Raw genomic sequence first — 59409 nt, 5'->3', positions numbered from 1 at the left:
TGAGTAGATGCATATCAGGTGTGCTGGAAGACTCCAGCCCTAGGAGACCCACGGCGCACTCTGCTGGAGACAGAAGGTAATCTCCAGATCCCAACAGTAACTCCAGTCCTAAAAGACAACAACAAAGAGCAGAAGAGGATCCTCGGCGCCCTCTGGTGGGCAAGCCTGAGGATCCCAACAAGCACAGCTCTTCCACCCATCTTCATTGATCAATAGAAGGTATTAAGCAGTACTGGAACCAACATCACTTGCATCCAAGACATGATGTAATACTGCTTTGGCTGTGGGACAAAAGCTCTGAAACCCACTGCATCCATTTTAGCAAATCCCTTTCTCCAATGTCCTCATGCCATCTCAATTTCTTCTGACACATATCTACCAGATTTAACTTGGCTGGGAGAATACATGGGGAAACCAAGCCCAGAGGATCATAAACTGAGTTAACAACTAAAAGGATTCATCTCCTTGTGGCAGGTTTCTTTTGCAGGTTCACTTTGAACTTGAAAGTATTTGACTCTTTACAACAGTATACTCCTAGTGATCTTCCTGTAGGCAAAGTGTCTTTGTTCAATTCTAAGTCCTTCACCTCTTCAGCTCTCTCACATTCAGGAATACATGACAGAATGTTTCAGTTGTTGCTGAGCCACTTGGTCAGATTGAATCCACCTTTCAAGCAAAGAGCCTTCAGAGATTGTGAAAGCACCACAGCCTGCTCCTCTGAAGCCACAACTGTCAAAAAAGTCATCCATGTAAAACTTCCTTTTGATTGTTCTAGCTGCTTCAGTCATCTCATCTTTTTTATCCTCCACCGTCTTTTACAAGGCAAAGCAACCACAGCTTGGAGATGAAGTGCCTCCAAAAATGTGTACAGTCATTCTGTACTCTTCCAGTTTTCATCCAAATTTCCGTCTAGCCACCAAAGGAAACGTAGGAAATCAGAGTCTTTTGAGGGTACCCTGACCTGGTAAAACATTGCCCCTATATCAGCCATCAAAGCACCCTTCTCCTCTCTAAACCTGGTCAATAATCCAAACAATGTATTTGTGAGATCAGTGCATTGTAATAACTGGTTATTTAATGAAATGCCCTGATATGTCGCAGTACAATTGAAAAAAACTCAGATGTTCTTTTTTGGATGATACATCCCATGATGTGGGAAGTACTACACTTCTCCTTTGTTGCACTGACTTTCTGAAGGTACCTTTTCAGCGTAGCCCTTTGCTATAATGTCACATGAAAGCCTTATAGACACTATGAAACATAGGGTTCTTTGCAAGTTATTTCTTTAGATTAATGGCTCTCTGCTCTGCTAGACTGCGATTATTGGGCATCCTCAGTGTAGGAGCCATAATAATAGGTGTGCATGTGTATGTATCAAGTGGGTGTAGTTGCTGTAGTGACACATTTGGTGACAGCTGATTGCTTAAATGGGTTTGTTTACCTGCACTTCGGAGGAGAGAGGGGAGCGGGGTAGCCATATTTCTTGTTGAATGCTTGCTTTATCATCCAAATCAGTATGTCACATCAAGTAAGTGAGTACATAAGCCACTGGGCAGTATTAAAACACCAAAAGTGTATTCCTGGATTGCTTTGCATTTCTGATCAAGACGGCAGCACGTCATACACATACAGGACCCTATTTCTACCTCTCAAGCGACAAGGATTACTTTGGAGTCGCTACAATTTATGACCAAGAATGGCCTATAATGAAAGCCATCGCTCTCAATTCAAGTCACAGATGCATTAGGTGAACGCCAAGTAAGTGCCTGCTGCGCCAAACGTTAATGTGGAAACGTGCCACACCCAAACGTCATTCACTGAAGAACAGGTAAGCCACCTGTCTCTCATCTGTTTGTGAAAAGGAATCCGTGTGCATTAATGCTGGAGCATTCCCTCCGCTTCTCAATGAAAATGCTGATCAGATAAGGATGACATGCAATGATGGTTCTGTACACACTTTATTTGCTTATTTTGGATTAAATAATGCTGTGCTTTGCAATTTCAAAGGATTATGATGCTTTGTTGAAACTAACTACTCTGTTCATCACAAACTAAGAATGTATGACTATTTTATATGTTTTATCAAGGAACAAAAACGGAATAAAAAATCAAACTGAGTCAAACAATCAATGATATTTTGTGCTCTGAAACAGTGTGTGAAGAGAAAGCAAACCTACTGAGAAGAGTTTGATGTATAAGGTTGAAAGATTGCAAAATGAACGCAAACGGTTTGTGAATAAAATGAAAGGACTGATACCAGGAATAAAAGAGTTAAGAGTTAATGGCTCAAATAAAAGAATTTCGGGAAAGATGGGAAAAGCTGTGTAAATGTGCTTATACTGCTCATGATCAATTGTTGCTTCTACTGCCACAGGAAGAAGTTGATACACAAGTGAAATAGTTGTCAAGCATAATGAAATACACAGAAACTTTTAAAAAGGAAATAAAACAATCGATAAAGGAAACTGAACAATACAATAGTTCACATGAACAACAGGATATAACTGAAACAAATAAATGCAGGCATATTGTGGAGCAAAGAGAAACTAATGGAGTTTTATTAAACACCTGTGATATAAATGGAGAATCTCATAAATCTTGATGCAACACCTCTACAACTTCTTCTTCATGTTTAAGAGCTGAAGCTGAGCTTGCTGCTTTAACTGCAAGACAAAGGCTATTGGAAGAAAAGCATGCAATTGAAGAGGAAGAGCTCCGTAAAAGGAACACAAGATTGCAGCTGGAGGAAGAGGAGGAGAAAGTGCGCAAAAGGAAAGAGAAACTACAACTGGATACTGAAATTGCTGAAAGAATTCAAAGTACTTAATAATCAAAACACAACAAGTGGAAAAGGATTGAAAGCATCAGATGGAATGAACTCATATTAGAAAAAAGGAAAATCTCAACAGCAATTTAATCTGAGTGCAGATTAATTCTATCCATCAGTATGTGTGCAACTGGGTTCTGCTTCACTTCACTGTACCAGGCTGGCCCAGGTAACCCCTCGACTCTGCGTTGTGTATTTTTATTATTATTTTTTTTTTTTATGAAGACAAGGAGTTGCTGGGTGATCAGGCAGTTTATTTCCTGAATGAGAACATGTTGGGGTACGAATCAGTACAACGCCTCAGCTTCACTCAGCACATCCTCTTGCAGCTTTCACAGACTGGCATTGAGTACCGGTACATTAAAACATTCTTATTTTCAATATACAATGAAGAATACAATAATAAATGATTTAGCTAAATGAGAACATATCGGGGTTTGAATCAATGCAACGGCTCAGCTTCACTTAGCACAATATAACAGAGCTTTATGTTAGCTTTTAACTTAGCACATTAAGTGTTTTCCAATATTAACAAAAAGTACAAAAATTGGTGCCAAGTACTCATCTACTTAAAAGTCATTACGCACTATTTGTCTAAGTTAGTAAAAAAACATATGTTTCACTACGTTTCCAACTCTTTTCTGCTGTGTGCTGAAGAATGCTACTCACCTGTCATGCAGCTTTCACAGACTGGCACCGAGTACATTGATCCAGCACCACATAACAAGCCACACAGAGGGAGGGCGCTATTTCCTCTTTGCACTGACACACTCAAAGTGGGATTCTACAACTTAAACACTGTTACACTTGAAAAACAAAGAACCAGATTGGAGGATGAAAATCAATCTGTGAAACAAACTGTGAAGCAGAGCATGACATATTCATGTGACAAAGGTCCTCGATTTTCTGTGTTTCATAAGAAACAAGTCAATAACCAATATATTATTCAAGTACTTGGTGCAAACATGAATTCAAATAGATCAGCTGTGGAAAACAATGATAATGTTCTTGCAAAACAAAATAACTACGTTGTTAATACAACAGCAATGCTTCAATTTTATTACAAAGATTCCAAAATTTTATTACGATCCATTAAAATATTACACATTCATAAAGGCCTTTGAGAATGGCGTTGAAAGGAACACATAATACTGTTCTGACCGTTTATACTTCCTTGAACATCATACTAAAGGTAATGCTAAAGAACTTGTAAGATGTTGCCAACATTTAAATCCAGACCATGGATATTCAAGAGCCGAACTTTTACTAAAGGAACAAGTTGGGAATGAGCAAAAGGTTGCACATTGCTACATGGACAAAGCTCTTTCATGGCCGGCAATAAAGTCAGAGGATGGGAAGGCTCAACAGCCTATTCCTCAGAAGCTGCTGTAATGTATTGGAAAATAGGCAGTGTTGTGCCATATGCCATGGTCATACTTTTTGTACATTGGGAACGAGTGTCCATATTTCATCTTGCAATGATGATGTGGAATCAGCTGTGGAATCTCTGCAACAACTCCCATTTCAGCCAAGGCCTCCACAGGCAGGTCACATGGCAAGTCACAGAGGTGTTACTTCCAGTGAAAAGACCTTGGTTGGAGTGATTAGCTCTTTCCCTAAGAGCAGCTAGTGGATTCCAGAGTGAGGACTTCAGGTTTGGCTCTCTAGGGCAGGCAGGCAGGTTCAGGTTAAGCTCATCCAGAGCTTCTCTCGAGAGATTGGTTTCCTAGGAGCGAGAAGACAGAGGCAATTAGAATTAGGTTTCTGTAAGAAGATAACGATTAGCAAATTCAGAGGCTCAGGTTCGCTAACCAAACTTGGCTAACACTGCGGCGTCGAAGGAAGGTCTGGCAGCTGCTTATAAAGGCAGGTCTCCTGATGAGTTGATGAACGTCAGCTGTGCTTGAGGGCTCCAGCCCAGGAGGATCCACAGCGCACTCTGCTGGAGAAGGTGGAGAATCTCCAGATCCCAACAGTAAAGAATCATGTTCGACTTGGAGCTGAATGTGTTGGGATCTGGAGATCTGCCACCTTTCTCCAGCAGAGAGCGCCCTGGGTCTCCTGAGCTGAAGCCATCTGCACACCTGAGGCTGATTCATCTCATCAGGATACCAGCTATATAAGCAGCAGCTTGACTTCTCTTCAGTGCCAGAGTGTTGAATAAGTCACGGTAGCCAACCTGAGCCAACCAGTCTGTCTGACTCTCTGACTCTCCTGAAACCTTGAACCTGATCCTGATCAGTTTTGTCCTCTCCGTTCTTCTAGGAAGATCCTCACTGAAACCTGGAGCTCTGGTGGGGCTCATGTTTGGAAACCTGCCTGCCTACTCTGAGAAGCCAAACCTGAATAACCTCAGCCTGCATCTCCCTGCCAGTTCTCAGGAGAGAACTTGGAGAACAATTCAAGGTCTGAACCTCACTAGCCTGAAGCCAAGCTCTGCCGCTGCTAAGCTCTCTGCTGAACCCTCTGTCTCTGGACCCAACTGGTTCCCACCTCCTGACGCTCAGCCTGAACCACTGAACTGTAAACCCCGTGTGACCAGCCCCAGATCTGTTTCCTGCATCTGTTCCCTGCCTGTGGTTTCTCCAATAAATTGTGAACTGTTGTGGGAAAATTTATATCTTTCTCTCATTATATATTAATATTCATATTTACTCACTATAAAAGTTTTCANTAAAATCCAAGTTTGTGACAGTCGATTTAAAATATGATGTCAGGGCTCCTAGATCTATAATAATGCATTCACAAGGGCGACTAGATCCAAACACTATGACCTCAGTTTTCTTCTTGTTAAAATGAAAAAAAGTTCAAGGCCAGCTAGGCTTTAATCTCATCTAAAAAGTTCAATAAAGACTTCACAGAAAAACCTTCTCCCTGCTTTGGGGCAAATAGATTTGGCAGTGTTCTATTTGCATCAATGAGGACTACTTTACACAGAGGCAACTATGACAAAGAGGGGGGAGCTGAAGCCAAAGCTCCCCAAAGCTAGGTGAGCCTGACGAGGCAAAGACATTGCTTTAACGCGATGACAAACAGTTCATCCAAGAAGCAGAACCCCAAAACAACAAGATCATAAACAGGACACTGAGTGAATGGAAAGGTATTTGGTAAATATATTACTGGTTTAACACTTTCACGTTTTCTTTTCCAAAAAGAGGTCTAAAAGTAGCACGTGTCAATACATGTAGTATCAGGAAAAAGTTGACAGAAATAAATCAGGTTTGGTCACCAGCAGGTCTAAATATTTGGGCATTGTCTTAATCACACCTTAATTAACTATTTCCCACCTGGGAAGGATGTGAATAATACAGGAAGGATATATTTGTATATGCTATAAAGGATCAGATCCAAGTGAAAATTAGATATGTTTTTAATGAAATCTAATATTGAAGTCATTAAGTTACTGTAGTAATACTCCATATAAATCCTGTTTTGATTCTTGTTCCAGGCTGCTGTATTTAAATCAGAGAATCTAGACTCTATTTGTTAGATCATATGTTTGATACAAATATAAAGTGTATTTTGTGGTCTAAACATTGACTGGAGCAACATTTATTGTTCACAAAAAGCTAAACTTAATGCAATTACAGTAGTATATGGACTAAGATTATATATTAACTAATGTGACAGAAGACCTGTTAGTGCTAGTGGGTTTTTCTTACCATAACCTTATTTTAATAGTTAGGAAAACATAACAGCCAATTAAACTGCAACGATTGCTTTTAGATGATAATACAAGTCATTTTAAACAGAATATTTTGATTGAAAAATAAATAAAATATTCAAATATTTTATCAGTGAAGGATCCAGGATTATTACAATGAAGTCTGAAACATTTACTCTGCCTGTTGTAAAAAGGCACGAGCCTCTCAAGAAATACAATTAGAAAAAAACAAGGTGTCCATGGACAGATGCTTAGCATAAAGGAGGCATGGAAAAGAGAAATAATATAACAGTACAAGTTATACAAGAAAAATTATACAAGAATTAAACAAGAAACTATACAAGACTCAGAAATTGAATGGCAAAAATTAACAGAAAGAAAAAAGAATCTGAAACAGGGTTTATACAGGAATGAATAACTCAAATTTAATGCTCTTAGAAATAATTTTCATGCCACCAACAGGTACCCGTCAACAGGCTGCAGCCATGTCCCGAATTCTTCGTTTTCCAACCCCCCTCGTCTCTCTCCGACTCAAGCTTCTTTTCTGAACATACAACTTTGCAATCAACTGGAAGCAGTTCAACACAAATATATCGTGATATAGTATGTCTGATGAAATTGTTTTATTATTTTGTTATATTATTTTTATTAATTGTGGCATTTTAAATGCCACAATTAACACATTTAACGAATTCTAATGCCAATTAAAGCCTTAATTTAAAAAAATAATAATTTAATGACTTTTAATGATTTTTAATGACCTGCGGAAGCCCTCTGAAAAAATATGGAGAAGACTGAATGAAATGATAGCGAAAAACAATAATCCAATGAAAGTTTTTTTGGGAAAAAAAAATTGCTTCTAACTATACCTATTAAGGTTGCTCATCATCTAAACAGAAATGCTGACTCAGCTAAATTGGCTACCATTACTGGATAGATTATTTTATGTGTTGTTGTCTTTTCTTAAAAAAAAAAACTATAGTACCAATGAAGCCGCCAAAAAACTTTTAATAAGATCTTATATTTAGCAATTATTAGCATAATTATCACACTACACTAGACATGCCACTGTAGGAAAATCTGTTCTACCAAAAGTAAAATCAAAAGTGTTATGAGGATGTTAACATACAAAGCAAAAAATGGATGGAACATTTAAAAACATAGAGTAGTGAAATTTTTAAATGCTGTTTCATTTCAAAGCCATGAACTATATTTTTTATTCCCTGGTCATGCATTTCGTATTTTAAAATATTGTCTTTGTGACAGCTTAGCTGCGCTAATAGAGATCACAACAACAAAAAAAATAAATGATAAAAAAATCAAAATTCCAGATGAATAACTTCATGCTAACGATGAAGGCATTTAAACTTCTGACTGGCACTGGATGTCCTATTTAATGACACCCTTACTCTAACTGTGTCAGAAGAAGCCAGCCTTGCTAAGCATGCATGTCAGTGCTCAGTTGAACCTCTCTTCCTCCCCTCTGTTCAGCACACAGAGATCCACTCTGTCTTGTCTTTTGTTGAGTTTTGATCCGACAATGTATGGTATTGAACTGAATAATAAAATCCATCAGTCTGGATGTTATTAGACTGCAATGCTTAGCGCTCTGAGGAACAGTCATTATGCAAATCTGATTGTACTTGATAGGGAGAAGATAGGCTGTCAGTTTTAGTTATTAAATATCTGAAAAGCTGAGGTGACACACATTCATCTCTTTTAGGGTATTTCTTGTCTTCCTGTGGAGTCTTTGTATTTTGAAGTTATTCAAAGCCTTTACCATATCCACAGAAGTATTTCTGATATAAATGTAAGTATTTCCTTTATTTCTGTCTCATTGTTAGACACGAGAGTTTTGGATAATTGATCATTTAAAATTACACCAAAAGGACAACTTTTTTTTGTTGAAATATAAACCATACATGTTTTTATTGAGTGAAACATAAAGTACCTCCTCAATTGACTATAAAAAATAAAAAACCCTTAAGTACCTTACCGTGTTTGTACCGGTAATATTTTCTCCCACGCATTAAAGGATATTAGCTCTTTCTTAGTTTAGATTTTTTTCTTGTAGTTTGCAGCAGTTATATGTGAAAAGCATTTCTTTATTTTTTTCACAGTAGAGCAGAGAGAACTTGGTTTTATAAAATATTATTTTTGTTTGAACCTCTAATTCCTGGTTTTCTTATCGGACCTGAGCAGCTCAAGAGGCTCAGATCCATTCCATTCTGTTGCTGAACAAATATAATCTCATACAGCTGCTTGTCTATGTTCTGAAAGAGCAAACAATCGGATTTAATTTTGATTCCATCAGCCAAATGAAGATAAGAAATTATTTAATTTGATTTATTCAGTGTTTACCCTCAGTCTAAAGCACTGAAACCAAATATCATAATTCAGAATTTTAATGTGGAGAATCGGAGCTCACAACCAGGCTTTGAAAAGAAAATGCATCGTTATTTCTGAAACCATAGAAACATATTAGTTTGCATATATAAATACATGCATATGTCAGTTCTTTGGAAGAATCACAAAAACAATCCTTTTGTCTTATGTAATAATGCATCACTGATAAGCAAAGCAGAACAAGATTCTTCAAGGCAAACATAAATAAGACAGGTCGCCATTCTTTCCCAGGGCAACACAGAGACAAACAACCATTCACGCACACACTCACACCTACGGAGAATTTAGATTAACCAATGGCACGCATGCACAGGGAGAACATGCAAACTCCATGCAGAAAGGGTCGGGGATCAAACACAGTTCTTGCTGCAAGGCAACTGTGCAACCCATCATCGACTCTGGAGGGAGAAAAACAGGTAAGTGACCATGATCATCTGACAGGAGATAATATGAGTGAGTCACTTACCTGGTTTCCTTATTCAGTCCATCCTCACTCAAGAGGTGCGATCCAGCCAATGGGCTGCCAACCAGATGCGGCATGCATCTTACAGAATGTCCCTGATGCTGTAGCCCTGCGGGACTTGCAGGAAGCCGATCCAGGTCAGGGGAAGACAGAGCAGGCAGGAACAGTTCAGGATTCCAGGAAACCTTTCACTCTATCAGAGGTTCAGACCCAAACAGGAACAGGGGGATCCAGGCCTCCAGGAATCCTTTGAGCGTGAAGGTTCGGATTCAGACAGGTCCAGAAGCGTGCCCAGACAGACACACACAGATGCAGACAGCCAGAATCTAGGATGGTTCGCGCGAACAGTTCAGACTGTCAGGGTTTGGTTGAGGTTTAAGGACTCAAATGCAGAGGCAGGGAGGCAGAGGTTAGTTTTTCTGGAGATTTAATGAGAGGTTCACAAACAACTGAGGCAGGAATCCAAAAATCCAACATGAAAAAGTAAAACAAACCAGAACCATGGAGACATCAGTGGAAAACAACCACGAAATAAGGCCAGGTATGACGAAGTAAGACGAGGAACCAGCACTGAAGAACTCCACAAGGAGAGTATTAATGGGAGACTGAACAAAGAAAGGACTAACGAGCTGATTGGGAGCAGGTGTGAAGAGAGCAGTCTAGAAAGGAGCTAGTGAAAAAGGAGACCAACACAAGAGGGCAACAGAGGGCAACAAATAAAAACCTAAGAACTGAAATATAACCAGAAAACATAACAAAATAAGAATTAAACCAATAAAACTCGAACACATGGAGCAAAGTAAAACTGAATACTCAACAGAACCATGACTGTGACACAGACAGGGACAGACAGGGCCAGTGGGTGAGAGGGAACGGAATCAGGAAATCAGAATCACTCGGGAAACGAAACACTCTCACCACTGGTTAGGGAATAAACTAGCCAGGAGACATGAGCTCAGAAATAATCTCCTACTGGAAAAGGGGAGATGAACCTTGGAAATAACTAAAACTAACAAAACGGACAGGACACTAAGAGAGGGCTAAAAGGGAACAAACAATAATCTGGCCCTGAAAGCTGGAACTGAGCCCAATATAAAGGAGAAACAGCAGGTGGATGATATCAGTGATAAGTAGAAAACTGGGCAGAGTTAGGCAGGTGAGTGAAATGAACAATTAAAGGAATAGTACACCCAAAACATGATTAGCCTTCATTTTCTCCTCACCCCCATGCTGAACAACACTCTGGAGTACTTTTTTGATATCTCAAATGCATCTGGAGATCTGGGAGGCTTCTTGCTGTCTGCTGACATTCAAATAATGGAGGTCTATGGTGCCCGAGACAGAAAGGTCCATAAAAGTCCACAAAAAACGTGTCAATATTCCTCCATACTGCTCGTCCAATGTATTCCAAGTGTCCTGAGTGGGTAGCATCCAGAATTTACTCGAAACGAAGTCATTTAGAATGTTTTTAGAGCATAAACAGTAGTGTATAGGATTTCCTAAAAGCGCGTTCACGAGTCTACGGAAACCGCGGCAGACCAAACCAGATGAAAGTGCGCATTCAGCGTCTGCTCTGCCGATAATGCAAGCGTAGAAGAAGAAATGTGCTGTTTACCTGTGCAAAGAAAGAAACAACGAAAGAAAAATGTCTGAGGACTTCAGTGTTGAGGAAGAGCATGAGTTCTTTGCCGAGCTGAATGCGCACTTTCATCTGGTTTGGTCTGCCGGCTTCCGTAGCGTCCTGAACGCGCTGGCGCGCGCTTTCAGGAAATCCTATACACTACTGTTTATGCTCTAAAAACATTCTAAATGACTCCGTTTCGAGTAAATTCTGGATGCTACCCACTCAGGACACTTGGAATACATTGGACGAGCAGTATGGAGGAATATTGACACGTTTTTTGTGGACTTTTATGGACCTTTCTGTCTCGGGCACCGTAGACCTCCATTATTTGAATGTCAGCAGACAGCAAGAAGCCTCCCAGATCTCCAGATGCATTTGAAATATCAAAAAAGTACTCCAGAGTGTTGTTCAGCATGGGGGTGAGGAGAAAATGAAGGCTAATCATGTTTTGGGTGTACTATTCCTTTAAGGTGAACTATCAGGGCAGATCATGAATGATCTGAATAATTTGTTTACAACACACAAAGGGTGGTTAATTATTGCCAGTATAGAGGCCATTTAGTGGAATTGTAAAATTTCAGATGAGCCCACACATTTAATTAATTAAATTAATCCAATCAAAGTTTCTATCAAGAGCAACATTATAGTGAGATGGCTAAAGCACTGAAAATCAACAAGAGCAAAAGGAAATTATCAAATTAGCAAGATGGGGGAACATTATAACTCATGCTTGTGAAATTATCTGGCCCTCAAAAGTCCAAAAAGGCATATCATGAATAAAGTGGCTAAACTGCTAAATAAATGAGAGTAAGTTTATATTAAGGTTATATTATGAAATGATGAAAAGTCTCATTTATACAACTGCAACTGCATCCATTAATTTCCTTTCGCATTTTTTTAAATTAATTCCTTACAAAGAAAATTCTGAGCTGACTTGATATGAAAATTAGTTTGACAACCCTGCTGTAAATAGATGAAAGCTAACATACAGCTTCAGGCTTGTTATTTAGACTTAAGGAAGGAAATAAATGCATTGTTTATCATCCATCATCCAGCTATAACACAAAAACTAACACAGATCTTGTACTAGAGACTGGTTAACAAAGTGATTCTATGTGTTATAATGCCGTAATGAAAAAGACAGATGGAAATTAGACTTCAGACTTCGTAGCTTCTATTAACAGAAACTCTCTGTCCAGTATAACTGAACATTTACTTCAAGTAAAGCATGAACAAAAATCAGATGTGCCAAGTTGATTTTCCACATAAGTGTTTTTTTTTTTTTTTTTTTGCTTTGACTGCAGTGTAAGGAATCTCTGTAACATACAGGGGGTGAAGACCAATGCAAACCATACTGTTCCTTGGTTAAAAATCTATTAAAAACATTTTTCTATTTTTTCCTTTCACTTGATATCATGCATTACCTTGTTTAACTGTATTATATAAATGTTGAAAAAAATACATTGAAAAAATGTGAAATATTATGGCCAATGAATACTTTCACAAGGTTTATGAATGCAAAAAGGTGAAGTTTTAATGTAAAGAAGGGTTCTTTGCATTAAAGATTAATTCTTTAACTGAAACTGTACCCTTAACAGGGTCTTTATTCTACTTCTATGAAGGGGACCAGTGCTCACAGCTCCAACTCTTGACACAGTCGTGACTGCAAGGTTATGAAGAGTACTTACCAATATACTTCTTTTTTTCTTACATGCAAAGCTCAATAGCCACAATACATCCATATAATGAGTTTGTTTCTGCTGACTGTCTATACAATTATAAAAGGATAATTTCCTCTTATAGAATGACATTAGCTTCACTGTTTTTTATTGGTTTCTGATTTGCAATAGAACCTGTTTACTTTTTCATTAAAGTACATTGTGAAAAAGTACCAGAATAAAACCACTTAAGATGCAGCTCATGTTAGGCCATTTAAAGTCAAAGCAGGTATTTTTTTATTCTCATTTCTTTAATCTTAATGCTATTTTTGTAATGTATCTCTAATAAAAATGATTTTTTTAAATTACTATAAGTCTCAACTTAACCTAGTGAACATGTAATGATACAAACCAACCACAGGGGGAAGACAGAGTCCCTAAAACAGTTGGTGACTCTGTTCCTGTATATACCAAGTTTGAGTTGATTGTCTTTTACATTTGCATTGAAACTTAGACAGGTATGTTAGTAAAGTAAAAAAACAAAGACAAAAAACAAAAACAAAACAAAACACACACAAAAAAAGAACAAAAAATGTATATATATTTATTTATTATATATATATATATTTTAGTGGGAACTTGAGAAAGAGGTGAAGATTTAGATCTAAAAGCTTTGGAAAATGTGTCTAACATCTCAGAGGGAGGCATAGTCAGTATGAGAACACTGACATAAAAAGTAAAGCTGTGTTTTATTGTTTTAAAACAAGGTTTCAGAAAAAGTTTAACTCGAAGACATCTGTGAAACTTAATTCCAGACTGATGAACATCAGAGTCAAGAAAGCATTTGAGTTAAACTTATGAAAACAAACACAACAGAGAGGAAGAGGAATAAAGCTCACTATCAATCTTCTCCCCTACTTTCTGTTCTGTGCCTCTTAGGACGAGGAAACAAATCAACATGAGAGGGATTTGGAGAAGTCACAAAGATCAGCTGCTTGTGTATGCTGAGTGCTTTAAAGTGTTTTTTTTTTAAGAGTGAATGCATTGTGACCTCTTTGACCTCTGCAGCACATCAGCCAAGCGGCACGAGTGACCTCCCCACCCCCACAGAAAAGCTGCAGACCACTTTATCTTCTCTCCCTTAATTCTAAACTTTTTGATTAACAGCTCTTCTCAGATAACAAGGTTATTTTACAAATAAAGATATGTAAGAGGTGGTAGTATAAAAATTGGCGCCCTGCAAAATAAAAAAAATAAATAGACAAATAAGCATTTAAATGGATAAGTAAGAAATTGTGCGACCGTAGTGAATGATATCCCTTTTATTTCCTGACATTATAAGGATTTATTACAATTCGTGATTCACAGAAGAAATCATGAATAGAAAAAAGATTCATAAAAGTGCTGCATACTCTATTTGGTGTATTGTGTAAATGGAATTAGATTGAATTAATAGTTTTCATACCTTTGGTTTGATAAAACCTAGATTTAAGTACCAACTTTTTAATTGCATAATATTTATTTGTGAACAAAGGTACTTTAAGTGTCATATAGTATGTATGTTTTTGCAGTTGTAATTGCAGGTAAGTAAAGAAAAGTGGGAACTTTGCTGTAAAGTGAAGACTTTTTTAGGGGCCTACAGGTTAGGTAGACTAGGGTGTAAATTAGGTTTTGGTTTAGGGTCATAGAAAAATAATGCCATAGAAAATGATGCAAATGAATAGAATTCAATGCAAAGCCATGTGAAAAAAATTTAAACACACATGTGCCTTTGTGTTTGTGCTCCTGTTTTGGCATAAGACTGGGGACCTTTTTTCAGATTTCACCATCAAAGTGAGAACAATTGGTACCACAGTAAAGACATTTAGTTGATCCTCACTTCTTCTTTTGCTAATGGTTAGTTTTAGGACCAAGGTGTGAATTGATTTTAGGTCAAGGTTAAAGCTAGGTTTAGGTTTATTGTCAGGTTTAGGGAATAGAAAGGGCTGCAAATGACTGAAAGTCAATAGGTCATCACTACCTGTAGCAAGACAAGAAAGGATGTGTGTGTGCGTGTTCAGTCATCGAACAGCAGTATGGGCTGTGCTGAGCTGTACCAGGAACAGAAATATCCCAGCATCTCCTTCGTTTTCGAACATTACAAAACAGCTTTACCTCACAGCATATTCTTTTTATAGCTCCACTAATATTTGGCTAAATGTCTCTCAGCAAACGAAAGGTTAGATCACACATTTCTGGCATCACTCTGGCTCAATATCTGACAACTAATTTCTGCTCTAAGTATTATCTGCTCTAGGACTGTCTTTGTTAGGAGTCATATCCAACATCCAACTGGCATCTTATCTGACGTTTAATACTATTTAATGTGGTTAAACTGCGCAGTGTGTCATTGTGCATCAGAACATGATAAGGAACAAATATGTGCACAATATTCTAGTTTTTTTTAATAATTATAGCATTTGTTTTATTCTACTCCCATGTTATGATCTTTAGAAAAATAAATAAATAAAAATGACGGTAGTAAGATATTTTCAGCAAGCTATATCAGGCTTGCTAGTAACTTTCATCATTTTAATAAGCATATAAAATATACCTTAGGGACCAGGGTGAAAAATCATAACCTTTTAGCTCATATTATTGCACATTAAAATTGATTTTCATCAGTTGTTTTATTTAATGACCTATTTATTCTGAACATATTTTACATAGCATATTTGTGAGCAACAATTTTGTTATTAGGTTGGATGGAATGGGGCAAAAAATTATTTCAGTAGGTTGTGGGGTCTCCAAAAAGAGTATGTTTCGTAAACTTTTTAAAATGTTAAACACTAATAAGTTCTTATATTTTGTGCATCAAAGACCAGCATTGTTTAGTGCCAAAGATTTACACAGCTGAGACCCGAAAGCCTGATAAGATATGTTAGATCAGGATAAGAGGGAACACCAACAGAATGGAGAAGTCAAACATTTGACAGTGAGATTAAAGGTTTAAATCTTTAGTTTTTAAAGGGAAATGGAAACATGGCTGTTTTAAATCACCACCTTCTGAGAACAAAAGCACAAGGTCAAGAATTTCTAAATAAAATGTTCCAATTTGTCTCATGTATTAGGCTTATGAAAGAGACATTTCTTTCCATTGCTACAATAAGGGACCGGGCCTATATGTTCCCAGTGTCTGCTCCAAGCAGAACATTAAGATCCAGTGTGTAATGGGACTACTGAAAGTGGACAAATCCACAGTTACACTGACCAGATATCAGGCTTCAAAGGGCCTCGTCGGCACGAGGATGAAGTAGAGATTAAATGCTAAACACACACACAAAGAGCAGAAAGAGGGATGAGAGATGTAGGTCTCGTCCGACAGCTGAGATATAGCACAAGAGCCCTGGGGAGTTTCAGGGGATTTCCACGGAGGGAATTGGACACATCTCCTGATTTACTCTAACACTTTGGCTAAACTTACGATTAACGTCCTCACAAAGAAAAAAAAAACAACAAAAAAAACAGCACCAATTTATCTTTGTTTTTTATTTAAAATATATATATATATTTTTTTTTTACAAAAGAACAATAATGCTAAAAGAAAATTCGAAAATGTATTTAATTAATTTAAAAGTGTTGTGAACAGTTTAGAGAGGAAACAAAAAACATTAAGTTTTAAGTGAGAATTGACCTGAAAAATGAAACTTGCTGATCAAGGACGGATGAGGAGCTAAAAAAAAAGGGCGGCTAGAGAGAGGCTGAGAAAAAAAACATTAATTTTTATCTTTTTTTTTTTTTTTTCACTGAGAACAGAGCCAAGGAATGCAATGAGGAATCTGGAGAGAGATAAGGACGCGAGGAAAGTGGATGGTACTGTACTGTACTGTGTGGGTTTGTGATTGTGCAACTGTTAGTGTGTGCAGGGGTCTGGTTTGTTTAATCTGGCTTTTTTGTAGAAAGAAACAAAAAACATTTTTGTTACAAATAAAAACGATTAATGTAAAATTAATATATCTTTTGTGAGATACAGTGGTGTGAAAAATAATTTCCCCTTGTCCTTGCCGCATTGCAATATTGTATATCATGAAAAACATAAATGAATACAAAAAGCAGCTTTCAATGTTGATAATATTTATTAAAAATGAAATTAAACTAGACTTTCTTTGTGAAAAACTCATTGCTCCCCTTGTTAAATGATAAGTTAACCCAATTTGCTGGAAAAAGTAGAGTTCAGTTTTACCCATAATGTGTTTACTACCACACATGTAAGAAATCCAGAAATAACTAAGAGGTAACATGTTGGACAACATGAAGAAGGCTAAAAGTTATTCTAACAGCAACATGTCCTGATCTAAACAGGCCAAACAAACTGGTGAGATTTTTTATTTTGATATCTATCACTTTGGAAAGAGTTAGAAATCAATTTCCAGGCATTCGGGAAACATGAGTGGGGGTTAAGTAGTGGCTAACTGATCCAGAACAACATCTAAAGAATTGAATGCCTAGCTTATCTTTGTTAGGATCAGTATTTAAAACAGTAGTGTTCTATATATATATATATATATATATATATATATATATATATATATATAAAAGACTCTGGGCCACAAAGTCACATATGGGGGAATTTCAAGTTCAAAAATATTGCTGAAAAGAGACAGAATAAACTGATCTATATCAGATTTTCCAACAAAACCGAGAAGAAAACAACATAATTATCCACAACTAAAGTAAAGGTTATTGTTGTTAAATCAGGTTAACCAAGAAAAAAAAAAATACTTTTTTTTTTTTTTTAACAGTGTCCTGTCTGGCAATGTCGCAATAAGAATAATTGTCTTGATGCCAAAAAGAGCCCAACAGATTTCACTTTCAAAAGTGAAGCAGTACGGCTATCACCATACTGTTCCGCTTGATTTATGCATAGAAAAAGCTTTATTATAATTATGCAGGGAGTTTTACAGATTATATGGACACTGCAATGTAAGTAGAACAGGAAAGGAAAAACAGAAAAAAAAAGAAAAGATGAAAGAAAGAGGAGATAAAAGAAAAAAAAATAATATTAACATTCAAGCAATGTGGAGGTAGGCTAATGATGTGGAGCTTCAGGACCTTTGAGCAATTCCTGTAATCATTGCTCTCTTACACTAAAACCACCAGTTTGTGACCTTAAACTAAAGTGCATTAAGATTACCTTCTGAGTCTATCAGCAAGATCACCCCTGAATGGCTAAATGTACTTTGAAACAGCCTAGTTAAAGTCTGGGCTTAAATTGGCAGTTTATATTCATAAAAAATGTTTAAATTTTGCAGAAATAAATAAAAATATTGCAATGAGGATTGGGCCAGATGAGCTCCTTTACAATTAGGTAAAATTATAATTTCCTTTTCTGGCACATTTCTGATGGCACTTGCTGCCACTTATTATGGCAGACCTGGTAATTAGGCTCTGGATCAATTACTCTATATGCAAGATTAGTTTTGTTTGGATAAAGTTTCCCTATATAATGTGAAATCCTTTCAAACTGTGTTTTTTTTTTTAGGTATATTGTAGATGAGTACAAATCTGTCACACTGCAGCGTTGGGGGAGACCTGGGGCAAGATTAGCTTAGATTTTAAAAATGATTGTTTGATATTGCTTCAAATTGTCCAAAAAAGAAAAAAAGAAAAATAAAATATAAAACGGGGTCATTTATTTCCCATCCATTAAGGACTAAAAGCAACAAATAAAATAATAAAAGAAGCATAAAATCAGTCTTCAAAACATAATGATGTCATTGTTTTATTACCTCACACTCCTGGATACAAAACATTTTACTACTATTTGCTTTTTTTTGTGTAACTCAAAAACATCATTACACATCAGAGAAAGAACATATGAACATTTCCTGGATCCAGCTAAAGAAAAAAAAAAAATATGTCACTTAAGTTACATGATTTCCTCCATGGAAAGAGCTCAGTTACCATGGTGAAGAATAATTATTTACATCTCAACCATAACGACCTGGCCACAAAGCCAGTGTGACCCAGCAGACATATTTTAAAGCCTGAACACCCAGCCAGAGTTCTGCAATATTTACACACCACAGAGACAAGTCAGAAAAAATAATCACATTACTTCAAATCAAAAAGGTCGCGTTATAAATACCTTAGAGGAATCTTTTTTTGTATGTTTTATCTGCAAACTCCAGATAAGATTTAATCAGTCATAATTAAAGCTAGTTTCAGCTGAGCATTCTAAAAGTAAAGTTATTTTTTTTACACCTCTTTTTCTTCAGTAATTCCAGTGAAAGTGGTTGTTGTCCACAATGAGACAATAAATAAGCCGTCCCAGGCAGTGGAGGTTTTTGTATGAGTGTTGCCATGGCTGATACCCATAACAAGAACCCCCACTGTCCCCAAAGTAGTTTCACATCAGAAATATGTACAACGCCCAAAAAGGTGCTAAGTTGATGAGTAATTAACCTTTGACCTCATCTCCATTATGAAAGTTCCACTGAGTCAAACTTTATGAAGGTCTTATTCAGCAAATTCGCAAATAATTTTCAAATGCATGATCTAATGAATTCTGCAAAGAACTTGGAAAGACACCCTCGTTTTACGGCTATGATGAAAATGCTGATTCTATCAATTCACAGACGTTTCTGCTCACTGTTTATGACGTCACAGTCAAACTAAGAGGACATGCCTGCTAAGTTTGGATTCGTATTAAAATCTAGAGTTAAATCTTAGTTAAATTTAGCTATTTAAACAGTTTAGGGTTAAAAATAGAAGATAAAAATTTTTATAAGGTGATTTTGAAATGGCCTCACCTTCGTCCTTTACCTTTATATTGCCTTTTTGTCCCAACCTGCATCCATTTTGTTCTTGTCAACAAACCATCAGGAACTTTGTATTTAACTTTCTATTACAGTTTGTTTCATTTTATTTTTTAGTAAACATAAAATGCTCAAAACTGATCATTTATATCTTTTATTGTATTTTGTCTTCTTACACACTATTTCTGTTTAATGTTTTTTTTATCCCAGTTCAGGCTGGTCTTCAGATGCTTGATCAACCTCAGGTTGAAACAGTGAACCATCTCCTTTATCTGAGTATATTATCATATTACAGCAGATTATAAGCAGATTTTAGGTAATTACTTAAAATCAACAATTGATGAAGATGGTTTTCCATGAAGTGGGTATGATTTGATGCCTAAAGTTGATTGCATTGGACAAACAGGTTTTTATTTATTCTTATTATTAGTGTTTTAAGCTGACATATTAAGTCCTCACAGCTATTACCTGTGTACCTACAAAGATCTGCAGAAAAAGGAACCAGTTCGATAGAATCTATGTTATTGGTGCGGGAAACAGAGCTGGAGCCAAGCCAGCACCAGTTAAGCCCTTTAATTGGTTTAGAGGAAAGTTTCATAGTGTTATTGATCTTTTTACATGTTTTGTTACATTCTTTCAAATATTTCTTTCAAAACCTATAGGAATGTGAACCTCTAGGTTCCCTTAATAAAGGCCACAAATGGCTACAGAATAAGACTTAAAAAAGACCTTCAGAAAGCCTTGAGAATTATAAATCTGTACAATCGGAAATAAATCCAAGTCATTTGGTGCATTGGAAGCAAAGACATTGTAGATGAATTAAGAATTGTTGCACAGTGCTGTAAGACCAATTTGAGAGACAGGGCCTTGAGAACCTTTTAAACCAAAGCATCAAACGACAAAATGACAACAATAAAGAAGAGTCAGGACTGTAACCAAGCTAAACTTTAACTCAGATTCTAAGGCTTTAAAATGTTTTTTTTTTTTCTTTCTAAAACCTAAAATTATAGGTCTGCAGTCTGACTGTAAGTACACCTCAGAAAATTGGACTTCCACATCAGGCTTAAGCTGCCCGTTCTACAACACAAACTCAGATGGAAATCTGGAGCTTGGTGAGGTTTCTCTGGTGCATGTTGTGGTGCCGCACCAGCTCGTCGCTCCGGGCGAACTTCTTCTGACAGTTCGGCCACCGACAGTTAAACGGCTTCTCACCTGAGACAGGAGGACGGGGAAGGTGACAAAGCAAAGGTTGGCGTTATTGCATCAAGTTCCCTCAGAAATGTCTGTAACATTTATTTAGACATCAAATGGATGAAGGAGAAATGGAAAAATAAAAGTTTTACGCACTTGTTTTACCTGTATGAGTCCGTGTGTGTGTCTTAAGGTGGTCAGACCGAGAGAACTTTCTCTGACACGTCTCGCATTCGAATGGTCTAACTCCTAAACACATGTACAATAAGCATGCGCACACATTCAAACACACCAACAGGTCAAAAAAGGTTCACAACAGTTCAACAACACAAAAACACCCACACACCCACACACACACACAAACACACAGAGAGGGAGACAGAAAAATAAAAAGTAGAGCAAAGGCTTGCAGGGAAGCCATTCCAATGTTTGGCCAGCATTTAGCAACTTCATCTGATGTAATTTAAAACTGAACATCACTGCTTAAAAAAATGCTATCTGTTTAAAAGATGGGTGTCATGCAAAGAGCAAAAGTGAGCAACAGGAGAAGGAGCAAAGAACACAGCGGTGAACAGAGCAAGATAGAAAGCCTGAGTGAAGGTAAATGGTTCAAACCTGTGTGCCTCCTCTGGTGTCTTTTAAGCTGGTCAGACCGTGAAAAACTGCGGCCGCAGTCTGTGAAGTCACAGCGATAGGGTTTCTCCCCTGAAAAAGTGGTATTATAATTCAGCTCCAGATCCATTAAGTATCTATGATCGATAACAAACACGTTACACTAATGTCCAACTTGTTTCTCCACAAATACCATATGATCTCACAGTCGTTAAACTGTCTTAGTCAGAGTTTGCATCCTGGGAGTTGGGTTGGAATAAATACCAACAGGAACACATCATCCTCTAGATTTATTTACACCAATGGTATGAACAAAAAAAAAAATTGCATACCTATTTTCAGTGAGGGGGAAACTGAATAAATGTGGCACACAGAAGGATATTTAATGAAATCAGTTTGTTCAAATATCATGGTATTATTTTAATAAGATAGACAAGTACAGCTATTTTCAATTGAAGGGTTTGACAGAAGTTTAGACTTCGATTCCACCCGCCTCATGTCGATGTGTCACTGAGAAATACATTTAACCTAAATAAACATGTGACTATGAGTCGTTAAGGTTGGTATGATAAATTTGGACTTTTTAAAATAGGAAATGGAAGAACTATTTAGTGTTTACTTTTAGTGCTTACACCTGTTCACCAAGTTGAACACATGAAATAATTCAATAAAACAGAACTTAGAAGAATTTTCGGTAACGCTTTCTTTTACAGTACATCAATAACCATGTAATAACAGAGTAGTCACACTATATCACTAGTTAACAAGAAAAACTTTATTTGGTAATTACCCCAAATTAAGGTATATAATCTAAAAGTAATTGGATGTTTCTTTACTATCAATGGGGACTTTGCTGGGTAATTACCATCAGGTTACCACATAACAGTTTATATTATTGGCCACCACCTACCAATGGCTTACAAAGTAAATTGTAACTTATGATCAGGTAAATAAAGCATTATAAAACTGAACTTAAGTTACATATAGATAATAGTTTAGTTAAGAAGATTGGCTTGTCGTCTTCTAGGTTTGGTTTTCTGTTATATGTCAAGTAAAAAAAGGCACATTACTGGATTATAACACATTCATTTATTTCTGTCAGTGAAATGACTGCGTTACCTGGTAATAACGGTTTGACATTAAGACGTCTGACTTTACCTTGTCTGCCTAAAATTTAAAGGATAGCACTTACCAAAATTCTCCATAAAGTTTTTAATTTTATCTACTAATATAGTGTACCTTGCTATGTTATTACCATGGTATTAAATGGTTATAGATGTACTGTAAAAGAAAGCGTTACCGAATTTTCGTAGGTTTGTCGTTTGAAAGAATAGCATTGTTTGCTGTTTTTTTAAATTTGTTTTCGAATAAGTTGCTTTATTTTGATAACTTTTATGAATGATAATAAAATGCTCCCATCATTATTTTACTAAATGTAGCTTGTCTTTTCTGGTTTACTTTGAAATAGTTATGAGATAAACAAAATAAAATAATCCTCTATATTAGTATTTGTAAAGTACAGCTAAATTTATTGTCAGTATTTAAACCATAGCTCAGTCAGCAGTGAGGAGCTTTCAGTTCCCAGAGAGCATTATGGGTAAAGGTTCTGGCTCAGGGAACAAGTGAGGAAGTCTGTTTGAAACAGGCACTTCTTCTCCTGCTCTCTAACCAGTAGACCACAACTCCCCCCAAAACATTGTCCCCATTACGGGAGCTGAATGCAGGCCACCTTTTCACATAATTTCAAGACCATATGCTTAAATAGGACAGGTTAAAAAAATATTTTAAAAGTGCAAACTATGAGTTCACCATTTTAAGAAGATTTAAAATTCACTTTAAGGGCAATATTTTGTCTAACCACAGAGTTGTCAGTTTAAAAACCAGCTCTGTCCATCTCAGTTATGTGTCCTTTACCAGCATTTCCTAATGTAGGAGGTCAGAGGCTGTTCATGTTCAGCAGCCTAGCCTTTGCCAGTGAGCCCCAGGGCAGCTATGGCTACAATATAGCTTGCTGATTGTAGTTTAAAGGTGCTATATAAGTGCAGGCCTTTTACCAAAATTTCTTAAACAGTAATTACTAATTAAATATGTGCTGGGAATCGGGGGGACTACAGAAAGTCATTCCCCACAGTTTGGACACTGCTGTTTTAGAGGGAAAGGTAAAGAGAAAGCAGTGAATGCTGCACAATATGACATATATTCACCACAACATTTCAGCTAATTTTGCAAAAAAAACATTTCACAGGTATTTTTTGTTTTGTTTTATGAAATCACACAGCAAACCCAACTGCGGTATTGCGATTGCTGTCACCTGTGTGTTTGCGGCCATGCATCTGCAGGTGCGACAATTTGAAATAGCGCTTGTTGCATCCTGGGTAGGCACACATGAACGGACGCTTTTCGTTGGTCTCTGATCGGACTATGGCTGGAGCGATGCTGGGAACCCGCCGCACATCCTGCAACCACAAAAACACGGCATAGTTTTGAAACAAACACAAAAGAAGCTCTGAAGCCATCAATAACCAAAGGAGTGAAAGTTAATTAAAAGAAGAGTCTATTAAATACAGCCTCCGTGTAAATTAAGAGCATATGATCTGTTTGGGGAAGCATTACAATGAAATAGTCATATATTCATGAGATGGGAATTAGCAGTAAAATGACCCCAGAATGACTGCATCCCAAAGGGAGCAGTTAGTCACGCCTTTTAGGCAGACCCCCTCTCAGAGTGCCCCGCTTCTCATTTCAGGCGTCGCTGGAAGAGAATAACACAATTTAACATCCTCTATTCTAACTAGTGCACACACAACATGACCCTCCTTTATCTCTCTATTCTCAAAGTGTCTTCTGTCTTTCAACACTTTCCGTTTCTCCACCTCTCCCTCCGAACCGCCTCTTTCTGCTTAAAGGCCATCTGCTTTTAATTTCCTCAGCAGTTAGCATAATGATCACCCAGAGAGAACCCTTGTCGCAGCTAGCACTGTTAGCACCTAAAACACTATGGGTCTGGATCTGATTATTTGAAATTGTTGTTAGTTATAAGTGTAGTGGTGTACATCTCATGTTTAACTAACTCAGCATCTGTTAGAGGTTAATCTGTGCTTTAGTTTTCTACATATGAAAATCTCCTGTGCCAGGACATCGGCTGTTCATGCATTCCCTTATGCACAAAACGGGCTAAAGCTGTACATGCTTTAGACCACTAAATAAACAGCTATTAATATGTACTGGTTTAAATTCATTATAAGTCTATGATACGTGATTATTTTATTCATAATTATGGTGCTATGAAAAAAAAAAACCCACAGCATTTGTTCTACTTTATTTTTTCTCAGATGACAGATAAAATATTCTGAGATGGTTTTGAGAGATGAACTATTTGTTTAAACTCATGCCCCAGCAATTAAAATATAATTAAATACGGACTCTGACCCCACCACAAGAAAATGTTTAGATAGGATACAAGAGATATCGAAAAACACTTCTATTTTCCTGCAGTAGGAAATTCAGGTGTCCCAGTGGCAAAGTGAAACACAAGTGGAGGCACATGAAATAAATAAAAATGAAATAAAAAGTTTGAAAACTAGAATAGGAAACTGTGCAGTAAATGCAAAGTTACAACATAAAAGATGATACTGTACAATCATCTTTGAAGGCAATCTTAAAATATTGTGCAGGTAAGTAATGTGATACTCAAAATTATATAAAAAAATCTATCTGTTTATATTTATTTTCATGAAATACACCATCAGACTATTAACATGAATGAAGAACATTTCTCCCAACTGTGCAAGAGCTGATGAACTTCAGGGTTTTCTAATACAGAGCAGCTTCCAGACCAGGAATCTGCAGCTCCAGTCTTTAAGCAGCACACTCTGCAACTTTTGGATACACTCCTGCATGAGTCAAGGGGTTGATTTATCTCCTTGCTTTGTCCTCAAACATTGTTAAGCATTCTGAAGTAACCATTTATAGCAGCCAATTGTGTCAGATCAGGGAGGCATTCAGGTTTCAGAACAGTACCACTCAAGGACTGGAGTTGCAAAACCTGGCCCCAGACCATCACAGTCCTACCACCATGATGGATTGGATTCAGCAGGATTGGAATAAAATAGTAATTTGACTAAGACAGGTGACTGATGTAGACTGACCATCCGTTTAGCATGCATGTAAATGTTTGGCAGGTAAACAAACCTGAGAGTCCATCAGCACCCTGCATCAACATGAAACACTTCTGCCTTGAGTGGCTAATCACTCTGGCTGACTGTTATTAGAACGTTCCAATCAGAATGTTAAGGTGACACGTATTTAGTTTCCGACACGTCATTTCACTCCAAGTGCTCAGGTCCGTATGAAGGGTACAACATTTTTTTTTTTTTTTTTTAATGAATACTTTTGAATCTGATAGTGAAATATGTTGCATGTAAATTTTGTGATGTTTTTCTCTCATCTGTTTTTTAATTTCTCATTAATTTTGCATTTTTTATTATTATTATTTTTTTTTATCTTACTTCTGATAATACTTCTGATAAGTTTTATAAGTAATTTTGTCTTCCCACAGGTCTGGCTGGGGTGCAGCTAAAGACTTTTAAGCAAGAATTTCCGGTTTATAATTTTTAATCTTTGTTTTTTTTTTTTTAAAAAGCCGAACATTTTCACATTGGTTTAGACTTAAACAATCACTCTGTTTTTTGGAAATTAAAAAGCAAAAAACATGAGAAATTATGTAATTTAGCAAAACAATCAGCTTTTACTTTGTGATTCTTTCTCAAAAGATTCACCAAGGAAAATAAACAAAGAAAATAACTCTGAGGCTTGAAGTATGTTTTCATTGGCAGTGACTGTGAATTTGGTTAATCTCTGTCATAAAACTTAATCCCTAACGTTACTTTGCTTTAACTCAATCTTAAACCTCACCTTTTAGTAGCTTCTAAATTATCCCTTAAGGGGTGTAAGAGTGAGCTTTTGTTTATGCATTTTGTCCTGAGGAAGACCTTCAAGAGCGAAGATGGAACAGGATGACAGATGAAACAGGCGATTTCTGTTGCAGAGTAAAAGCAGGCCTGGAGAATCTCCTGCTCCCTGTCCTTTGGAGCTGCTGACAGATGGTAATTAAAATCTAATGATTTATTAACATGTGAATCCTCATATGGAATCTGTATCATTACACAGTTTTAACTCTATGCATGTGTTTCTCTGCTGCTAATGGATTTATGTTAGAAAAGAATCCTCTTGGTCTTAAAAGCTCTGTGCATTGATGTACATGTTTGTGAGCATGCCCTGCTCTGTATCAATGTTTCCTCCTTACACAACCTGCTCATTGCATTAGCCTCCTCATCTCCACAAATTAGAAAGCGATATATTCTTACTGTCCCAGTGGTGTTTTTTTTATTTTTCCGTCTGCCCGTTTCTAAGTTCTTGGAGAACATGTGTGACACTAAACATGAACAGAGAACAAGATGCAGGGTAACTGCACGCAGCCAGAGCTCACCACATGATGACCTGTTGACGATAAATAAAGTTGTGCAGCAGCAGTGTGAGTCCCACCTGAATGCCTCTGAAGACTCCATGTGTGTGTATGCGGTACTGTGTGCTGCAGCTGTACACCATGGGGGTGTTGGGGTCGCTGTCGTAGCCTGGTGCATGGCTGAAACAGACAAAGACAAACTACCATCAGTTCATATGAAAGACAATTAAATACTTTTGAACATCCTTATGCAGCATTAACCGAATGTCAGCAAGTAAACAATGCAACTAAGGTTTTGGTTTCTGCTCCGATAACACCTTTGCAATAAGAAAGGCTCCTTTTAAAGGCATGCCTGTGGACAACTGTAAAATTTATTGGATGTAAAGCAGATCTCAAGATCAAGAAGGTAATTTAGTGCAAATTTAACCCACGCTGGCGGACTGGTAGAGCATGAAGCTCTGTCTCACTGAGTGCATTCATTGTGTGTAGGTACGATAAGGTCAGGGAGGGAACATTATTCAAAAACATGTCACTTACAGCCTTTAATGCAAATAGCAGACCAGAGTTCAATCTTGATGTAACTTGTTTTTAATGCATTGGGGTAATATTTCACTGTTATTTTGTTAGGACTCCAGTAACTGACCCAAGTCGTGTAGTTGTTTCTGGGGTTTCTCTCTTTGTAATGTTGTTTTAAGAAAATATTTAAGCTTTTTACTGCATCAAAATCCAAAAATCATGATTTTTTTTATTATACAAACCAGAAGAACTTGGACACTTTAGCAGCCAGTCTATTGGATCCAACTCGCAGGAATCGGATCAAACCTGCTGTTGCCTTTAGAACTGCTTTAGTTCCTCATTGCAATAAATGAATGAGTTGTCAGAAACACTCCTCAGAGATTTTTTTCCATATTGCCACAATAGTTTCATGTAGTTGCTGCAGATTTCTCTGCTGCACAACGACGATGTGAATCACTCACCAAACCCCAAAGATTCTAAACTGGATTAAGATCAGATGACTCTGTGGAACCAAGAAACCATTCATGAGCCTCATAACATTGTGCTATTATACTTGAAGTAATCATTGGACAGTAGATGGTGATTAAGAGTTGAGATGATCAGCATCAATTCTCAGGAAGGCTGCGTAAACTAAAGCCTGCAAGGATTGGTGCTTTGCAGGTTCTAGATATCCCTTGGTCTAACACAGCTGATTCAAGACCCAAATAACCTCCACAGCACCAAGGAGGCCTGGTAATCAACAATACATTTTATTCAGGAGTTCTAAAGTTAACATGGGCCTGGCCATGGCTCCATTGGGCCCTAAGCCAAATTTTTATTTTGAGGCCCTCGATTTCTGCCAATATTATTGATTGCTGCAAAAATCAGTGTGAAAGCCAAAGTAACTTTATTAGTCTCCCTAAGATGAAAGTCTCATTGGACACAAAACACACACACCTAGTTCAACCTAAACCAGGGTTGTTTTTCAGTCACCTACTTGTATGCATCATTTATTGTTCCTAAAACTAATAAAATAAACTATAATGTAGATTATTTATTGTAGACATATCCATACATTCATATATATTCTTCCGCTTATTCCATCAGGGTCACGGTGGGGCCAGAGCCTCACAAAGAGACAAAAAAACCATGCCCAATAACATTCACACCTGAGGACAATTTCGAGCGGGCAAATAACCTAGCAGTCATGTTTTTTGGACTGTGGGAGGAGGCCAGAGTACCTGAAGAGAACCCACACATGCATGGAGAAAACATGCAAACTCCAGGCAGAAAGACCCTGGGTCGGGAAATGAACCCGAAATCACCTTGCTGCAAGAAAACATTATGGTTTGAAATATTTGATTCCATCAGGAGCAGGATTGTACAAAAAAAGCCTATAATGCAAGAACAACAACAAAAAACAAGTAACATTGCTTCATAAATATATATATATATATATATATATACAAACATTTTTTATTTTTATTTTATGTATAAGTGAAGCCTCCTACATGGTGAAAGATATTTTGATGTTAAAAAATGCATAATTTTATTATGTTATTGTGTGTTTTGGTACGTCATTCTTATACTTGCAAAATAAAAAAATAAAAAAAATAGCTAAAAATTGTTCTTGGAGGCCCCCTAGTTTTCCTGGAGCCCTAAGCAGTAACAGTTTGCTTAGGTGTTGTTGGCCCTGATGTAAAGCTGGGGTCCAACTCCAGGCCTTAAGAACTAAAATACAGCAATTCTTAGATTTATCCCTTCTCAAATACAAAATATTTTAATCTATTGCTTTCAACCAGTCATTTGTAGTGCAAATAAATACACTGAGAAGGGGATTTAATCAGTAAATGAAAATACAACCGCTCGCCTTTACTTGACTAACCTTTACTTGAAATATAATAATTTAATATCTGTGCTTTTATGCACCTACAGTAAGGCTGGAAAAAAAGATACAGGAAATGGAACTTGCAACCTGTAGTAGTTAGGTCATCCACCAGAGGGCATAAGACAAGAATTTAGAAGCAAATTATTAACAAAAACACAAATAGGTTTTTCCCCATTAATATTGGTAATATAATCTAAAATCATACTTTAAATGAAATGGAATATATTAGGAAATAAAAAGCAATACTCCTTACAAGGGTAAAAAGCAAAAACAAACAAAAGGGAAATAAGTTTTAGTTATTGCCTTTAGTTAAAGCTTTCCTCATGTAGTGTATCTCATGTTTTTCTGTAGATTCTTTAATGAATCAACCATCTTTTAATCAGTCATACAAAAAATAACAGTTTTCACTGAGAGAGCGCTGAACAAAGAGCGCTGTGTTTGACACAGCTGCCTGAGTCGCCTCCTGTATCTTCTTATGATAACACAGACAAACAGAAAGCTCCTGTCTATGAAATGTGTTATATTTCAGTGTGTCCAACTGAAGATGGAGGATGGGAGGGTTGTGCTGATGCAGTGGGAATGGACGCCATACAACTGGACTCTCATAAGGTATTCTTTGTCTACCTCCATTTTTCTCAGAGAGGAGGATGGACAAAGTTTAGATTAAATTGCATGATCCTTGACTCATGTATGACTAAATATGGCAGTATCTCATTTTAGCCATGATCAGGTCATTCAGTAATTTTAGGATCATTCAAATAAATTAAATAGAATTTAAAGCATTCAAATAGCAGATTCTAAGAAACGTCTCATGTATACAACTCACAGAAATAAGAAGTATCCTACATTCAGAAGAAAATAAAGTTATGTAAAAATAAAAATAATTTAAATTAATGTGAACCTTGATTTTCTGCCCACCAGCTTATAATCAGAGTGTTAATTTCTGATTAAACTGCCCAATGCTATAAGAAATATAGATGGATGTGGACCCATTTCTACTTTGCTACCTTGTAGAGTATGACATTAAGAAAGAAAACGGTGCTCTGTACTAAACAGATGTAATTAAATGAGATTTACAAAACTCTTGATCTAAATAAACTGTTAACTGTATGGACCTGTTTGTTTTCCACGCTTTCTTTTTTGCAAAATTCTACCTTACATGCATCTTATGGTATTTACTGAGTAGATGGTTCAGTATTTGCCTTACAATCCTTTCTGTTTGAATTAAAAGAAAGAATCATGTTCAACACAGTTCTGTGCCCACCAAGCAAATATTTGGCTGAAAAGACATTAAAATAGGACATGATTTACATCCAAATGACATCTAGATTTGGTTGAAAAGTGAAAGGTGAAAGGCTGTAATTTTCAGATTGCTGAAAACTGGGTTTGCAACATATTTCCAACGTCTATTATTGGACTAAAGTGGGTCAAAATCAGACGGACCAAACAAAGCCCAATTTTCAACAATGACCTGATTTAGCCTAAAAACCGATGTCTAAATGATGTTGGGTGTTTGGGAGTGGAGTCCAGTTCCAATCTTCTTGACAAACATTTAAATCAGCTTTAAAATTAGCAATCTACACATCATAAAAAAAGGAATACCTGAAGTACATTGGCGTTGATGCACCTTGCCTTATTCTCCTAAAAGCTCATAAATGCTCCTAGTGCATCCATCATTGTTTGTGCTGGACTGGGTGTAGTGGAGTCTAGTTATCCAAATCTGACTTGACTGATTGAATTAATCCAGGCAATACTGAGATATATAGAAAGAATTGCACTTTCAAAAAAAAAAAAAAAAAAATGAAAAAATTAGCTCACTACTGAATAACTACTGAAACACTGCTGCCCTATATAAGGAAACCAAAAGTGGATCATCATTGATTTTTTTGGCAGGACATAGAGAAATCAACTCATAAATACTTTCAAAAAATTTGCTTCTTTCCAGAGTAATGCAATCTTTAAACCAAAACCCTGTGGAAAATTAGAGGGGTGAGCTGAAGAGAAGAAAGAACGGAAGAGGAGCCAGGACTCTGGAGCGTCTGGGGAGATGTGCAAAGATTTGTCAAATATCCCTCTCTGCATGGACCAAACTTGTAAGATTCATAAATTCTGTCTTAAAGAAAAAGCACAAACGATTTGTACTGTAGGTGAGCAACAATTTCAAAAACACGATTTAAAATATTCAGTATCAAGCTTGACATTGGGCATGTGAACAAAAGTTGGGTGTGGTTCACCAATTATGAGGTATTTAAATCCTGGAATGCTCCTCCTCTGCTACCCAAACTCCCCTATGCTTCCTCTTCCTCATGTCTTTCCCTTCGTCCTGCCTCTCCTTATCTTTGGAGACCGTCTCCTCCTCTTGTTGCCCTCCATCCTCTTCCTCCTCATCCTCCCTCAAGCCTCCCTTCCTTCTCCCGTCGGCTGCTGCCCGTCACTGCCTACAGATACGGCTGGATCTGCAGTAGAAATCTGTGGCATCACCAATAAAAATCTCTGAAGACTGCTTTTTTTTATGGAATTTCTTTTTCAGTTAAAATGCAGCCCACAAACAAACAGTTTAATTGGTGAGAGCATGCCTGTTGGCTCGGATTAGAAAAGCATTTGTGAGGCAGTGGTGACTTTGACCAGCTCTGCAGGTCACGCTGACATACAGCTCAAAGTGAAAACTATAAGGTTTGTCTAAACATTGGATGCTGATACTTGAGGGATTTCAAATGCGTTTCCTGAGCTGATTTTCCTCAGGCAAAAAAAAGAGAACATAACTTTGATCTAAGTTAAAAATATCAAAAAATATTTCCAGTGAGAGAATGACAGTCAGACATCGTCTATTCTTGAACGTCTCTGATAAACTTAAAGGAAATAAATCAGAGCAAGGGATTGCATTTCAAAAAACAACTAGTAACTAAAAATACAGGCTATTGTTTGATTGTTAGAAATAAAAGCCTTGGTAGAAAGTTTTATCTAAAGACATAAACAGGCATTAAAATAATGAAATATAAGGAAGAATAAAATTAATCTTTACAACAATCTAAAAATGTTAGCAATCATGCTAAACAAATTCTGCAATCGACAAACACTGAAGAACAGGTAATACAGCTGCACAACAGATAAGCGTAACTGCCAGCAAATAATCAACTGACACATCTGCGTGACTGCATATTGATTGCAACCTCCAAACCACCGCAAAAAAAGAAAAGTAAAATGTATGGAACTTGTTGCCCACATCACTATTTAGCGGTACGTTTTTTGAAACCTGTCAGTAGGGCTTCATGCCCAGAAAACGGGGGAGAGAAGAAGGACATTGTTGAAAAACAAGGCTAATGTGGTCTTTATGCTAAACTTTTGGAAGTTGGTAAGGTGTGAAAAGCAATGATGCAAAAAAAGGGAAACAATTGAATCACCAAATAAAGCACCGAAATAATGTGTTGTTTGATAGGAGTAGAGTTCTTAGTGCATCATGGCCGCTCCATTCCTCAGCACAGGGCTGATTAACCTTGTCTTAAAAAAAAAAGCCACAGGTCAATTTCCTACCTCTTAAGGGTGGATGCCAGTGTATTGACAGGGTTCCATGCCACACACTCCAACTGAGAGGTCATTTGATATAAATTGTCTCCGCTGTGGAGGAAAGACAAAACGTAGAAGAGAAGCTCATGAGCTGCTATTTATCACGCTGATTGCCATTGATCTCGCTTTTGGAAAACCCATAAAAAAGACCTGAAATTCTAAATTTTTGCTTATTTATATTTGGACATAACCCACTGCATAATCATCACTCATGCTGGCCACATACATGTGTAAACACACTTTCTATCTCTGGATTTATTGCCTTTAGTCCCTCTTTATAAAGTACCAGCAGGTTCAGAGTGGGCTGAGCACAGGCAAAGTGGTGCCTGGTACCTAGCTCATTACAAAGCTATTATTTTACAGTGAAGAAGGCAGGCAGGCAGCCAGGAGAGGCTGAAGGTGCTTCTGCTAAAATATTGCAGGGAACCGACTCAGAGCAGTAATGATTAATGTAATGATTCAGATAATAATGGGTCAAATTATTTTCTCAGTTATTTACTGATATAAGCTCATCTTTTAAACAGCCGACAAGCATTTTTTTTTTTTACAGCTCTTTGTTCAATTTTCTGTGCTGTGCGTAGAGTTTGTCTCTGATTTTTACTCCGTGAGAAAAGAGAAAAGAAAACAAAGGAACTTTCCTAAATGTAAATAAATATAAATGTAAATCCCTTTATTCCCCTTTGCATTTAACTCATCCCCTTGGGAGCAGTGGGCTGCCATTGTGTGGCGCCTGGCTAGCAGTCTGGGAGAAAAATGTGAAAGAAAGTTCAAAAAATTTAACAAAGTTATAAAAAGTAAAATGTAAAATTATGTCAACAAAAGTTAAAGAGTGAAAACTGAATCAAAATGTCCATCATTTGGTATCAAGATCTGTCAGTACTTAAGCCATACAGTGTGAGTATTTAAACAACAATGTTGCAGCGACTGTTAGGAAATAAGTAGATCATATCTAAAGCAACATTCTTTATCATAGGTTCATTAATTATCACAGCGGTGCCAATATATAGTGAACTACAAACCATGTAACACGATAAACAGACCATTTGAATGTCTGACCTTTTCCAGCCACTATTGTAAAGTTTAAGCAATGAAACAAATCAAATAGCAAGTAAAAGCAATCAGAACTTTTAAAAGGCTTAATTAGAAAATACAGTCAATAATTCCAAAGCAATAATCTAATGCTCAATAACGGATATTTTCCCATTTTTCATCAATATGACTTGTAAGAACTGAACGTAGGCTCTAACTCAGGTTTGAATCTAGGGAGTTTCTTAAGCAAAGCTCCAAAAATGTCAATGTTCTTATCAATGAGCACCTTTATTTGCACATTTGTCCTGTGATGCCATGGTCAATCATGCCGGAAATCCAGGTTGTGCCTGTATTCATGGAAGAAGTTGCTTTTTGAGTAGGTTTGAACTCCACTCTGTAATTACAGTTGTGTCTTGTGCTGGTTTCAGAGGCTCTAGATGCTTCCTTGTTTTTACCAAAAAGGATTCATGTTTGACCTAATCTTCCTTCTCTAGAAAAATTTTATTGCAGATTTCACAAACAATCTGAAGGAGGGCTCATCTAAGCAACATTTCCCACCAAATGACTTTATGAAGCACTGCTTTCTTTTATTTTGAAACAGTGGCTTCTATCTGCACATCTTTTCTGCAGCTTTACCTTCAGCCACATGCTGCCATTTGAAGAAGCCATAGTTAATACAAGAAGATAAAAGGTTCTCCTTTTTTGTATCTTATTTATGCATATTGTTTAGCTAATCAAAGTAATAAAATATCAGTTTTTTATCTGACTATAATGAGGAGAATCTTTTAACAAAGAAAAATCTTCCCTTAGTGAAGAGGAGGCTTCTGCTCATTTGGCTCAATAACTTGAAAAGACTGCAAGTTGTAAACACAGAAACCACAAAACTGACAAAACACCACATGATGTCTCTGCAAAACGTGAGTTTTTGGGCAACACACTTCTTTTTTATGAATTGATAGAACATCCTGCTCAGTTTAAAGCTTCTCATTCTGTTCTTTACTTTGATAAAAGCCAGAAAGCCTCTCTTTTTCTCTCTCTCTGCTCGGATTAATAAGCCCTCTGCATGTTTTCACTTCATGTTGTTCCAAGCTGATGGCCCGGAGAGTAAATACAGGCCTGATGGTACCAGGCTGCAAGATTAGACGACTGACTTCACTCACATGAGACTTTCCAGCCATGTGTGTATATGTGCCTGTTGTGTAGATATCAGTTATGTTTATGAAAAAAGACAAACTTCAGACTAAGAGTCAGGATGGTCTTTCTCCCTTAAAACACACTCTGAAGCCTTAGAATCCATCCCAAAAGCAGATTCTTTATTTTTCCATTTACAGAAAACACAGAATCGGTGGCATGTAAAGAATTTCTCATCTTGAGACAAAGCAACAAACAGTTTGCGGAGCAAATGATAAGGAGGTGTGCCTCCTAAAAATGTACTGCACTATTAACTTCTTAGGTTTATTACTGAGATCCAATTTTTATGACATTTTTGGCTTGGAGAGGGTAGAAGTTTCCTGAAATACATTTTTGTATTTGTCTTAGATCTAAATCTGAGGTTGTTGACCCAAAGTTATGACAGTGAAAGAATGAGCACAGACAGACAGTAGAGATGCACATTTTACAGAAAGTTTTGTGTCTGTAACTGAAAGAATGTCAAGTTTTAATCAACCTTATGCACGGGAAAAACTGTCAAGGAAAAGAAAATTATCCTGAAGGAAAAAACATCTCTAATAAGGAATTTTTGTTTTTTTTACTGTAATTTTTAATGTTTTTTTTAGCTTTTTTCCCCACCTAATTTTTTTTATTGTTTTTCTAATACAAAACAATATGTATTGTCACTTTGTCACTTTTTGGCTGTTTTTTACTTCTGTGTAGCTTAGATTAAAATGAACAAACTAAACAATCTAACACCACATCTTTTGTATCATACATTAATTTGTACCCATATTTTAAACTACCTTTAAGAATTTGTGATTGAAAGATATGTTCCGTGACCATATTGAGTGATTGTCTATAATCCCTAAAGATGGTTTTGTGACTAAAAAATAAGATCTACCTGAATGAGGTCATTCAGAGTTGTTCTGGTTTGATCATCTGTTAAATTCCCAACTGGTTTAGACAAAGATTAGAACCATTGTCAACAAGAATTAAGGGAAATATTCAGTCTTTAGATACAGATAGTTCAAGTCAATATGCAATTTTAGTTAACAGAAAAACTATTTGTCTTTATAAAATAAAAAAAAAATAAAAATACAACACTACCAGGAGGGATAGGAATAATACATTATGGCTTACTTCATGGGTTTCTGATGGTTTGTCTATGGGGGAGAAATAGAGGACATGGATGAAATGGAAACACGCAGGTAAGATGAGGCGGTATGAATTACTGAAGGGATTTCAGGTGCTGCACAGTATGTTTCATTATATTTCTTTGAATATTGTTTTTTTTAAAGAAATTACAAATTTTCTTTATAAAAATATGAAATAAAAGAAGGTCAGACTTAGAAGAGTCCTAAATTTCTATGCTAGAAATTGGTTTAAAGTGTTGAAGTAAAATCCTGTTAAAACTATCGAATTTGAGCATCAGAACTTCTGTTTTTGTAAAAAATTAAGTTACTCACATTTTTTAAAGAAAAGACCAAATATTTAAAAAGCAAAACAACAATCAGGGCATAAGTCAAAGTTGATGCATAGCTTAACAGTAGAAAACTGTTTAAATAGGTGCAGTTACTCTCAGCAATCTTAAATGAGATTAACATTTTTTTAAACATAGATTTAAGCCTTTTGTAAAATGTTTTTTTTTTTTTTTTTTTAATCACCTGATGTCAGTCTAGACATTTCTTGGCAATTATGGTATTGCAGTTTTTGTATCAACTTAAATGTATACGTTTTATAACCCCAAAAGGTATTCCAATAAGTTATTAAACAACTTAAGGACATTTAGGTCATAGAGAATGTTCAAAGTTGTTAAGATACAAATGGACAATAATCCCAGACACCAACAATTAAAATGAAATCAATTAAATCCCAATTTTGAAGTATTTCTGTACTGTAGATGGCAGTTTGTTTTCTACTTTTCATGTATAGTAGACACTTAAGAGTTTTAACCCTGTAAATGCTTAGCTTAGAAAGAAATATATATTTTTTATTCTGAAGATTAAGCACTAAATGAACAGAAAAAAGGAACCATGCACAAAAATAAAAAAAGGAAGCCGCAGTGGCAGACAAACCTATCCAGAAGGTGAACATCCTGTTTTAAACTTCATCCTGCTAACTGCCACTGAATCACTGATGTTGCAGAAACACAATCAACAATGGATTCAGAACATTTCCGGCTTTAGTTGAAGCTGTAGCTTACTCTAAAAATATGATTTAGAGGGTGTTTGCAGTGTAGTAGGGATGCAGAGGGCAAATGTTTGGGTGTTACCTGTTGTAGGGGTTCCTCAACAGCAGAGCCTGGCTGCTTGTGCAGCTGTCAGAAGGTGTGTGACATCCATAAACGGGAGGAGGTACGGGATACTGCTGGTCACCTGGGATATTTAGAAAGTTGGAATGTATATCACATGCATATATCTCAACTTAAACTATTAAAATGTACAATCATTTCCTGGAATTCCCTGATTTTTTAAACATAATGAAGCAGTTGTTCTCACAGTCGGTGCTAGCACTGTGGTACCCGAAGCAATACTGTATGTGCATATTTTCACTTGCCAATGTCTCCAAATGTCCGCCCTTTTCACTATATAGGGCACTATATGGTGATTATGCCATTTGAAATGAGTTTCAGAACACTTAGTGGATGAAAAAGTAGTGGACTCAAAATTTCCCACAATGCCCCTTGAAAAGAAGTGATCATCCATGGTCACTAGATGAGCAGACAGATCCTGGAATGCTTTGCTCTCCCCACAAAGCATTAAGGGATTTGGTGTCACAGCGGCCCACTGTCAGGTAGCGACAGTAGCAACTAATAACAAAGATGGCGCAGGCACCACACGGTGGAGGCGGAGTTACGTGATCAACAGGGAGCGAAAAGTAGTTATCATTTGTCCGAATGGTTAGTTAACTGAGTTCACTATAAAGTCCACTATATAGTCCGTGCTCTACATTTTTGTTCCAATAATCCACCGTTCAGCCCAGAGTCAAATTATAGGAGAAAAAAGCAAATAAGTGCACTCATTACTTGTCTGATAGTTTTCTGTGCATCCCAAAGGCAGCAGCAGTGTGCACTTGCCAGATATGATCCCTATACAGAGAAGACACATGCAAAGAAGAAATGTTTCATGCATCTTCTCTGTATAGGTGAAATTTATTTTCACCTACAGCAGCACATAAGGCTAATGCATAGGTCCACAACAGAAATGGTTATGTCTTGCCACCACGCATGATCCAGATACTGATTTTAATACATATGTTTCTACTCTCCTTTAGGTTGTAAGTAGGGCTCAAACAATTAAGTGGATTGATCATTAATCAATTGTTGAAATGATTATCGATAAATCATTAACTGGAGTCTAAAATATGCCTTTAGCTGACAGAGCACTTAGAGCAGTAATTATATCAAAATTGTGAAAAAAAAATATGTAAACATTTTACATTTAGGATAAAACTACTTTTTCATCTGTCAACAGGCTCTATAAAGGATCTCCTAAAGAGGAAAAATTCTTGATTTGCCTGGTTTAATTCATAAAAAATGTTCTTTATGGGTCCTTTTGCTATGTGTTAAAGTTTCAAGAGATTAATCAATTTGCTCAATAATTGTTATTTGCAGCACTTATTGTAAGCGTTTTTGTCATTATTTTCAACAATAGGTTTGCAATCTAAGCCTCGCCTCTAAACAGAGATTATTTCTCCTCTGTATTATTTGGTTTGATAGGGCACATATTATCAGACTGGTAACCCAGAGAAAATGTGAATCCCTTATAGCTCTGGTCCTCACCGCTTTTCCTTTGTGTTTTCATTATTTTGTTTTAAACAGAGGCAGACTATCTGTATAAGTAGCCATTTGGTCACTTCAGCCATGTAGCTTATATGGTGACGACATATCAAAACAAAGTGTAGCCATACAAAGACCATCTACACGTCAATTTGGGCTGCTGTATTTTTCACACAAAACAGACTGAATTAAAACACAAAATTAAAAAAAAAACTCCAAGACTGTCATTTAGAGTGACTACTTCATATTTTCTACATATTTTACAATAAAACAAAAATCTAATCTTCTTAGTTTAATGTTTTACCACTTTTGATTTGTTTGTCAATGACAACTTGTCCCTATGTTACTCATCGAGTGCCAAAAATTAAAATATCCGCATTCCTATAAGACACACTCTTATTAGAGGTATCTTTTGAAAGTAACCTTTAAGAAAGTGTTGAATCAGAATCAACTTTATTGGCAAAGAATGTGTGAAAGCATCAGTCTAAATTGTACTAAACTATATAATGTATTTTATTTATTGAACTGATTCATTGAAATAAGTTAACTTTTCAATATTATTTATTAGTATGTCTCTTTTTATTGGTGTGGACTGCGATGGTGTTTTAAACACTGTAAAACAACATCCTTCTTTGTCTATAAAACAAACTTTAAATACAGGGACAATAATTTAATTCAGTTTAGAAAGTCAAGGTAACTGTAATCTTTAGCATACTTGAGGTAACTATCTTTACTGTAGGTACTAAGTTATTTCCACAGGTGAAAGTTCTGTTAACTTTTGTGCTTTTGTTGCAAAATGTTGGAAACTTTTAGAGTTGACTTTTGAGTTAAAGGTGCAGGGCTCTTTTCATTTTTTACCATATAAATTGCTGATAAAGAGATGCTGCCATAAGAAATAATATTGTATGTCTTGTACAACGACAATAAAGCTTCTTATTAATTTCTTATTCAGGTATAAATTTGCTTATAACTAAGTTAAACTAACTTGTTAGAGAGCTGTGCATTTGCTGTTGGTGGTTTGATTCTCAGACTTTTACTGTTTCTGAAAATAAAAAAAATGAGGAAGACAAATGAGGATGAATTGCTGGATTCTTTGGTCCAGCCTAAATATGTCAACCTTTTTAAAATAAAAAGTAGAATTCTGAGTAAAAAGTTTAAAATTTGTAGTTTATTCATTATGTTTCCAACTCATCACTACTTTCATATAAAGTGGAATAAAAAAGAATTTGTAATTTGGTTACTTAATAGCCAAACTTAAAGTCCTGAAGGTTGTCGCCATAACAGAAGCAATAAACCAACATTTTCCATCAGGTAGGCTGTTGAGCACTGCCTGTAGACCAAAACAAGATGTGTGACAAGTGATGCCTCTCTCTACCCTACTTAAGCTTCTACTCCACCCATCTTATCCCCTCCAGCTTAAAAGTATGGCTTGGGAAATTCTGATTTAAGTTAGAAATGTTGAACTTGCTAAGTCACATTACAGTGAAAGATTGGGACTGAATATTCTGTATATCTGTGGATAACAAAAATTGTAGTTTCTGCATCTAACAATAAACTTGCTGTAAGTGGCTAGCAAGTTAGCATGTACGCAAAGGTGTTCTGATGCAGATTTGAACAAATCTTTTGAAAACTTTGTCACAGTTAATCCTGAGAGCAGAATTAATGATTTAGAAGTTTTAAATAATAAAGAAACATTATTAAGAACACAATAATGTGAAGACCTGAATAGTTTTTTTCTATTGCAGAGTAATAATAAATGCTACCACTATGCCAAATCTAAAACCTCAAATATGAATTTTTATTGTCTTGTGTTAATAATGGAGGGTGGATAAAAGCTGTGAACCCAAATAAAAAAATCACACTGTTTTATTGATCTTTCAGGAGCTGATTGCTCTATAAATAATAACTAAATATGGCATGATTTGATCTTTAAGTTTGTTTTGCTGAAGTTTAATAAAAGATAAATATTTTATTTGAAGCCCAAAGATAACCTACAGTAGTTTCCTTCATAGGTCTCAGAAACTGTCGCAAGTAACCAAAATCCTAGTTTTAAAACTTCCAATACGGCTTGTCTTTCAATAACCGTTAGTTCAATTTTCATTATAGGTGTCAGGTTTGGTCCCACTGACTCATATAAAATGATTTCAGAGATATAAGGGCTGTCTAAAATCCAGTTTTACAGTTTTTTGCCTGCAGTTCCCCAGAGGGCTTAAAAGAAAATACCTCTTTTCACGGAAATTGGTGCTACTACTGTAATTACCCTGCTTGTTCACAAGAACTTATTTACAAATATCGAGATAAAAAATAGCAAATTGTTCTTATCAAACCTAAAAAGAAATAGAATGAATAAAATAGACTACAGCTTTTCATTGTGAGTGGCAAATGAGGGCATAGTTAGAATTTAGTGGTACCTTCTGAATCAGCCCTTAAAAGCCATTTAAGTGATTCTAATTGAAAATAGGCTCTTATTTTACCATCTGTAGCTTCATATAACATGATTAAAACGTAATGTTGATCTTCTACTCTAAGAGATGATGATTTAAGTTGAGATTCACAAACTTTTCATTCTATTCTTAAAAAGCACAAAAAAGTGCCTCTTTCATAACATTTTGGTAGAGGCGCTACTACTAGAGTAAAAAATATAAATATAAGGTAAACCAAGGTTAAAATAAATAAGAGCTCAGATGTTATTCATTAAGGAAATTTCTTTATCTTTTAAACAGGTCATGATTTTCTCACAGATGTTTGTTTTCATTTTACTTTTTTTTATCAGGTTGTGCATTTTTCTTTCTTTTTTTCCTTTTTTTTTTTAAAAGAAAATACTTTGAGATAAAACTAAATCTGAAAAAACAAAACAAAACCCCTAAAAAAGGATGTAGCCAAGATGGTTCTACAGATATTCATTTTTTCCTTTTTGAAAGTGTTGATTAGAGTTTTTGAAAAATAGACAAACAGTGGCTTCAGGAAAAAGATCTTTCTGGTCGCTTTTTCTGAAGCAATATAGTGAAAACTTCAAAGCTTTTCTTAATTTTTCATAGCCTTGTTTCCTGTAAAATATAAATAAAAGGATGGAATTTGCAATAATTATAGCTACAACTCCACCAAAACTCACATTTAAATGTTTACTAACAACATGCATAGGCCGGGGTCTATACAGATTGTGGGTGGATAAAAGAAGAGATGAGAGATGGAGACAAGGGAGTTTGTGAGTCAGGATGTGGCTGATTTATACCTCCGACAGGCAAGGTCACAGCAGAGACGTCAGAAAAAGGGACAAGACACTCCCCTGGCGAGGGCCGAGGGACTACCAAATACAGGGTCCTGCTCTCACACTGGGGCTCAAAGTACACAAATAAAATTTGGATCTTATTAAAACAAGCTTTAAAGCTTTGTTCTCTTGATAAACAGGATAAAATTGATGTCAACTCTGTGTCAAGCTTCATATTTAGATCTGTATTTATTTATGATAATATTGTACATTCACAGCAAAATCGGCTTAACTACAGGAAATAAAGTTTCTAATCTTTTTTTTTTACATAAAAAAGATTAATACCATGTTTGAATTGTCGTGGGTCACTATTCGCATTGTGATGAGTGGGGAAAAAAGCAAAATGCAGTTAAAGCTGTTAAATATAAACCTGTATTGTGCTAATGAGTAAAGTCTGCGTATGAAAAAATAATTTTCTTCATACCACAATTTATTTTTTTTTCATTAAAAACGTATCTACAGTGGTGGAATAATATTAAAAATAAATTAATATTTGGCGATTCTTTTAATGTTCATAAATATTTAATAAGTTATTGTGGTGTGATCTATTGTAAAAGAATAACTTTTTTGTGTACTATAAATATGTTAAATTATAAAATATTTAATTTCCTAAAATATGCAATATAAGACGCAATTTAAACAAACTGTAAAGTTTCATGTTAAGATTTCTACTGCTTTAATTGTCAGCTCAAAGGGTAATTATTGTATTGCTTTAAACTTTTTCATGTGACTAGATGACTGAATTTTATATACTGATGTGTTTGAAAGATTTAAATTTTTCCTAAAAGCCTAAAATAAAAGCAAAATAAATCCAAACAATTCTATTTCCACCTCTGGATGTTTTCTGGTTTGTTTCCGAGAGATTAAATGAGAGGAAAATCTAACTGCAGAGGAAGGCCTTGGTGTTTTCCACAGACTGAAACAGTGTAACCCTGAAGTACTCAGACATGCACGTACCCATTGTGTTAGGCTGGGTTAGAGCGTCTTCGTGCTTGAAGGAGTGGCCGGAGAACTGCGAGCTGTGGTGCGTAGGAGTGTGCCCGTAATTACCGGCTCCATCGAACGCCACCGTGCTGTAACCTACAGCAGAGAAAAGGCAGAGAGCACACACATCAGCACACCATTTTCTAAATACTGTAACCAGTGGAAAAGCTCAACAAAATGACGATGCTTTTGGACTTGAGCATATTTGTGAGCCTACAGAGTTTTACATGTGAAAATTTATTTATTGACATCATTTGATGCATTTTTATGCCTTTAAGTTTCCCAAGTCACCCAATTTCTGCAAGAAGTCTGCAACTTTTCTCACTTTAAATTATTTAATTATAATGTGTTTAGCTTCTATGCATCTTTGTGCATTTATAAAGTTGAGTTTTACCTAAAATAAAAGTAAACAGTTCAATGCACCTACATAATCTGGTTCCTGGCATTAAGAAGATCCACGCTTGACACCCTGGACCAGCCTCTGACTCATGACTCCAGCTGACCCCTAAAGGGCACCACTAGCTCCCATAAATCACTCCTGTGCACCGAGACACAGATACAAACACACTATCTCTCCCATGCTTCATTAATTAAAAATGCAGCACTTTCACCAACTTTCACTCTCTGAGTCAGTGGGTGAGCGCAGCAAGAAAAGGAAGAATCCTCATTAAACGCTTCCATTTATCATCCACTCACCCCTGACTTTTCTGTCTGTGTGTATCATCTGTCTGCGCATGTAGTATGATACTTTTTGTTGCCTCCTTGAAGTGCAGCACTGAGGTGAGAAGCTATGAGTTCAGTTTGTATTCAACTGGAAAACCTAAAGACTGGAAAACCCCGGTGGAATGCCCCAGTAGGATATTAGGCCTTAAATTAAGATTTCAAACCTTTTGTGCAGCTTTTGTCGTCACTTTTCTCTCTTTACTGCAGATAGAGACAGTTTTATGTTTAATATGCATTTCTTCTTTGCATATGTACCAAATTTCTGCCCCAAAGAAACTTTTTTATAGAACATTTACATTTGGGAAGTACATGTGAATGTGAAGGATTCCCGATGTGACCTCTCAATGATATGAGCTCCGCTGTGTGACCCGGGTCCTGCTGTTGGTTGGTTTGTTTGCATGCGCTCAACCAGCCACAGCAGGGTGCAGATAAAACAGGTTAGGGGGTCGGCCCGGCTCTTTGATAATAATGTTATTCCTGAATTATCTGCTCGAAAGCATGTTATTACTAATTAATTTGACGACTATCACTAATAGATTAATTATCAAGCAGCTTAGAACAGCTGGAGAAATACGTTTCTGGATGCATTAAGATAAAGTCTCTTCAAATGTTTGAGATCTAAATGTTTTTATTAAAACTGAAGGCAGGGTTGATCTATAACTAACTGAATATGTGTGCCATCTATCTAGAAGAATCAGATTTTATAAAATCCTTAAAACAGATATTTTTCCTAAATTTTGTGCCTTTTTTGTGGTACTGCTTGCTGTTGGAGACACATATGGATAAAGTGTAATTTGTGAGAAATGCCAGTCTCTAATAATGGAAATGATAAATTAGGAATCCTTCAGCAGATCATTAGCGCACAAAGGAGTCTGAAAAATAAGAGAAATTAATCCTGGCTTTTTTTTTTATTAAAAAACTCTTCATTTGAAAATCCATTCTTTGATTTTAGATTTGTAATTTGGGTACAGAAATGTTGTTAACGCCTTGAGTCTTTAACATTTTACATGTATGCATAAGTCAAGAAAAGGCAAAAGCAGTATGGCAAACTTAATATTTATAATTTTTTTCCCTGCTTTATTTCTTCTTTTCAATTACGAAGACAAACAGAAATACTGATATAAATCAATTTCAGCTTTTATTGACCAAAAGTCAAACTATCTTCGGCATAAGATCAATTAAAGTACATTTTGAACAGCTAACAACAGGTTGGCTCTACCACACGCCATCAAGCCTACAGTACGTGATGTACCATTACTTTTGATATAAACTTTTTTTAATGTTCAAAGATTTACGCTTCAATATTTCAAAATAAAACACAAGCGGCAGGACTCTGTATATCTCTATATATTGTCACTAATATGTTTTTTATTTTTTATTTTAATGTATCTCACTGCCATCAAAATAATATGATCAACCAATATGTGAAAAATACACGAATAAATAAATGAAAATAAATCTTCGGTTCTATTCTAAAAGTTTACGGTTATAGTATTAAAATGAAAAATCATGCGTCTGGGGGATGGAGTATGAGTGTTTTTTTTAAAGTTTTTTTTAAAAATAGAAAGCCATCCATAAAGTAGAAAAAAAAATCCCAACCCTAAATTTAGAAGGATATTGCTCACGGCTTCTCAAATGTGATTTAATCAAATTATAAACCAAAAAATAATAATAGTGGGAAATTTAAGGAACCATTAACCCCATAACATTTGTTACATGATCCTTAATATATTTGCCTCTGGTAAAAATCAAATTTAAAACCGAGATAAATTGTTTTAAAATAAGGAAAATCCTTTGTGGTGTGGAGAGAAAATCCTGATTCAAGTTTTTAAAACAAATGCTACTCAGTCTTGCATTAAAACTTTGTAAGCAGAGCTAAGAGGACCTAACAGAGGCTCTCTAAATAATTTATTTTTTGTGTCTACAAGCAGATGTAACACAACATAACCACATTCATGTAAAATGTTCACTTGTGGCTAAAAACTCACAGGGAAAAAGCTTTCTGCAATCTGCAAACAGACTCTTTAGGGTCAAACATTAACACCAAGTGGTTCCTCAGTTAATCATGCTTTGATCAACCGTGCTTCCCTGGAAATGAAACATTTTCACTGATTTTCTCCATAATTAACTGATTTTTTTTCTTTCGGACTGGATTTCTAGATAATTATTATGTATTAGGAAGTAGTGAACTTCGACATCCAGGATCTAAAGGCAACATCCACCATTAGCCAATCAAAATAACTTTATATCATGTAGGAGGCATCTTTAATAAGGAAAAACAAATCTACATGATTCATTAGAGCTTTTTTAACGTTTATGTAAATACATCAGAGTAAAGTCCCACTTGTAAATACTGAAACTTCATCAGATGATACTGTATATGAAATAAAAAGTGAATCTAAAATGGGGCAGATGTTTGCACTGCAGCCCTACTGTACCTGTCTGGTTTCGGGCTGCCGGCTGGGTGTCCATACAGCTACTCAGGTACGACGGGTTGCTGAACATCCTGCTGGGGGGCTGGTGGTGGTGAGGCGCTGCCACAGGCGCAGGCTGGTTGGGTGCCGTTGGAGCAGGAGGAGGGGGGGCCCCGAACGCTGCCCCGTACCTGCAGGCCCCCGTGCCCGTGAACTGACCCGAGAAATGCACTGTGAAAGCGCTGAGGCCGCAATGGGGGTCTGTGTCGTGGTGGTGTGGGTCCCCTGTGGCTCCCCAGCTGGGCTCCTGTTTGATGAAGGAGTGGGGCCCCAGAGAGGAATGGGGAGCAGCCAGTGAGGGGTAAGGGGAGGCAGCGGTGTGGAAGTCCAGGACAGGAGCCCACTGAGGGGCCGTGCTGACGGGCAGCGCTGTGCAGCTGGGACTGGGGCCTGGAGGGACCGAGGGCAGGAGGGAGTTCAGGTCACGAACCTCGGAACCCATTGTGGTCCAGGGACGAAAGCTTGGAAAACTGGAGGCAATTTTTAAATCAGTCCTGTCTCCTTTCACAAGGCACCTCTCGAATCCCCCAGAGACTAAAAACGCTCTTTCTAAGCTCTGAGTCCTCCAGACAGCGACTCTGGAAGCTCCTCAAGTCCAACTAAAGTTCATGTCAAACTCACTGCGGTTCAGCTTCCCCAATTAGGAGATACAGCAATCAGGTCAGACTTTCAGTTTCCATCCAGATCTATGAGCAAAAACAGAGTTTCACGACTCTGAGGGTCCATCCAAGGAGGAGAGGGGTCTCGGCTCACAGGCTTCCCTATGAATGAAGAAAGAAGAGTGGAGGAGTGAGGAGGAGTAGACCTCTTTTTCCTCCACTGTTTGCCTGAGGATCTGTGTGTGAGGAGGGTGGAGGAGGTGGAGTCAGGAGGTGATGTGGGACAGAAACCTCTGACTTCATTCATCTACTCTCCACTCACACCTTCAAACACACAGAGGCGAACAATTGCATTTATAAAAACAGATATTTCAACCAATTTCAAATTTGAATCTTATTATTAGTAAAAGCTGTGGGTCTTGATCAAATCATCAAAACTACATATTTTCCTGTACATTTCCTTGGACATGAATACTGTTAGTAATCATACTATTAATAAAAATAAAACTCACAAAGATGTTGCAATAAATGATTCCTAAAAAAAAATATCAGTGTTTGAAACATATCCAGGTGGATACCATCTGCAGAGACACTGAGGCCCCAAACCGCCCCTAATAAATCAACAAATAAAATTCACAATTAAAACGAATGCTGAAACATAGAACTGAAATTTTAAATTAGTATTCAAAAATTTCACGGTAATAAAAGAAGGGTGTAACGGTTTAATGAACCCGCTGGGAGATGAATCTTTGGGTTCCGCATGAGGGGCCCCGCATCATAATAAATATCCCGCTTTTACCTTCAGGCCTCTAGATTATTACCTATTCTGGACTCTTATTTTAATTTATTTGTAATAGATACAAATCTGAGTTAATAGGCTATATCTTTTAAGAACCCTGTTATAAAATGCTTAACTGAATGAAATTAGATTATTAAAAGCAGTTAGAAAGGTTAAAATACAAGCAGAGAACATACTTTAATTAGTAATATTTATAAAATAAAGAATAATCGAAATATTATAACATTTCAACAATCTGTTTAAAATTTCTTTCAGCTTAAAGGTGGAGAAAATTACTTAATCGCATTTCAAAGCGTTTAACCTCATGATCACGAAAATATCTTCCTGTAGATAATTTATACTTTTTTTTTTAGTTCACTGGAAAAAAAAAAATCTAAATAAATCTTTTTTTTTTTCTTAAAATAAACGCATTTGTCCTGGGATTGAGGAGATAAAATAGACACCTTACCAATGAAAAAAAAAAAAAGACAATTTACATTTAAAATAAAAAAACACAATTACATCACCTTATTTCAAGTGCATTTCATCTAGCCTAAATATCTTATTTTAAGAAAAAAAAATACTTATTCCACTGACAACTATCTCATTTACCTGCTCGAAATAAGGGTAAATACACTTAATTAAAGCGATTTGTACTTATTTCTAGATAGTTTTTCCAGCGTTGATATTTGTGTGGCGGCAGACGCAGAAATGGGCCGTTAAGCAGTGAGACTGATGGCTGTGAGGGAGGATAACGGTCCGCTTCATGCAAATATCCACAAGTTTTCTCCGCCTGCAGCGCGCAGGAGAAACAGCCGGCCGCTAAATCTACTCTTTCTTTATTAGTTTTATCTAAAAACACGAACCACGTGTCGCGATAAAATTATAACGGACCCTTTAACGAGAAAAACTCGCCAAACAGACCAAGTAAAAAAAAAAAAATCCGTTTTTCTCCCCCTTTGAATCTTCTTCACATAAACAGTATGGAGATGCAGCTTTTGCTGCAGCGCAACGTTTTGTGACCTGCAGGATAATTTAGGATGACCTGAGGGAGGAGGAGGAGGAGGAGGGAAATATGATGAAGAGAAGCAGCGTCCTCACTCTGCAAAGGAAACATCGCCTGTGAACTCTCTATTTTTACATCTTTTCAAAGAGGACTGTTTTTTTTATATTTTTATTTAAACGCCTTAGTCGCTGGTTCATGCAACAGATTTTATTACTGGGTGAATTTCTGCAGAATCAAGTTAGCCTAAATGAAATCCATCAGACCTATATTTTTTTGGTGTGTACTCACACCTATTATTTTTGGCCTGTATATCTACCCGTTGAATTTTCAAATTCTCAATGCTAGTTTGAGAAAATATTTTTTTTTCATGTTTGTGACAGCCGAACACAAAGCTGCACATAAAAGAAGGTTTGCTGAAAATCAAAATCTGAGTGTTTTGGTTTTGCATTCAGCTTTCTTCACTCAAAAAAAATATGCAACCGCTTTTGGCATTTGCTTAATCACATTTATTTAGTTTATCACAATTTTTTATGTCCTACCCTGCTAACATGCCAACTAAATATGATGAAGTAAATGCCAAGAATGGCCACATTATTTTTTTCAGTGTTGAGTAAGAACCACATTTCTCTGCACCTGCTGTAGTGTCTCCACCAGCTTTTCACAAATAGAGGTTAAAACATTTGTCCCTGAAGAACCAGAGAGGTTCTGAGAAGACCAAAGGCGGTTCTAGACAGGGGCCAACAGGGGCCAGTGCCCCTGTAGATCATGACCTGGCCCCTTTTATGGCCCCTGTACTGAAGACATAATACTCAAAGAAATTCGAATGATGATCTGCACTGGAACAGACATGGTTACTGATAGGTCCTTTGGATCCATTTCAGTTTTTTTCTTTACAAATTCTGTTTTACTAATTATTTAAAAACAATAAGGGGATAGCTTCAGTGGTATTGAGATAGGATCCCAGTTTTAATCTGCTAAAGTTATTTTTCAGTGCAAAAAAAAAAAAAAATACTCAGCTGAATTTATCCGTTTTTCTTGACTTCTAATTCAGATTTTATAGAAAACGGTATTTTTAACTTAAATTATGTCAAAATATGTAAAATTCCTAAATTATGAATGTATATTGACCTAATAAGACATAGAATTTTAATTAAACCTAACTGAATAGAATTTTCACTTCATACAGTTACTAATATATTTGAATCCCTTGCCCTGTTTTTTTTATTACATATATTTCTGTGCCCCCATGAAAACACGCCGGCCCCCTCCTGGCCCCCTGGTACATTTGGTCTAGAACCGCCACTGGAGAAGACAATCATTGTTTATGTCTTACCAGAGATTTCATTCACTGAGCATTTCTAACACATGATCATATCGTGATCATGTGATTATATTGAATTATCTGCGCTCTCTAATAGTTTTTCCTCCAGGATTATAGTGCTTTTATAAACGGTTTGTATATATTTGGTTTTATGGCAAACTTTAAACAGGGCAGCTTTTTTTTCTTTATGATGAGGTTTTCTTCCATAAAGGTCAAATATGTGGCATGCTCCACTATTCTTCCATCAGAGCTATGCAGTGTCCTCAAAGTTAACATGAGTTAACAGAGTTAACATGAAGTTCCGCTCTAAATAACGCTCTTCGGCTCATCAGTAGGCTTTTCATGTCTTGGTATGTTTCCATTTCAGCCATCCTCTTTCCAGGTGATTGATTGAAAGGAGCTTTGTGAGGTGCCCAAAGTTTGGGATGATGTTTTTATAACCTAACCCTGATTTAAACTTCTCTACAACTTTCTCCCTGACCCTTCTGCTGTGTTTCTTGGTCTTTGTGATGCAAATTGTTCACTTAACTTCTCAATGAGGCCCTATAAAGAACAGCTTACATTAAATCACACACTCCACTCTTACTGGACTCTAGGAGTATCAGAATATGAGGTATTAAGTATACCCCAGTTTTTTTGTTGACATTTTCTCAACAACTGAACACTTTCACAATCATACACTATTTTGCGTTGGTATAGGAAAAAGAATCCCATGAAAATACATGAATGTTTGGAGTCGTTACATGACCAAAAAGTGTAGAAGGGGCACAGAAGCTTTTGCAATGGTTTCTGTGACAAAAACCTGATTTATCTCTGCAGATCCGTCACTCCACATAAAAAAAACAACAAATTTTTATTTTTATCTCCAGCAGTCATGCTCTGTAACACATGCTTATAATCATAAAGACAACATTTAGAACGGATCTAAAAGAAAGTTTCATTTCAGAAAGTGTCATTTTGAAATTTCTGGATCGATTTGACATTGCATTGCATTTCTGACAGACCGTATGCATCATTTGCACCGCCAAATCTAAAACTATTAAGCAGATCTTAGCTTTAGAAGCATTAAGTAAAAAATTATGATTAAACGTAACAAACTCAACTTTATAGTGACGACAGTGGAGTAGGATGCAGGGGTTTATCCTGCAACTGAAAGGAAACGCCAGCTCTAACTGATTCAATAGTTGTGTCCTTGGTTATGACACCGGCATCGGCCGATCGGCAGCCTCACTTCTATGTGTGCCCCAGGTCAGCAGTGGCTACACTTTAGCTTCTCACAACCAGTGTGGGTGAATGAGTAACTGTTTCATGTGGGGTCACTGTTTCCTCCATAAGTAAGATTATTTGTCAGACATGAATTCAAAAAATTGTATTTCTAAACTGGAGGGATTTTGTTTCCCAACGAGTCAAAAACATCAGATTTAAATGTTCCTCAAAACAAACAAAGAAAACAAAAATAATCAAGAAAATTTTTATTTTGTCTGAAGGTTTAACCCTCAGGTGCCACCTAAAAAACTGCAGCTAAGATAATATTTTTAAGTCCAGCACAGATGATGAAAAGCATTTGCATTTTTAAGAGGAATTTATGAAAATCCTGTGGAGGATTTCCTTGGCGGGCTGGACAAACTGCAGCTCTATCAGAACATAACGATGATCTCTGACCTCCACCCAGTGATTTTACACTAAATAACGGCTTCAGAGGTTGTGAAAATAATGGCAGCATTTAGAGGCGGTCTGGTTTTGAATTTGATTTGCATGAATTGTTGGCAGAACAGAACATATGTTGGACCAGATGGCTTAAAGCTGACATGTTAAAACCAGCTTGTAATTTTCTGTTTTTAGTTTACGGCTCAGCAGGAGGCTGGTACTGTTGTAACTTTCTGTATTCTGGCCCTTTCACATCTCTTCCCGTTATACAGTTGCTGTGTCCTTGAGCCAGGCCCTGCCTGTGATCTGAGTCTGCAGGCAGGTTTGAAGTTATCTGATGCCTCCAGTGCTGCCAGCCCTCTGGTCATCATTGTAGCAAACAAATAAAAACACACAGAGACGAGCCATTACGTTAACTTTTTAAAAAGTTAATTCAGTTAAATATTTTTGACATATTTAAGGTGAAAATGCTTGAAACTACGTTAGTTAAATGTTTCAGTGGCAAACAGCTGGATGCTTTTAATCCTCTGCATCTTTAAAACAGCTTGTTAGTCAAACAAGTTGTTGAAATCTAATTTATCTTGATTGAGAGTCATTTCTCAGCCTAAACAGTGCACATGCAAACTCTTTAAAATATCAAGTTCAAAGCAGGGTTTTCCCCTCTTAAAGGAAGTGTCCACTCAGCTCCTTGCTTCCCATCATGTTCTTCCTTTGTAACCAACTGTGGCACTGATGCATCTCAATTTGTTTAACACTCAGAATATGATAGAAATATGTGAAGACAATTGTTTCTGTTAAATCACTGTACATTTCCGTCTGCTCTCTGCATGCGTGTAAAACAGGCTTTTTCTGGCGTAAAATGAGCTAAGAGAGAGGGTGACTTCACCATCTGGAAATCTAGTCTGGATCTCTACTAGGAGAGCAGCTGACCCACGATTCAACTCTTCAACTCTGCAAGCTGCACAGGCACAGGGAGGTTAGCGGGAGGAGAGGAGGAGGCGGGCGGGAGGAGTGTGGTGTTAAAAGTGCTTGTCATGAGGAGGAGCACTGTGTCAGACCACTTTGTTAGGCCGTCAAGAAGAATCGGGGAAGTGAGGAGGACACGACCGTACGAGTGGGAACTCAAGACATGCAGACTTACTCAGAGTGGAGCGGGCGGACATTGCGGTTTTTCTGCCAATCTGCACAAATAATCATTTATATTAGCTGGTGCAAAATACAGTTAAATACAGTTTCTTCTGATTCAAACTGTAAATGTTGGAAAAATCCTAAAAAACTTGCAATTTTCCTTTAAATATGTAGATTTCTGAAAGCAAACTTCTTCATCAACATAAACCAACATTGGGTCACAACACTGATGAAGCTGAAGGGAAAACTCCTTCTGGAAGACTCTTATCAGCTTCACCTGGACCACCTGAGATGTCCCACGCTCAAGCTTCAGCCACTTAGTGTTGAGACTGTACCTCCTCCAAGGCCAATCATTTTTGAAGTTCTCCTTCATTTAGCTGGCCTAGCCTCCCTCCACTACCCATTTTACCACCAGTATCCAGGCACTGGGGGAAGACTACTTTAATCCTTTTCCTAGGTTACTCATCTAGGCGAATCTGGATTCATTCATGTCAATAAAACTGTTCTAATTGAAGCTTTTCTCTCTGTTAGTCTTTTCACTCTGTAAAAAATAAGATGCTGATGATTATCAGTTTTAAATAAAACAGAATACACTTGACTGAATGCTCTGGTTTTAATCTTGATGTATTTTGTATACTACATTGCTCTATAGGGCTGGACTGGCCATTGTGCATACAGGGCATATCTCCTGTGGATCCATTTTGGGCTGGCCTGGTGCTGTAAAGGAGGGATCATTAATTTATCATTAATTATCTATTATATTAGTCTTTATAAGATTATTTATGAAATTAACAAATAATAATCAAATCAAAGGCTTTAAAAATAAACTTTATCCCAAAAATTCAAAAAAGGGTTTCTTCTGGATGCATGAGTTGTTTTTTGTATATTTTAGATTTTGGTCTTTACAATATATGAATTTATGCAGTTTTATGCTTGTTTAATTAAATAACTTTTCAAATAACAAATCAGGTTATGTAATCAGTTACTCAATAGCTACATCACCTATAGCTTTTTCTTTTACAGTTGAGTAATTTCTTTCTCTATATATTTATTTTCTAAACCTCTCAATGTATGCATATCTCCGCTGGTACACTGCATGTCTCCCCATGATCATATAATCATGTTTAGCCGCCATTACAAAAATTTGCCAAGTTCACTTTGTTGCTCTGGATGAGTTTTGTAGCTTTTTAGTGTTCAAAAGAAAGCAGAAGAGAGACCTTCTCATTATGAAAAGCCTATTTTAATTAATGGCAAAAAGTTATTAACTAGGACAAAAAAACTTTAAATTATTAAAAAGAAAAAAGATCAACAGGGGTCAGAAAGTCGAGAACAGCAGCAAACCAGAGTAAGAGCGACAGAAAGGTGGACACTGAAAAGAAATTATTACTGGAATATTTCACAAATGAGTTCATTATTGGAATATATGGCAGCTGTGAAGGAAGGAGGACTGGTACCCTAAAGAAAACTGGATGATAAACACAAGAATCTTAACAGGGGTCTCAAATTGGATTGTCCCAAAACAACTGTGACAGGCCTTTGCGCAACTGATTGACACCCAGAGGAGGTGCTGTAAATCAGCATTTTTGTTAAGTTATATTGAGCAGGGACGCATCAAAAACTGGGCCGACAGTAGCTATAAGGACTGGAGTTAAGACCATTTTTATCTTAGCACTGTGTCCAAACCAGAAACAGAAATTAATCCAGGTATTAAAGGAGATAGAGAAAAGCAGAAATAAAATATACAAGAACTAGATAAAAACTACAAAGCAAAATAGACACTAAAGTCAGCAGAGGCAAAACATAATTTAATGATAAATCTCCAACAAGGGTTATAACCAACAGCAGAAAAAAACTAGATATAAAATGAATACAACATTTAAAGTCTGTAAAGGATCATGACAGGAAAAAAAAAAACAGCACTGATCCCCTATTAATTTAACTAGCATGAGAAACCTAAAATTTAAATTTTAATGTTGGGACAATTTAATAATAGTACTACTACTGCCTTAGATTACAGAGGAGACACAGATTTTGTGAATATGGTAGTTAGTTAGAGTGGTGATGTGAGCAGCATATGATATCGTCCCTGGTTTGTTCCTCAGGATCACCTGTTTTGCACATTTTAGATAATTCCTGTTCGTCCACATGCAATCTAAATGTAGAATTCATTAATAGGCCTTAAGCCATCAAGTTTTCCACCACACTTTGGCGACAACATCTAAAACATAAATTAAAATGGGCTCAGCAGAAAATGATTAAGACATAAAGTCTGTCTGGTTTATTCCAAACAGACCCTATGTTAATCTTAAGGATGCTATCTGCTATCTCTATAGTTATGCTGCTATAGGCTTAGACTACTGGAGGACACAGAGACCCCTTTTTTCCATCATTCTGCTTCATTCTATCTCTATTATCCCACTCTGCATAATCTGTTAGTTCAATGCTCTCTCAGCTTTATCAGCTGTGCTGCCGCCATCAACACCTTTGTTTATAGATGTTCAACCTCTGCCTGTTTTTCAGTGTAGTCCTGTTTCTTTGACTGTGACTGGCGGGATGTTGTCTCTTCATCCTCTGATGTGAGGGCTGGCTCGGGACTCGTCTGCTTTGCTGTGTGTTTCCTGGACGGGGCCGCCTGTAGGGATGGTTGACAGTTGCCTTTTTTATCTCTGCTTCTTTTTCTATGTCTGCTTCTGTCTCCTTGAACCTTGCCGCTCACACTGAGCCTATTTCTGCTGGAGGTTTCTTTCTGTTGAAAGGGAGCTTTTCCTCTTCACTGTCCCTACAAGCATGCTTAGTGTAAAAGATTGCCTTTGAGTCAATGAGTCGATGCACTCAACTGGTTTTCCTTAGATATGAAAACTTTGAATCAATTTGACTGTATGATCTGGTTGAATTGTAAAGTGCCTTGAAATGACATGTGTTGTAAATCAGCACTATAAAAACAAATGGAATTGCATTGAAAATTTTATTAAAAAATCTTAAAACACATGATTTTGAGAGTCTGCAAGGGGTCAGACACTTATTCACCAAATCAATCTACAAGGTGAAGCAGTTTCACTTCTATTTTCATGCATCTGACACAACAGATGCATGAGCAAATCCTAATTTAAAAGAACATCATAGCTTCATGTGAGTTTAGTTATTGGATCATTACTACAATATTAAATTCTCAGCTGCTCCAAAATCTGTTGCAGTGGTAAACTTGTGCAGCATACATTATTTGTGTGAGAGCTGTGATGCTCAGGTTATCCAAAATAGTGCTTTGGATTCCCTGGATATGCAAAAATATCCTTAAGTCATAGATTGTTTTCATGTAACTGAAACAAAAGAGGATACAAAACAATGAGACGTTGGTGATGATGGAAAATAAAGAGTATTTTTCAAGACACTTTTATCAATAATTAGTAAAAATAAAGAGGTTTGTAACTTGGGGCTCAATGTGAAGGTTTAAAGTTAACATGAATGTAGAAAATAATGCCTTTATGGAATGATGAGATATCACAAAGTAATACCTTTAGGTGTTTTTGTCTAAAGCTTTAAAGATACAACTGTATTTCAGTCGTCATTCACAAATAGTACTAGTAAAAAGGGCAGTACTTGTACATTATCCTTACCATCAACTCCGAGGAGGTTTTGGCTGACCACTTGGTCGCATCTGAGTCTTTGCTTGTGTGTTTTGCTGATAAATGTAGTCTGATCCATCATGATAAGTCCTCTGATCTCTGATAACACTTAGGCTGAGAAACTGTCCAGCAGCACAAGGAGGGACAACATGGTGTCAAGCTGAATTCACTCTGTAATTACTCTTTGTTCTTATTTTGTTCATGCAAAAAAAAAAAAAAAAGAGAGAGAAAACTCGTCTCTTATCCCAGAGGAGCACTTTGGCATTTGACCAGTTGACCAATCTGCTGTTGAAGATTGATGGCCCCAACGGCCAATGGAAAACATTCCTGTTAGACAATCAACAAATTATCTTCAAATGAAAACTGGACAAGCTTACCCCCAGTGCTTTCTCTGGAAACACAGAGATTCCTATGACCCAGGAAACATTTTGTTTTTCCACACGACTGGTGCAAAGGGAAAGCCGTTTTAAATTAACGACACAAAACATCCACTGTTGTTTTTACCACACAAATAAAAAAAGAAACCATCAAATGAACAAGCTTGTTTGTTTTGTTTTTTTTAGAAATAATGTGCAAACAGCTGCTCTATTTCAGTGTTAGAAAATGTTTTTAAGGGTATTACACATCTTCTTAGTCTGTGTTTATGCTAACCAGGTGTATTCTGTAGCTTTGACTGAGATATATGCTCATAAAACCCTTTTCTGCATCCTGCAAACTAATGTGTGTCCATTTTAGATCCTCCCGTCTGAGCTTACCTCTGATATAAAGGAGGATGTCTAAGTTCTGCTGCAAACAGCTGTCCAACAGCCTTCCAGCTGACATCAATAATCTGCATGTTTTCTGTTTTATTCAACTTTAATCATGATGCCAAAAATCACCATAGTTGTAAGGTTTGAAATAAATCAACAGCTTCCTGAAGCTGCTTTGCTTTGCAACAATGTACAACAGCAACGTTTGCTCGATGACTCAGAAAAACAAAGACCTGCTGACAGAACAATGCAGAACAAAAGAAGGGAGAATTACGGTACTGTATCTTTTTTGAAGGTTTTTCTTCCTGGGAAAGGAACAGAAAACTAGATAGATTGAAGTGTTGAAATTGAGGCAGGACTTTAAGGACAAAGAGGCTACTGGTGTTACAAAGCTAAGTCTGCCGTTGGACGTTTTGCATGTGAAAGTTGGCTCAGAGTGTGTTCTGAAATACTCCCTGGGTTTGATATCTCAAAGATTAAGGGGCCAGGGAAAGGTTGTGAACTGGTCACATTCAGGTTAGAATGAAAGATGCATCACTGTCTTTGCAAGAGATATGAGTCAGGCTGGAAAAAGTCAAAGACTCTGTTATTCTTGTTTTCACAGGCGGTGGTAATGAACATTGAGAGTCAAAAAAGTTCTGCAGCTGTGACCTTCAGCCAAATAACGTTTCTTTTTTGATTAACACTTATCTTAGATTTAACACCGCTGCTGGGAAAACATAGGTGGTATAACACTAACCTGCCAATACTTTAACACCTGTCTTTTAAACTTTTTTAGCTAAGAAAACTTTTGTAAAATTGATGGAAAACAGCTCCTATGGTTATTGTTTTTAAATAGTAGAGGAGGATGAGTCTGCTGCATGATGATCTCCTGTTAAACCAGTGATTTCTGCAGATACAAAAATCAGAAGGACAATTTCTTTCCTTTATCATATTTTAAAATAAAAACATACATCTAAATTAACTAATATACTGATTATTACTCATTTGTTATTTTGTTATTCCTCGCATTTCGTTTAGTGATTATATAGACTTCCAAGAGAAAACAGAATAAACACAAACCAACCTCACCGGTTTAGAAGAAAAAGATCCAAATAAGAAAATACGTTTTTCTACTTAGATTTTCCTTTACTTCATTAGTTAAACTATCTGCTCATATAGGACAGATGTGAGTAGATAATTTAGTGAACTGTAAATGGCCTTGAGCTGACATGTGTTGGGAACTGACACTTAATAAAGAAACTGAATTGAATTGAATATACCTTCTGAATTTAACAGGGTTATCTTTGACCAGCGCTACCCTAAGAAGATGGATGCATTGTTGTCCTTTACTCGCGACAATGTGCCTGTTTTTTATGACCAATGACTATTCACAAACAAATTAGTGTATTTTAAAGGGGAAGGAAAAGTCTTAAAGCAGGCCTCCCCAAACTCGGTCCTCAAGGCCCCCTGTCCTGCAGGTTTTACAGGTTTTCTTGTTCCAGCAGAGCTAATTTTAATTGAAAGCTGATTAACAGGCTTTGGTCTACTGCAATCATTATAATCAACTGTGCTAAAGCAGGGAAACCTCTAAAACCTGTAGGACAGCGGCTCTCGAGGACCGACTTTGGGGATGCCTGTCTTAAAGTCTTTATTTCAGCCAGCTGACTATCAGTGGGCATCATCAGGTGGAGGAGCTTCATGAAGCGGGAGAAGAGGAAAGTCTTTTGGCAATATATCAAAATGACTGTAAGCCATTTTGAAATACAAACCTTATTAAAACTTGTTATAGTTTGACACCAATAATGTCATATATCTACTGAGGACAGATGGCCTTTGTTTATTTTCAGGAAAGCATAATAGCTTTTCAGAACATTTTCAGAAAACCCTTTTCATTTTAGATATTCACTTGGTGGAAAATGCTTTGTAACAACTCTCAAAATAATTGTTTTTTTTTTGGATCACATATCCATCATTATCTTCACAGCCTGAAAAGTCATGGTCAAGTAGGGCAGTTCTGATGTTACCATTATTTGCACTTTCAGAGATGGAGAAGCTTCATATTGACGTCACTGGAAATGTTCATTTACTGTCTGGAAATTTTCATTTACTGCCTGAAAAGCTGTACTAAACGAAATTTAGTATTTTTTACACTTTGTGTATACAAAATGATTATAAAAGTTGTCTAAGTCTGACCACTCCATCGGCCTGTATCCTCAGACACAACCAGCTGTAAAGTACGGTATATAAAACTTTTCTATCAGAAGTACCAGTAACCCCACAAAAGCGTATCTTGGATCAGATCAGCCTTTGTTCCCCTCAATTATCAGTCAGGCTCCAAACCATGACTGGGCTGCTAGTTCAGGGAATCCCCTATCTAAGGAAAACCAACTGCATGCATCGATTAATTGACTCTACAGCAATCCCTCACAATGAGCATGTATACAGCGACAGGGGAGAGGAAAAACTCCCTTTTAACAGGAAGAAACCTCCAGCAGAACCAGGCTCAGTGTGAGCG

At 36.7% G+C, this 59409-nt stretch overlaps 1 protein-coding gene across 4 annotated transcripts; it reads right to left on the bottom strand.

Annotated features, from left to right (window-relative positions):
* Window positions 1–18400: 18400 nt before the first annotated feature.
* Window positions 18401–46866, bottom strand: LOC107098481 (Wilms tumor protein homolog). Of its 4 annotated transcripts, none has more exons than XM_015396197.1 (9): window positions 46026–46866; window positions 42838–42960; window positions 37107–37209; window positions 32621–32704; window positions 26787–26886; window positions 23554–23698; window positions 21246–21335; window positions 20787–20879; window positions 18401–20651 (listed from the first exon to the last, which is right to left on the bottom strand). In XM_015396197.1, the coding sequence occupies exons 1-9, from the start codon at window positions 46501–46503 to the stop codon at window positions 20530–20532; spliced, it is 1338 nt and encodes a 445-aa protein (XP_015251683.1). In that variant the 5' UTR covers window positions 46504–46866; the 3' UTR covers window positions 18401–20529. The 4 variants fall into 4 exon arrangements, with proteins under 4 accessions (XP_015251683.1, XP_015251684.1, XP_015251685.1 ...); XM_015396198.1 differs by having other exon boundaries at window positions 20796–20879; XM_015396199.1 differs by lacking the exon at window positions 32621–32704.
* Between the last annotated feature and the right edge of the window lie 12543 nt (window positions 46867–59409).

Source organism: Cyprinodon variegatus, unplaced genomic scaffold, assembly GCF_000732505.1.
Source record: "Cyprinodon variegatus isolate N-32 unplaced genomic scaffold, C_variegatus-1.0 Scaffold781, whole genome shotgun sequence".
In the NCBI taxonomy this organism is placed as follows: Eukaryota; Metazoa; Chordata; class Actinopteri; order Cyprinodontiformes; family Cyprinodontidae; genus Cyprinodon; species Cyprinodon variegatus.
This window is presented reverse-complemented; position numbering and strand designations above follow the sequence as displayed.

What these genes read in the sequence shown, in the direction of transcription:
- LOC107098481 (XM_015396197.1), bottom strand. Translation starts at nt 46,503, where the DNA reads ATGGGTTCCGAGGTTCGTGACCTGAACTCCCTCCTGCCCTCGGTCCCT. An exon ending in GGCAGCCCGAAACCAGACAG is followed by an intron (nt 42,961 to 46,025) that starts GTACAGTAGGGC and finishes TCTCTGCTGTAG; the next exon opens with GTTACAGCACGGTGGCGTTC. An exon ending in ACACCAGAGGAGGCACACAG is followed by an intron (nt 20,880 to 21,245) that starts GTTTGAACCATT and finishes ACATGTGTTTAG; the next exon opens with GAGTTAGACCATTCGAATGC.